A 72089-nucleotide genomic window follows, 5' to 3' on the forward strand; every position below is an offset into this window, starting at 1 on the left:
ACAGTGCCTACCCTCTGAGGCAACAATGGTGAGAAAGAAAGAACCAAGAAAAAAAGAGTCATGTAAAAATTGCATTTAGCCCAGGTCACAATTGACACTGGAAAATTCCCTGATCAGAGTTGGCAATCTCTTCCAGTGTTTACCAACCTGAAGTCAAAGACATTTGTGCAAAAGGACAGGACATCATAGTCCAGTTTGGACTGTTGGGGCAGTCCTGGTGGAGAGTCCTCCTGGCACAAGATCATGTACCTGCTTCCTTCCTCTTCCCTGCGGGTTCAGGCCTCAGGCTTAGCTGCCCTCTGCCCCTGCCTAGACCTTTGCCAGCGTGAGAACTCCATTTCTCACTTGCAGCCTGGAGGACAGGAGGAGGCCAAAAGGTCCTTCTATTCCTGCATGAAGCCAGAAAAGATTAATCTGTGGACAGAGAGATGATGTCCTGCAGTGGAGGAGATTTATGAGGGAGAGAAATTAGGCCAAGGTCCCTGGTTTTTGTTTCCCTCTATCAGTTTTATGATTACCACAGAGCCCTATGGTTGGAAAAAACTTCCAGAGGTCATCTGATCCAGCTCCCTACCTCCTAAAGACCTTTGGGCAAAAAAGAATGACCATCTTGGGTTCTGTACAACTCTTCTCCACATAGCACACCCCAGATCAAGTCTAAGCATTGCAATTTGATTCCCCCACAATCTGGTGTCATGTGCCTAATCTCCTCTGAATGCCAACAAAAACACCACTGCAGCCAAGCTGGTACTTCTCACCCTCCACCCATTGGCCCATGCTATAGCTTCCACTCAGGGCGACTCTCCTCACACCGCACATTGACATGAATTTTATCAGGTTCAGATAAACTCCTAGCCTCAATGGCCCTTCTCTGCCATCCCAGGTCTTTATCACATGAATTAACATTAATGAAAATATGTACTGTCTTTTGTTTATTGAACAGTTATAACCTCATCACTTCTTGGTGACTTTAAGGCACAGTTTTGACATATTTCTATTTGTTATGCACCAAATACAGAAGACCCTTAGAGTGTGGTGCCTACCTCCCCAAGCCGCATTCGGAAGCATGCACTGTTTTGCACAAGGATGCTCCCTCCGTTATGACAGTCCTTTCCCTTCTTCTCAGCCTCACAAACATCCTTATCTATCAGAGCAGAAGGGAACCACACTGTGGAGCTGTCATGTCCTAGACATGCCGGAAGGGCTCTGTTGTTCACTCTCTCTCTCTCTCTCTCTCTCTCTATATATATATATATATAGATAGATAGATAGATAGATATCTATATATATATATATATCATATATGTTTAATTTCAATTATTTTTTTATCCAAACCCTAGAATATAGCCAGTGTTATGCCCAGTCTGTAGATGACAAGACTGAGGCACAAAGATTTAAATTCATTTATCTACAGGATCAACAGTTATTTATTTTATATCCATGGTGTTCCAGGCACCATAGATAGGGCTGAATTCAACAAATTCAGTCCCTGCTTCCTTGAAGCACCTGATGATATGACACTAATGTGACAGACTCTTCCATTAGAACAAGGTATCACAAATGCAGTGGACATAAACAAGAAGTACAGAACTTTTGTAGAGTTTGCCCAGCCTGAGAGACAAAAAAGGACTCTCAGAGAGTGATTCTTCCAGAGACCAGAAAAACTAGCCTTAATTTAGGCAAAGAATAGGGGATAGTTATGACCCTGAAATTATAAAACTCATGGCTGGAGGCACTAGACTTCTATCTCAAGCCCCTGTGACTCCAGTACTTGCATTTTCAACCACATCACCTCCTCCTCTGAGAAGACTTCCAAAACTCCACTCCAGACCAAACCAGTGAAGCCTGCACTTGTGTTCCCACAGAATCCGGAGTCTAAGCCAGACCTACAGGTTGCCATGTGAAGCAAAAAGAGAGATGATCTCTGCTCAGAAAGGAACACAACACTCTAGCGTGTGAGTCAAGGTGTGCTGATAGCAGTGACAACCCCAAAACACAACAGCTTGATCTGGGTGATGGAGAGGATCTTGGCAGGATCAACGCTGCTCACAAAGTCATTTGGAGACATGGGCTCCTTTATTCTAGTGGCTTGTCCATCCCCTGGGGCCAGGGGAACTTCAGTGTATCCAACCAGTTGGGTTGGTTAAAGAGCATGAAGGAAGGGCAAGGGACAGATGGAAGCAAGGGGAAAGGAGAGGACTAGAGAGAAGAGGGAAGAGAAAAGAAGAGGCCTGAATTGGCCACAAATCAATCTCAAGAACAACCTTGGATCCTAATTGTGTACAAGGATCAGGACCCACATCTCTGAGCTGGTCCAGGTGCTGATCACACACTACATGGAGCCCGACCACCTCCCCACCCTCCCTGCCAAACACTCGCTCTACCGTATATACCATGCAGGTGAACTGGCCACAGTCCAGACCCTGTCATCCCTGCAAGGATGCCTTGATTCTGCCAGATGCCCAAGGTGTGGCACAGGGAATCCAACATCCAAATGTGAGCTCCAGCTATGTCTGCTCTCTGTCACAGAGTCAGAGAACGTCATTTCTCTACACCAACCGTTTCTTTTATCAGTGAGGAAACTGAGTCCCTAGCAGAATGGGGAACTAGCCTAAAGACAAGCACCTGCAAAATGGCCATGCTGGGTGGTAGATTGTGTTCCTCCAGTTCACCACTGGGACACACCTGTCGGGATGCTCAGTACCCACCATAAATTTCTGAAAGCAAAACAGCTCAATGAGGAGGCCTTTGGGTCTCTAGGAGGGAATTATCTGAGAGAAAGAGAGCTTCAAAAATCCATTAAAAATTCTACATGGTTTGTTCTGTAGTGACTCTCAATCCTTCTGTCTTTTTACCTGTAGCATATTCTAAGTGGAGCACAGTTGTAGACACAGTTAAAAATCTAAGTTCACTCCCATTCAAGGAAGCAAGTGGAAGGTAATAGTAGAGCAGTAACCTTGACAGTAATCTACTTCTGAACTTTTCCTCTTTCACTTTCTTTTTCCTATAACAAATTAGTTCTCTCTTTAACACCGATCTGGCCCCAAAGTGCAGTGGGGGCTTGACCCTGGCAAACTCAGGTGGAGCCTTTCCTAGGAAGTCAAGCCCCTGCAGGGAAACAAGACAGAGGATCATACCCCATGCTCGGGCTCTGGTTCCATTTCGCAGGGGCTCCCAGGCCAGAGGCGAACCTGAAATCTTACGAAGATAATGGAGAAAGCAGCATAATGCTGACAGCCTGTCCTGTGTCTCCGGTCCATCCTGGTAATGCTCCCTAACGTTCTCATAAACAAACAGCAAGTCCAGACTTGGCGGCTCCAGCACTCTGGCAGGGACCCAGCAGGGCTGCTGCAGGAAACCTGCTGCCCACACCTGAATACCTTGTCCAGCTACAGGAAGCTCCTTAGGAAAGAGGTCTATGGAGCCACAAGGTGCCGCCCCATGGGCCTCCCTGTTCTACACATAGGCAGCAGACACGTAATCGGCAGGAAGAGATCACATGCTTTGGCTACACTGAATATAAGACATCTGGGGCCCCAGTCCTCATGGAGCATCCAGCCCATCCAGTGTGGAAGGTAGGCATTGCCACACAGGGTGTTAGAAGGATGGGGAGCTAGGACACCAGGGGGGCCCAAACTGGGGACGCCTTCCTCAGTCCTGGAAAGGAAGGTACTTTTCTATATGCTCCTGCTATGAACTCAGCATGGAACTAAGCATTGCGAACACCCTGATGAATAAGATGTAGGTCACCTAATATCACCTTCTGGGTTTTTCCCACTGACAATGTCCCTTTCTGTATTAGCCAGCAAAAGCTACCCACAAACAGAATGCTAGAGACTGGGTGACTTAAACAATAGACACTTATTTTCTCACAGTTCTGGAAGTGTGAGAAGTCCAAGATTAAGGTGTCCATAGGACTGGGGTCTCTCCCCTTGTGTTCCTGTGTGGGTTTTTTTACTGTATCTCTTCCTCTTCTTTTTTAAAAAGATTTATTTATTTATGAATACAAGAGCTGGGGTGCAGGCCAGAGATGTGGGGGGTTGAGGGGTGAGAGGATTCACCAGAGACAGAGTGGGGAACAGAACAGGCAGATCCACTGAAATACACTGCTGAGGGGAGCAGCAGGTGAGACAGGAGAGTACTGTACCATGTGGGTAGCTCCCTGGCCGGGGATCAAACTCGTGCTGCAGTGGCTGGTGGATAGCTTCATAGCACTGTGCTTTAACCCCTTGTGCCAGCAGGGAGTCCCCCTCTTCCTCTTCTTACAAGATATCAGTCAGATTGGAGTAGGGCCCACCTTAAAGGCCTCATGTTAACTTAATCACTGCCCACGAAAGGCCCTCTTCCCTAATACAGTCACACAGGGAGCTGAGGTTCCCACCTCAGTTGTGGGATCCCTATACCTTCCAGGGAAGGATCCCTATACCTTTCAGGAACTTGAGCTTTGGGGACAAGCAAACTGAAGAGTGCTTTCTAGATCAGCCACTTGCCTGCTGTTTGACCTTGAATAATGATCTTGGAGATCTTCATCTCTTTTATTCCTCCACAAACCTTTTATTCCTCCACAAACTGGGATAATATTATGTGCATTACAAGTGTCTTGGTAGGATAGAGGTTGAGCACAGATAGCACATCATGAATGGTGCTGATGCCACCACTATGTTATCCATTGATGGCCATGGTTGTTTGGGAGAGGACTGGTCTAGGTGTAGACCCAGAAAGTAAGAGCCAACAATTATGGGGCACAAACATGATTCCATGTGGACAATCTCATTTAATTCTTATAACAACTCTAATAAGTAAGAACTATTGTTATCCCCATTTCACAAATGGGAAAGTAAAGCACAGCTAAAGTAAACGTCTTCAAGGTCCTACAAAGGTAATAAATGGAAGATGTGGAATTTGGTCATCCTTGGCTCTGGAGTCAACACAGCCTAACCACACTGAGTTTGTGTAGACCTCGCTAAACAAAAGCAGTGCCATCGTGGTCTATAGCTGGCACAAAAACGTTAACTCCTGGATGAGGAGATGCTCATGAAAGGTCACTTCCCTATTTGCTTCAGAAGATGTTATGGTTTTTATTGGGAAAACAATAGTGACAACATTTTTCAGACAGGGCAGCCAATATAAAAAAAAGGTGACTTCTCTCCAAATGAGTTGATGAAATCCCCCCATTTAAGTAGAGAACATTGCTTGCGTCCATCCTTTAAAGCCAAGAATGTTGATTAAAATACTTTTATACAGTAGAAAAAAAATAAAGCTAATATTAAAAAATCCTGTTTTATTAATCCCCAAAGGGAGGATTTTATTAATTCCTTTAGAATCCAATAAAAGTATGTTTTTTAATCAACTTTGTTTTCCAACTCCTGCCCAAGTGTCAAGTCATAGTAAAGTAACTTACACTTCTTGAGACACTTCCAGATACAGGGGTTGGGTCAGGAGCATGGGGGACAGACAGAGACCCAGGCCTCTTAGACAATCCAGTTGGACAAGACAAGCACATGAAATACTAAGTACCACCACATTATATAAGAAAGTGGAGCTCATGAGGGCAATCTTAGTCTATTTTATTTCCATACAAGCAGAAACTATTCCAAAACAGTACCTGGCATATAGTAAACCTTCAATAAATGTCCAAAGAATGAGTAGGTAAGGTAATAATCATCAAGTGTCTCATGGACATAGTAGGATGTTTGCCTTTAATTCAAAAACAGTCTGAGTTTTAAGCAGGAGAATAGAATGGTCTGGTTTGTTTTATTTAAATCACCTTGACTTGTTGGGAGAAGGGATAGAGTGGGGAAGGGAACAAGAAAGGACAATTAGGAGGCTGATGGGATAATGGTGGCCTGAACTGCAGGGGGTGGTGGTGGCAGTGAAGATGGGAAGAAGATGGATCCAGGTATATCAGGGGCTTGGAGTTTATAGGACATGCTAGTGGATTGCATGCGTCAGCTGAAGGAACGAATGAAATCCATATGATCTCTTGGTATTTCAACAGAGCCTTTGGGTGGATGATTATAACATTTACTGAGATGGGAATAACATAAGGAGGATTAGGTTCAGGTTTCAGGGAGGATAGAAATCAAGAATTCTGTGTTGGACAGGTAAGAATCAGATGTCTACCAGAATACCTCCCTGGTGGCCTAGGGGTTAAGTCTCAGCACTACCACTGCCATGGCCCACTTTGATGGCCTGAGTTCGATCCCTGGCCAGGAGCTAACCCACACAGAGCAGCAGACTTCTGTCTCAGCAGTGTATTTCAGTAGATCTGCCTGTTCTGCTCCTCATTCTGTCTCTGGTGACTCCTCCCCCATTCTCTCGCTCTCTCTCTTTCTCTCTCTCTCTCTCTCTCACACACACACACACACACCTCTGGCCTACACCCCAGTTCTTCCATGCAAAAATAAATAAAATCCTTTTAAAAACTGTCTACTAGACATCTGAATACAGTCCCCAAGCTGTGGCTGGACAGACAAATCAGGAGCTCAGAAAGATGCTAGATTGTCAGTATATTGAAGGATGGAGGTGGACACACAAGATACCTATCAGTAGCCTTGGGTAAGATTTGCTTTCCTACCACAATATTAAATCCATGCCTCAAGAAAATTAAAATCATAGGGTGCTCAAAAATAGACAAACTGTTTATGAAATCCATAAACACCCAGGACACCATGGCTCAGCGCTTACGTTTCCTAAAGAAGATCCAAGACCTTAAAATGGATGCCCACCTCCTTTGAGGGGCTGCTCCAAGTTTTCCATACTGAGCAGGTTCTAGGTGAGAGTTGATGGTACCCACATATAGTTAAAGTCCACCCCGGAAACTGTGGGTTTAATGAGATGCATGGCTTCGTCGCTGGGCTTAATGAGGTAAACCAGACCTCCGGTAATATTGCCTGTATAATTGACATGGTTCTCTGGGAAACATTACGTTTTATAATGAAAATACTGTATATAATTAGAATCTAATAGGAAGAAAATAGTAATTAGCTAGAATTAACTGAACAGACGCAATCAGGCAAATAAAGGTTATCCTCAGGAGAGGACCCTTCAGAGTTCAAATGCACATCCTATAATTGTAGAGAAGCCCCAGTAATTAAGGGTAATTTTTTCCCGCATCGTGGTGGAAGAGTTTTTTGTTGTTTTTTTTTTTTTTCTATTTTTGCTGAGTGGCAGAGTGAATTTGGCCAAGATGTAAAAGGGACCTGGAAGGTAGCATATGCAGACCCACTGAGGAGAGGGGAGGCAAGAGAGAGGACCCACTGCTTAAAACTCCAGGTGAGAATTCCAGGTCCAGCTCTGTCATTAACCAGCTGTGTACCCTTAAGTGCGTCACTCCAATCTCGGATAATAGCAGTAATACTGGCTACCATTTATTGTCTACTTACTATGAGCTGAGCTCAGCATTTTCTATATTATCATCTAATGCAATCTTTGTGTTCTTAACCACTGAATACGTAGCCTCCCTTTATTTGTTTTAAAGCAAAGAGGTTTTTTTTTTTTTCCCTCCTACATCAGATTAAACCAGACACTGAAAAAAATGAATACTAATAATGTCAATAACGACTCTCTCCAGGGTTGCTGTGAGGGTCAGTTGAGGTTATGCTCCTTTTCAAGCTTAAGAGTGAAGGAAACCAGCCTTTATGGACCACTTGTTGCACCAAGAACTTTACAAGATCTGAACTCTGATCCTGAGCTACCCCTGCTATGTAACTTCCTCCCCACAAATGGCCCTTGCTTGTGCTCACAGCTGATGCTCCCGGGAGGATATGGAATCACTCAGGACCTGCTCAGTCAGTGAAGACAGGGCAGCAGCGGGCAGGCTGCTGGTAACAGGTCTTCATGTGCTGGTCCACAGCAATAGTTTCCCCAACATCGCACAGTGCAGGGTCTCCATGAGGGAGTCGGAACACCAATCAAAGGCCTTGTTCTCATCAGCAAAAGCCTGCACTGGACACTGGAGCGATGGAGAGAATGAAGTTCAGGGAGCAGGAATGGAGAGGGGGAAGAGCGACATGATGTGTCTCCAGAACACAAGGGGGACATGGCATGTGGTGTGATAGAGGAAGCCCCAGAGAATGCCATTCAGTCCCACCTGGGAAGAATAATGACAGATCTGGGAAGATCCCCAGAGACTTAGGACTTGTCAAGTAGAGAAAGGAGAGGGATGCTCTGGGGAACCAGACCCCCAGAGCAAAGGTATTGTGACAGATGTCAGGGGGAAGCCAACTGATGCTCTGCTGGGGCAGATCTTCAGAGAAGCAGAGCTTGCCTGTCCTCTCCTGGAAGGAGAGGAGGGGCACCTCAAGTTCCTCTCTCCACCCGCACCCTCCTCTCTCTCCAAGAGGGGAGCAACAAATTTAATTGCTGAGGCTGAAGGGCAGTTTAGACTGCCGTCCAAAGGGCTTTCAGAGAGACCAGCGAGAAAGAACAGTGCCTTACAGGCTTGAGCAAAGCTGTCCCTCTGGGTGACCTTCACCTACCTCTGCCCAGGAGCAGTGGGTGCTGGGCATATGGATTTGTCCCTGCAGATTCAGGCTCTGTTTCCTTTGCACCAACTAGTCTGTCTAAGGCAGATTCCACCTACCAGATTCAGGCTAAAATGTCCGCGTGCAGCTTGACCAGTAGTGAGGCTGATATTGGTCTCATTTCCTACTTTAATTTTTGTATTATCTTTTTGAGACCCAACCTGGAGTGTGCCAGGGAGCACCAGCCATGGACCTCCCACTGTGCTGCAGCACCAGGACAGGGCCAGGGGGCCTTGGGCACAGAGCAGGTGTAAATGGTGGGAGATGACACTGGAAGGTGGTATCTCAGGAAATGGAGGAAGTAAGACCCAAGTCATTGTATAATTTCTAAATATCTAAATTGCTAAATATTTAAATTGCAAAATATTTTAATTGCTAAATTTCTAAATTGCTAAATATCAAGCCCGTCTAAAGCTTGATATGCACCTTCTTTTTAGGGAACTGAGGATCCAGTGTTAAGTTGCCTGCAATCATTCTGTGTCTTAAGACTATGCTGAGAGCATATCCATGTCCTGGTTTCTAATGTTCCATACCCTGCTCCCCGGCTGCATCAGTGCCATGCAGAGATGAGTACCATCATGCATGCAAGTGGAGGAAGGATGGAGGGTGTTGTAAGTGCTTCAGGGAGAAGGCTTGGAGGAACAGATGGCCACAGGACATCTGTCTCTAACTGTGTTAGCTATCAGTGCAGTGACAGATAAGTGTAGCATGTATTTATTAAACACCCATTACCAGCAAGGCTTTGTAAGAGGAGTCAGGGAAACTAGACAGAAGTAAAGAAGTTAACATATAGCAAGTGTTGCAATTTGTATAAGGTTATCATAATAAAAGGTGAGAGGAAAGATGATTAGATCATGAGCTGTAACATTTTGTGAGTATGCAAAGGAAAGAGAGAGAATTCTTTAGCAAGAAAATTTAAGAAAAGTTTCCTGCAAGAGATGGTCTACCTGTGTCATAACCTCTAGGATGTGAAAATACAGAGATATCACGGGGGGCTTCCTGTTGGAAGAAGCATTAAAGGCAAGTCCAAACTAAGAGGCAAGGTGGACAGATTATGAAACAAACATGAGGAGGAGCAGGAAATCATGAAAGCCATACTTCCATTAAGAAGTACTCTGAAAACTATGTGGAAGCCTGATCTTCCAGGATTTTGAATATTAACCAAGGTGGACTTGGCCTGGTGTCTGGGGAAGGCGTTTGACCAGGAGCATGACTGAAGAGGGCAGTATCCCTACTCAACTGCTTGCAGCAGGACCCCCTAGAAGAATGGAATGGAATGAAATGGAATGGAGAGGAGGCGGCTGCTTGGCTGTATATCAGCCAGCATAGGACCCCACCTGTGCCAAATGAAGGCGGGGTGATGGGAAGTGAAGTCATGGGATGTTTTTGCAGATCATCAAATACCTCTGCCTCCTTCCTTTACTCTGCCAGAAGCTGAGCCCAAAGTAGCTCTGATGATCACAGGTGGAACCCTCTTGTCTGGGCCTCCTATTTCTATTATTAAAGCCACTTAATGCCTAATTACTCCACCAGCCACAAAGTCTTCAGAGGACTCCTTGCCGGAGAGCAATCGGATCCGTCAGACATTTCCAAAAAGCACACACTCTCTTGGAGGTCTCGGAATAGTCTTGTCAGTAGCTCTAATGGAACATAATTTCCTGTAAAGGAAAACTAATGTAATATTTTCAGGTATTATGTAACCAAGTGCCCTCCCGAGTGAGGGAAGACAACTGCTAACGAGAAACAATCAGAGCGCAGTACCCCTGTGGAATCCGAAAGCCTGCAGGTCTATTTAATGCTGCAAAGGGGGCCCAAGGGAGCTGCTGACTGCAGAGAAGGGGTGAGGTGCTGTAATGGTGGAGTGGGGGCTGTAAGCCTGGCTGGACGGGGGTTCTAGTCCCAGGTCTGCTGCTTTCCAGCGGGGAGGCTTTAGACAAGCTGCCTATGGTCTCTGAGCTGTGCTCAAGTTTCAGCAGTAGCAAAATGAGAATGAAAATAATCCTAACTCACTTGATTATTGTGAGGATTAAATAGGGACATTTATGGGACGTGCATAGCATAGTGTCAGTGTCTGGCACTTAAAAAACACTCAATAAATGGTGGCTATTTGATGATAGCTGCTATTGTTGTTGATCATAGTTGAGTAAAATTTCCCTCTCACTCCCCTTTCAGGAAAGTTTAGGTCAGGATACCAATCACCAAACCTTCTGCGGCAAACAACATACAGTCACAGGATGTGATGAAATGGGTCGACTTGATTTTGGGCTACAGAAAGCCAAGATAGCTGGTCAAACACAACTCTGGGCGTGCCTGTGCAGGTGCCTTCTGCAAAGATAAGCACTGAACTGGTAGGCTGGTGAAGGCTGAATTGGTGGGCATCATTCAGCATGTTCAGACTAGAATGGAACAAAAAGTGCAGGAAAGGTGCATCCGATGAGCTGGGATGCCCATCTCCCCTGAACTCTGAGATCTGGGCTCCTGGTTCTCAGGCCTTGGGTCTCAGAGTGGAGTTTACACTCTTGGTGCACTGGTTCTCAGGCCTTCAGGTTTGGAGTGGAACCATATCATTGTCTTTCCTTAGATAGCTGATCATGGGACTTCGTAGCCTCCACATTCATGTGAGCCAAATCCTCATAAAAAAAGGTTTCTATATGTCAACATAATCCTATTGCTTCTGTTTCTGTGGGAGCACTAATCCACAGAACCCTGCTACAGTTGCCCACCCCACTACCTCAGCCTTCATCGCTAGAACCACGTCTCCCCAAAAGAAGAAGCCACACAAGCTGTGCTAAGTATAAGAGTCCCTAGGGCTAGGCCCAATATCTGGCACATAGAAGACACTGAAATATTGTTAGAAGAACAAGCAAACCTCGTATCTCTTGCCTGGACCTTGGATTGTAATGGTTTTCTTATTTCCCACACAGTGGCATGACCACTTCCTCTAGGCTGCCCTCCTTACTGCAGTCAAAGTTATTTATAAACTTTGATCTAATTACATTAGCTCTCAGTTTAGAAGGTGTAACAGAATTTCTCAAAATAAAGAAAAATCTAATTCTAATTTTCCATCCTGGCATACTCTGTTTCATACAGCTTCACCAACCTGCAGTAGAGATTTTGTTGTATCCATTTATAAAAGATAAAGAAGTCAAAAGAAAGGAAGTAGTTGGCTTAGAATTGCCCAGCTCTTAGAGAGTTAAGCTAAGCAATCTGAGTTCTCACCCCACATCTGTCTTTATCTATTCCAGTATATCAAGTCACTCATACATTTAACCATTGATTGAACAGAACACCACTAGTGTTGAGTCCTGGTGTTGCCGGTACCAAAAGAATGGATTCTCAGAATGAGCCTTTGAAACAGTTGTGACTTTCATCATCATGGAGCATCTTCAAACTTTTGTAAAGAGTCATCATGCAGGGCTTTTGTCACAATAGCCTTACCATGGTAACAATGACAAAAAATATTGACAATGCATGTTCAATGAATTTGTTGATCTCTTTTTTAGAAAAAAGGAGACTAGGGTTAAGGGAGGAAAGGGGAGTTGCCCAAGGTCATCTAGTTGCTAAGAGGTAACCCAGACTTTAACTCACATCTGTAGAACTCCCCCTCTACACGCTCTTCAGCACACTGCCTCCCCAAGAAACCCCAGGGGCCCATTCCTCCAACACTTAATCTCCCTCAATCCTCTAAACCCTATCTGTCCCGATTAAGGCAAGTTTATTGTGTTCAAGATAGGTTATTGCTTTTCACAATTCTCTCTCAAGAACAGAAGAATAAATCAATCTTCCTGTCTTAATAAGTTGATAATCACTGTGAAATATTTAAGGTGCTCAGTACCGTCTTTGATCCTCAGGCTTCAATCAGAAATTCATTCCCTCATTCAAATGCCACACCTGCATTTATTTTTCTTTCTATTTACTGCTTTTTTCCCCCTGTTTAATAGCACATCCATTTCTCTCTTTTTGCATCTCTCTCTCTCTCTCTCTCTCTCTCTCTCTCCTCTTTCCTTTCTCCTCTCTCTTTCTCTCTCTGTACATGACCCAAAACCCTGAATTTGTCTTGATAATAGCTGGGTCCCTTTTGCTCATCTGGCTTTTTGGTTAATATTTGCATTTGCTCATTGGTTTGCATCCATATTTACTTTGCAGCAGATCTTGATTTTATTTTCTTTTAAAAATTTATTTATGCATACAAGAACTGGAGTAGAGGCCAGAGTGTGGGGGGTGAGAGGATTCACTAGAGACAGAGCGGGGAACAGAACAGGCACATTGACTGAAATACACTGCTGAGGGGAGCAGCGGGTGAGACAGGAGAGGTCTGCTGTGCCATGTGGGTTGCTCCCTGGCTGGCTGGGGATCTAACTCATGCTGCAGAGGCTGTGGATAGCTTCACAGTGCTGTGCTTAACCCCTTGCACTACCAGGGAGGCCCAGATCTTGGTTTTCTGACATCTCAGAAGGCAGCTATCTAATCCACCCCCACTTCCTCCTCCCAGGCAAGACTTTATTCATTTATTTATTTGCTCACCCAGTAAATACTGATTGAGCAGATATCACCAGGTGTGGGTAAACATTAATCAAATAGTTACAAAATGCTTAGTCTCAATGTGTGATGCTGAACAGTGTAATAGCAGAGAGGGACCACCGGATCCCGTTGACGGCAGTCAGCAAACAGGGGTCAAGGAAAGGTATCACTAAAGTGAATAGAAATCGAAGGTTGGGAGGGGATGCTCAGTAGAAGGAACAGAGAGGGAGACTAAACCCCAAACTATCTTGTACCCACTGTTTAAAGCTCTTTAGAGGGAAACATGTACACTCTCCACTTGAGCTGATCAGTTAACAACCTCTAGGGTTAGAGATGCTTCTTCTTGCTTTACATCGGATAAGAATCACCTGTACTGGAACTGGGATGGCCCATGGCAATCATCTGGGATAACCTCCTCACTTTACAAATGGAGACAGAGAGACTTAACCTATGACCAGAGGAGACCCCAACTGAGCCCCTGGCTCCCATTCCCCAGCTTCACAGTTAAAGTCCATTACCTTGGAGTGTCTTAAAGATAGGTGGTGTGTCTTCCATTATGAACTAACAGCTATAATAATAGCAACAATAACTACCTTTTGCTAAGATTTGTGCATATTGGGTACCATTAAACATGTTACACTTGTTCACTTTTTTACAGTCATCACAGTGACCCAGCAGTCCAGAGCTTGATACTGGCCCTTGTTTCTCTGTCTCTCATCTCAGCTGGCTGAGCCCTCTATTCAGCTAGGGACCTTGGGCCAGAAGCATAAGGGGCCCAGCCTGACTTCCTCTCTGCGGCACAGCAGGCAGAATATGATTGGCCCTTTAGACAGCCTCGGTCTGTGGGCCCCAGTGCATACTAATCAGTCACTAGAAATAGATGCATTAGGGACGAAAACATTTACTGGCAACACTATCTGGCTTCAATCTTTCACCTTCACTGGGTAATGAGATGAGCTAGAACATTAAAACCAACAAACAGCCTTTGGTGTTTACAGCAAATGTTTGCAAGGGAGCGGGAGCCAGAGGTGCTCTGGGGAACATCTGGATTTCTGGAAATTGTGTGATTACACAGATGTGTTAGATTCATCAAGCTATAAAAATATCCTGTGATGTATGTCGGGGAAGAATAACAACCTCCCAAAATGGATTTGGTACAAATTATCAATCATCGCAAAGACACCAAAGAAAGGCTGATGTGATTCTGGGCTCTGGGAAGACCTACAAAGCCAGGATGAAATGTGTCAGAGGGCAGGCTGGCTCACAAAGGGGTGGTGGGAGTGAGGGCTGCGGATGTCCCGGGTCCTATCGAGCTGCCACTCCCTCTTCCATGACTCTCTCTCACTGAGCAACCGCTGTACTAGTTGGGTCTCTACCATGCTCAGAAATATCTTCTACTGACTTATAAAATTTTATGCATTATGCACTGCGGCATTTTTTCAGAGTCACCTTCAGCCACCACTTGCTACAGAAATAAAACATCCTATTTCCTCAAATATGGTATTTGTCTTCATGAGAACCCACAGCATCGGACCTAATCCAGTTGGTCTCCTCAAACATTGATTGGCCTTTTTTAATGGTTGAGCCAATCAATAAGTGAATGAGTTGTCTCTGGGACTTTGCAAGCACTCGTGCCCATGACTGGACTCTGCTGAGCCCCAAAACTCAGGCAGGAGCACCTCTGCCCCCAACACTGACTCCAGAGGGAACCAACCTTGCCATCAATCAGTCCCCCAGCCCACATCCCACCCATTGATTACCATACCCCCAACTATTTTGCACAAATCTGTAGTTCACCCCATAGAATTTCTTTTACTTTCTAGATGTGTCTGTCTTTATTGGTGATCATTAAACTTGCAAAGCTGGAGATGCTGCCCTGTGACTTTCCTAGCCCTGCAGCGAGTAATGTGGTGGTGACAGACCAAGCCTCCTTCAAGAACAAAGTCCTCAACACAAATTTCCTAAGGCTTGTGATTCTGAAAAGAACACTGCTGCAGCCCTGTATGCACCCTGAAGAAATTACAGATCCAGGGGGAGGTATCTGTCTCCAGCTGGGAGCCAAGATTGTGTGAGGTGGTCATCGCAACTATGAAGGGTGAGAGCAGTGTGAAAGGCACAACAAGGGGCCCAAGGAGACAATTAAAGCCAGCTCTAATTATTTTCTTTTAGGAATATAATTTGTAACACTAAATAGTGTGAATAGAAAATACTATCAAGAGGAGAGAAAAGGCAAAAGTTACGTAGGTCTGCAAGTTGACAGAAATGAATTGCAATAGCAGAGGTCACGTCTTTGCAGACCCAGGCGTCCTGACTCCAGCACAGTTTCTTACTATTCTGCCTCTTGCATTGTAAAGTGACTGATGAAACTGCAAGTGTTTCACTGTGGGTGGCCCCATAACCCCTACCTTAGCTGAGTATGGTAGCATCACCTGGGGAAGCACCTTCCCACCGCAGGCCACAGGGCCTAGGACAGAGCCCATGTAAATGATCTCATATTTGTAGATGTATGGACAGGAAGCAAAGGAATTAAGCAATAGTAATTCAGTTGATTACTTGAGAATTCCTAACTTTTGCCATAACAACAGACTTTCAGTTAAGTATTTGTCTTTCTGGGCTAGGGAGGGAGATCTAGAAGTTCCAAGAAGTCAATCATGGATCCATTATAAATCAGCACAGGGTATAAATGCAAACCATGCAAACCACTTGAGTCAGAGTCACAAAGAAGACATGTAGCAATAACGAGCAGGATGACAAGACCCAACCTGTTAACTACATCAGTGGCCATTTATTATGCCAGACACTTAGGCTATCTCGCACAAGCTTTAAAAAATAGCCAGAGAATGTTAAGGGTTGTTCTGGGACCACCAGCATCAGAATAATCCAAGGATTTCATTAAAAATACAGATTCCCACTCTCAAACTCAGATCTGCTAACCCACAATCTGCGGGGGCTGGTGGAGGCGGCAGAGAAGCAGTCTGCATTTTAAAAGGATGATGCTTGAAGACATTAAAGTACAAGCACTACTAAGTTCATCACATCCTCCTGGAAAGAAGGGATTGGCCATTAAAACTAGGCGTTTACTCATATTATGCCTGTATATCAGGTGGGGCTGCAGAAGTAGCTATTTAGGTTTAAATCCACTGAGCTCAGTGTCCAGTTTACTCCACAGTGGGAGACAGTTATCCTACAGCCCTTGCACAAACCAGACTTAACAGAAACCCCTCTGACCAGCAGCCATGGGTGTCTTCCCCTGAGTGAAAAATATTTTGCCACAGGAAGCACAACAGAGAGGACTGGATCTCTTCTAGCCCTTGCCATTTTCCACCCTAGTCAGTCCCCCTCATTCTACAAATGAGACCCTGTAGGGCCTGCGGAGATAGAAAATTGCTTCACCAAAAGCGACTGGGGGAAATTAGGGCCTCCCTACCTTGGAGGCATCGAGAGACAGTGGAGGAAAGCAGAGAGAAAGAGACAAAATGCCCATTCCAATAAAGAAACAGCTTTAATCTATCAAAGTAATTCTCCTTCTTTCAGGGAGAGAGAACATGAAATTGCACAAAATGACTTACAGGATGGCGCCCAGGCTGATTAGCACGGGGCCCAGAGCTCTCTGTACTTAGTATGTAAGGTAGGAAGTCCATTTGAATATTCTTCAAAAAAAAAAAAAGAAAATTCTCAACATGAAAAGGGAAAAGAAAGCATTTGTCTCTTCAAAGGACAGAAGTTTGGCGGAAGGAAGCACATATTTGGAGAACATCATAGAAGAGATGGGAGCTTAATGGGAATAGAAAGTCCAGGATAATCACAAGGGTGGTGTTTCATCCCCAGCGTTCTGCAGGCTCTGGGTCTCCCAGCCACCTACGGGCTACAGCCCAACATCTCAATAGGGCATTCAAGTTGCTTTAGGGTCTAGATTGGGGAGCAGTGAACTTCTTTGAAAGAAAAAATGGTAAATATTTTAAGCTTTGCATGCTCTGTAACCTTGTCTCAATGCTGCCTTTGTAGCAGGAAAGCGGTAACAAATAATAAATGAATGAAAGGGAATGACTATGTTCCAATAAAACTTTATTTGTGGACACTGAAAATTGTATTTCTTCTCATTTTCATGCATCACAAAAGATTATTCTTCTTTTGATTTTTTTCATCACCTAAAAATGAAATGAGCTCGCCAGCCGCATTAATACACCGTTCAGAGATGCATGCTCCGAGGGCTGAACCTCCTGGGCTGGACTCTCCCGCATGCCTTGCCCCAGCCTGTACTCTCCTTGGGCACTCCCAGCATGCAGGGCTGTCTCTTCCCTATCAGCATTTTCATTTCCATATTCTGTGCCAGCAGCCTGCTCTTTCTGCCTGGGTTTTCTTTCTTTCCTTCCCAAATGCCTTCCTGGTTTTTCAAGCCTCCAACCCATCACCTCTTCCCTTTGCCCTCCCACACATACTTTATGGATGAGTCTCCTCTCCTCCTCTGGACTCTAAGCTGCTTACACACAAAACAATAACCAACAGTTCCATTCACCATTCAAGTAATCCCCCACAACAGGCCTGAGTTAGGTTATTAGCCTCAATTTAGGAACATGGGGATTTTATTGGAAAGGGGGTTGTTGATTTGCCAGAGGTCACCTTGGCCCTAAAAGACAGGATTGTGCCCCACGCATCGGGTACAATCTACACTCCTGACCCCGTGTTCAGCTGCCTGAGAGGAGACTTCAGAGCTTCCAAATTGCATATAACAGTGTCTGAAAAATAGGGGTGCTCACTGTATGTTTGTTTGCAAATGAATATTCAGGTATGCATATCTTGTTTAAGAAGCCCCAGATTACTAGTAAGGAACCCCAACATCACTGAGAAATGACAAATAACAGCTGACTTCTAGAAAGGACATTAAAAACAAAGCAAAAAGTGATGAACAGTAGCCAGCGAAGCCATGGAGCACAGTGCTGGGCTCCTGCACTCACAGAGGACCAGGGTGAGGCTGTAAGGACCTCACGTGGGGGAGCAGGACCAGGTGATGGCAGCCAGAATCCTCCGCAAATGGTACAATCCCCGGGCAGCTGAGGGAGCCAGGGCCTCTGTGATCTGTCTATTTGGATACCACCACCCAGTGGTTATTTCTTTTCTTTTTGTTTTTATCCCCTTTTACTATTTATATTTCACTATTACTATCTTTTCAAAAAAAATATTTTTTTATTACTGGGATAACATTGGTTTACAATACTTTATATGACAGGGGATGAACGTCACCACGCCACACCCACCACCAAAGCACCCACAGTCCTTTCCCAGAGTCCACTGGCTCCCCTCCCGCTTTGCTCCCACCCTCATCCTCCCCCTCCAGCAGCCTCAATTCTACTTTGGGTTACAAGGAACAACAACAGCCACAGAATCTTAAAATACCTTTCACTAAAAGAGAGGGGAACAGTTAGCTTATATAACTGGAAAATCCAGGCACAGAGTTGACTTCCGGGAAGGCTGGATCCAAGAAAATCATGTCCTTAGGTCCCTCCCTTCCTCTCAACCCAGCTGGACTCTGCTGAACTCATGCTCCAGCAGGTGTCTCCACAAGGTGGGTGAGAGCCAGGGCAGTGCTAGGATAACAGGGATAGAGCTCAGAGAGGAAGCTGCCCTCGACAGCTACGTCAGGACTGAGAAAGGAAAACAAAGAGTCCTCACCTCCAAACAAATCACAGGCACACCTGGGAGAGGGAAGCGAGGTACTCTCTATGTATCCCAAGTCTCCCGGCCAGGGACATGTGTTGGAGAGCTTCCGCAGATGCACACAGGGTTGAGGAGGGTCTGTTCCCCAAAGGAAGCAGGACTCTGCAGGAAACATTGCGAGACGCCCACTCTGCTGATGGCTCTGGGAAGCAGCAATAACATATGCACTGGGCTGCTGGATGAAGCGTGGATGCAAAAAGTAGAAAAAGAAATCTATTCTTTCTAGAGCAGAAAGTGATATGTATGTGTGTATGGCTGTGTGTTTTGTGTATCTATGCATTTGTATGTGTGTTGGTTTTTGTGTATATATGAGGAGTGTGTTTGCATGTGTGTATGGATGTGTATGTGAAGTGGTGCATATGTGTTTCATGGGCACATGTATATAGATGCCTGCTTGTGTGTTTATGTGTGTGCATGTGCATATAGGTATATATCTGTTTGTGTATGTGTGTGTGCATGGATGTGTCTGTGTCTGTGTGTGTGTGTGTGTGTGTGTGTAGTAGATAGCAGGTGATGAGGCCAGGCAAGCAAGCTGAGGTCAGAGGCCTCAGTGAAACACCCTGCAGGGTTAGGTTTTAAGCCATGACACTGGTGATAGAAAAATCTTTCTGGAAATTCAAAAATGTGCTAACACAACCAGCAGATAGCTCTGCAGGCATCATGATATCTCGGAGTTTGTAATCCAGAGAAGTGAAAACGACCAAGGAACATAGAGGCTGTGGACGGAACTGAATGGCTGACTGTCCAAATGCCACTGGGGCTGCTCCCGTTTCCCAAGAGCCATACCCTGGGGCCATTTCTAGATGCTGACACCAGCCCCCAATAGCACCTGACTTGCTGGTCTTAGTTCTTACCCCTTTTCATTAAAAGTGTCAGTGGGTGGCCCCGTTCCAGGCCTGCAGGCACAAGGCAGGAGCCCTAGGGAACAGACACAAGCGAACACTCTCGACTCTACTCTTTTTACAGCACTGAGCAAATGATGGCCAAGGACCATGAGGGCCCATAGCATAGGAAGGAAAATGGTGATGGTGGAAGATGGAAACTATTTGGTCAAAAATGGGATAGAAGAAATAACTGAATGTGAGAGCCAAGCAGACTGGGACCACAGTGTAACTCCTGTGTCAATCGGGCTATGTGACCACGAGGAAGTTACTATACCTCCCTGAGCTTCAGTTTCCTCACCTGCAGAATGGGGATAGCACTATCTTCTCCTCACAGTTTACTATAAAGATGAAATGAGAATGACATAGCTGAAGCGTATATTAGAGTCCCTGGGGACAAAAGAGAGTCTTTGCCATCGTGCATGTTAACCCTCATTCCACAAATTAAGCTTTATTTAAATGGAAGTTGGTAAAAGTTCCTTCCCCTCTTCAAATTGAAATTTAATAATAAATTAGAATGATGCTTGCAAAAAAAATTAAGCTTTACTCCCAGATCCCTGCAAAAAGTGTCTCCTTCCACTAAATCTCTCCACAACTGTGGGCAAGGAGAAGTCCTTATTCTATAATAGCTCATCTTTTCTCAGCTGCCTTTCAAGCCTGCACTAAGCCACTTACCAAAAGTCACTTTTTCTTGGAGTGTCACTTATTTTTCTGTAAGATCAAATGGTTGGACTGAGTCAAACTTGTGATGTAAAAGCCCATGTGTTTTGTTTGTCTGCAGGTTGTGTGACATTTGAGTATGGATGTTTTTGGGTATAACTCTACCAGTGACCACAGTCCCCACCATTCCTTTATGTCTCCCCAGACATCTTAGCTCATGAATATCACCCAATGGCCCCTATGTGTTTTTGACCATCTGACTTCTGGACTAAATCATCTCAATGACTGTTTCAGCCCAGAAGCTCTAGATTCAGTGGTCATCCTGTCTCCCAAATGAGTTTTATTCATTTCACAGGCATGCCTGCTCTCATTTGTGTCCTCTCATCCTGTAATGTCCAATTTCCTCATCTTACACTCCTACTCAGATTCTACTCCTCTTTGACAATGTCTATTTTCCCCAAACTAATTCATTTTGTTTCTGGGAAACCACTCTGAAGCCAACAATGTTCAGAGACTGCAAACAGCAAGTATTGTGGGAAGCTTTCTTTAATGACCCCTACCCTGGTTTTATCAATTAATAGCTTCATCCCCCATGTCCACACTTTCTACCATTTGTGCCAGATACCATCTTAGCCTGTGGACAGGCATGTTCTCATGTGATACAACAGCCTGCAAGGAAGGTACTGAGACTCCCACTTTGAAGATGAGGCAACAGAGTTTCAGAGAAGAGAAAAAACTTGCCCAAAGACACAGAGGCAGCATGCGGAAAAGCGAAGATTTGAAATCAGGTTCATTTGAAACCAAATCATTGATTTTTCTGTGACAGCATGTGATATGTGACCATATAAAATCAAATAATGTATTCATAAGATGAACATGTCACACCTCGTGCAAAAAGGGTTTCGTCAACCATTTCATCTCCACAACAGCCCTGGCACTGAGAAGACACAGTTAATTCTCCCCATTCTGCAGAAGAAGAAAGAACACTGGCAAACTGAATTTTCTCTCCTTCCAGAGCAGCACAAGCCATGCCCTGAGATTTAAAAAAGAAAGAAACAAAGACAATTCCTCCTCCTCCTTGGCTTGGAGATGGCATTAGGGCCAAGATTGAATTTATACCGATCTGCAAATATTTTCCGCTTAAGTGTCCATTTTCACCAGACATAAATTGGACTGAATTGCCTCTACCTGCCGGAGCTGGAAAACGCATCTCTATAAATTGATCCCTTAACTCTGCCCTCCTCCTGAAACAATTAGCCGCTCACTGACAGCTTCCACCTCTCCGGGCATCAGCCACTGACTGGGTCACACTCACCATGGTTTTTCCTGACATGGTCCACTTTTATCTCTGTTCCCTCTTTTCTACTCCGGAAGGGGACACAATTCCACTTCCATATATTCAGTCACTCCTGATTCCTTCTCTCCCTGCAGTCACTCCATCATGCCCTGAAACAGTTCTCAGTCAGCTGCTTCCTCAGCACCCTCACCACTTCGGCTCTGGTCGGGTCCTCAGCATTCCAGGCACGGCCCTTCCTTCCCAGCCGCTCTCCTTACTTCCTCTCTAACACATTCCCTCCAACCTTCACACTGCACCAGAGCAGCCTTCAGGGACAGGATGACAATGACCCACCCTCTTCTTGGATGGGGACATGCTTGTCTATTCCCCATGAGATGGGGAAAAAGCTCCAACCTCCACTTGAGATGAGACAATCTTGTATTTCCCTTTCCTCTCAGGGTGAGGAAAGATGCAGGCAAACTCTAATAGGTACCACTTATTCAACACTTACCATGTGCCCTCTGGTAGAGGCAGGAGACTCTGGAGAACCTGGAGACTGCCCCAGTCATCTCCTGGCTCTATTGCCTAATAGTCAGAGGACTGAAAATTCTTTTTTCAATCCTTCAGATCCTTTTCACCTTTCTCCAGCCAGGTCTGCAACTTAGGAGTTGACCTTTGTGGTCCCACTGGGGCTGGGTTCAGTACACTGGCAGAGAGGGGAACTGTAATCACTGCCCACAACCCCCTCCCTAGCTGGTTACCTCCGCCACCTGCACAGTTCCGCAGCACCTTTGGGGTAGCCCTCTCCGAGGTGCCAGCTACTACCTGCAGGTTCTGGTGTTTGGTCCCCTCCACTCCCCCCACCCCCGCCTCAGACTACAGCGATTCATTGTCCACTGCCTGGATCCACCCTGCCTAAACCCTCCTTAGTCACTTCCATTTGAGCGTGTCATCCGTTTTTTGCTACCTCTGACTTCTAGGATGGGAAGACCAGGGAGATGTTGGTCATAGGGAAGAGAAGTGCATTTAGCAGATGAGTAAGTCCTAGGGATCTATTACACAGCTTAGGGAATGTAGTTGACAACACTATATTATCTACTTCAAAGTTGCAAAGAGACTAGATCTTAAATGTTCTTACCACAAAAAGGAAAGGATAATTATACGAGGTGATAGAGGTGTTAAAAACACTACAGTGTTAATCATATTGCAAATATGTAAACGAATCTAATCAACAGGTTGTACACCATAACTGACACAATGGTATATGTCTATTACATCCCAATTATGAATGAATGAATGAGATATTACCCCAAAATAGAAGGGGAACCTGGGTGAGTCAGACCCCTCCTGAGTCTGTGTCTCCTCATCTGCCTAAGGAGGATGCTAACAGCAGGAGGATGAAACTCAGGGGAATGACCTGCAAGACTATTGTGAGAATTAAGTGAGAAGAATCACTTAAACAGTGTCTGGCTTCTAGAGAGCGTCCAATAAATGCTAGTTGTGCTTCATATTATTAAACAACCAACCATGTAGTATCACCTCCACTGTACAAACAAAGAAACTATTCTAACAGAGGTCAAGTGACTTGCAAGGTCACCCTGTACTTAGCAGGGCCAGGATTCAAATCGGTTGCTGGCAGACTCCAGAGGCTGACTTTTATCCAGTGAAGAAAAGGAATGAATGGGAGGCTTGAGACCCTCCCCTGAGGGACTGAAGTAGAAGCTGGCTTTTCCATGCCTCAGCCTTACAGGGAACAGTGCTCCCTGTGTGGACCCACAATGCCCCCAGATAATCACTCTGTGCATGCTGAGCTGGGAGGGGGGAGCTTCCTTGACCCCTGCAGGCAATCAGCTTAGCCCGTGAAGCGTGAGATTTAATTACCCTTATCTAAGCTTAAATAACTGTAAATGTTATTGTTGGTCACAGGAATTATCTCACCCTCTGAAAACCCCCAGTCATTTCTCTGACTGTGCTTTCCACAGGCAGGGAAATACACTGTTCATGTCACAGGACCCCGCCACTATCTGCAGCCCAGTGTCGTGCAGATGGTGCAACATTTTAGAAGACCCAATATGTGTCTTCCTGTTTATCAGCTAATGGTCAAGATAGTTGGCTTGGTGGTTACCAAGGATAGACAGAGAGTAACCTGATAATTCATGACCTGTTGGCTGAGAGATTTGGAGAAAGTTGCTTAACCTCTCTGGTCTTCTATCCTGCTGCATGTCCTCATTCTCTGTATCAGAAGATTTTGGTGGAGAGCAGAATATTTGGAGACAAATACACGGCAAAATGGGTCAAGGGTTTGGACTTTTCCAGGAGAAAGTCCAGACCATTGGATATAACATTAGGAGGCGGGCCCAGGAGCTAATCCACAGGGGTGAGAATTAGACCTGGGGTGAGCCCAGGATGGCCAGTTGCTAGCTAGAAGCACTGAATGAGTTACTTTTCTTCTCTAAGCCAATTTCCTTTCTTTCTTTCTTTTTTGCTAAAAAAAATAAGAAGAATGACACTTCCCTCACAGGAGTATTGAGAATATGGAAGATAGAGAGTAGGAATATGATATAAATAGAAGAAAATACAGAGACAGATAATTTCATATAAAATTCTAGCAAGTAGTAAATAGCCAGTAAATGGGAATAATTACCATGAATTACTATTTTGTTATTATTATATATAACGATCTCAAGAAGATATGAGCAGACAAGCAGTTTGGTGTCCAAGATAATGCTGAAGACACAAGAAAGAAGTTTTTCATCAGCTATCATTACAGTAACTAGTATGTTTTAATCAACTATGTGAACTATACATGAACCCTGTGCTAAGCACAATAAGTACATTATCTCAAAAAACTCTTTATAACCATTCTTGGAACCATTCTATTACAACCATTCTATTACTATCCTCATTTTGCAGGTGAGGAAACTGAGACCAGAGAAGTTAAGTGATTGACCCAAGTTTGTTCAGCTACTGTGTGGGTGCTGGACCTGGTTCCATTTGACCTGAAGGCCCATATTCTTCATAAAGGGGAAATGGAGAATGTATGGTCAAGGCCAAGTGGAGGAACTACCTGGATAGGCAGTAACAGAGAGGTGAGGCACTAGGGAGCAATCTCCAATAGTCCAGCCAAGAAGCTCCTAGTGGCTTCTAGCAAAAGGACAGGGAAAGAGAAGTTCCTGGAGATCCAGGCTACAAGCCAGAACTCAAGTCGCCGTGGGCATAGTTCCAAACTGCAGGGTCTTAGGAGATTTCTGAGTTAGGAGTTGGAAAATCAGAGCCGGACAGACTTGGGTTGAATGCTAGCTCTTCATCCTCTAAGTGCCTTAGTTTCTCACTATGGAGTATTGAGTAGTAATGGACATGTGGGTGGCAGACAGATGGTTTAAGTGTCACCACTGCCCACTTGCACGCTCACCATAGACACCAATAGTGGCATCTCTCCCACGTCACCACTACTGCACAAAAGCTGGAGTGCTCCAAGACAGCCACTCCATCAGAGAGGGGACCAGTCTGAATTGGATGACACTTAAGGATGCATCTAGGTCTGATGCTCTTTGATTCTGAAAATGTGTTGATAGCTTTGTCTTATTCCTGTCTTTCCTTGCGGAACTTAGAAGTGCTCAGAGATGGTCAAGTTATTTCCAAATGAAACACAAGGATGAGTAATCCAATATGCCTTAGAATTTGTCCCATCCAGATGTTTTCATATTGCAACCCCCAGAGTTCTAGGGTTCTTTGCAAGGAGTTCAGGAGCTATTTAGAAGACAGAACCCCAAGACCCCTATCCCTTCCTATAGAAAAGAATCTCCTTTTTTGTTCTATTTTACACATTGGGTTTCCAAATAAAACTTCATTTTATTCTTTCACTCTTCTAGCAAATATTTACTTAGAAAAAATGTTTCATATTCCACATAGAGAGAGAGAGAGAAAGAGGGAGCCTGAAAGAGAGGGAGGGAGAAAGAGAAGGGAGGAAAGCTTGAAGCCAGTTTACACATAGAAAACCTGAGACCCAAGCATGGAGCAAGATCAGGCCAAGGTCTCAAAGAAAACTAGCAAAGCTGAGACAGCTCCCCTAACTCCCAGGACTACCTAATGTTATTTTTATAGTGCTCAATTCCTTCTGTCCACAGACAGGTGTTTCAAGAGTAAGTGGAGCAGGAATTCAGCCTCATCTGGCAAGGAGAAGTGACCAAGGGGCTAAAGCAGAAATAGCGTGCTGCAGTTGAGAGCACCAGATGTTGCTTTCCAGGGAAACCCAAGCATCCCATCCATTTGAGGGTCCAACCAAAATAAAAGATAGGAAGTCGGGACAAGTATGATGATCACAGGTTGCAAGTGCATCAACTCCCTGCTCTATGCCAGGAACCCATCCTTGGCTGGTCTTCCCCTGGGCCATTTTATGGTTGTTGCAAGTTGACCTGGAGCCATCTGCTTCTAGACACTCCCAGTTCCTCACAAGTCTTTTCCACTGGTTTGGGTGTCAGCTTCTACTTAGACCAGAGAGACTCCCAGAGATTGATGGCACATATGGTATCGACTTGAAGATCAGTTCTATTACCTATGGGCAGATTATTCTTCTTCTCAAGAGTTCAGACACTCCTTTTCCACTCATAGAATAATTCATCCTCTCCCTTCATCCACAAATGGTTTTGTATGTACATCAAACACCAGGATGAGTTCTGGAGTGACAGCTACCGGTAACAACTATCAACCAGAGGAGCTACTATCTCACTCTGCAGCCAAGATCTGGGCAGGGGAAGTGGCTCTCTCCCTCCCAAGATGTCCTGAGAGCAACCTGCTGAGGAACACAAGGCCCATCACTATGAAGAAAGATTCTCCATCACACATCACTAAGAAGAGAAGACTTGTCAATGCTCACAGTCTTGTAACAGGGGGATGCTTGGGAGGGAAGGGCCCTCCAAAGCTTCAGGGTATCAGAACCCAAACCTCCAGCAGGTGAGTGTGGGGCTGCTTACCTGGGACTTAGGGAAAGCAATTCTCTTTTGAATGCTATGCACAACAAGCTCCTTGTCACCTCAATCCTGCAACACTCAACTCACCCAGCAAACACATAGCTCCTGTTCTTTCCTTGGCTAGTTCTCAGGTCTTTGTTGAAATGGTACTTTCTCAAAGAGGCTCTCCTAGAGACCCCTATCTAAATTTTCTCCACAGCAATTTTCTTCCATAGGTCTCTGCTCTTTTACTTCATGACATTGAACAAAATTAGAAATTTTTATGTAGTTACAGCAGTATTTGTTGGATGCATGACTCTTACACAGATGAGAAAATCATGTGTTATCTGAGGGGTGGATGAGCTGGTGTTCACCAATGGTGAACCGTCATAAGATGTCTTGGGTCCTAAGGGACAGACAGAGGTAGTGAAGTAGAGAAGGTGGAAGTTAATCTAGATAGCTGAATCTTAGGCCATTTTATTGATGTCAGAATGAATGTCACGGAGCCTCCCTGGTGGTGCAAAGGTTAAGATGCAGCACTATGAAGCTATTCGCAGTCACTGCAGCATGAGTTCAATCCCCGGCTCGGGAGGTGACCCACATGGCACAGCAGACCTCTCCTGTCCCGCCTGCTGCTCCCCTCAGCAATGTATTTCAGTAGATTCTCCTGTTCTGTTCCCTACTCTGTCTCTGGTGAATCTTCTCATCCCCCCACACCTCTGGCCTATACTGTAGTTCTTCTATGTGTAAATAAATCTTTTTTTAAAAAAGAATGAATGTCACATGTTAATCTCAATTTATAAAGTTCATTAATCTCAATGTATTTTTGTCAATTCATGGACAAATCAGAACTAAAATAACATCAACTACAAAAACCTTTTTCTCCTTTCAATACACAATGCTTTCTTGACCAGCAAGCCACGTCCATCTCCTGGACCATCCACACCATCACTGGAGTGGGCTTGTTATGGACCGTCCCACTAAGTCCTTCCCACTGAATATTCCCAGCACCCCTAGAATCTAGACACCATGGCCCCACTGCCTGAGGAAAGAATAAGGAGAGAGGAAGTGTCCCTCCGAGCCACACAGCTGGTGAGATCTGGAACTGAGGTGAGGATTCAGCTTTCTCTTAACTCCAAGATACAGTCATTCATGTATATGACAAAAATGGGCACCCACTCTATGACTAGAATTCTAGTCTAAACCTTGGGGTTACACCATATGAAAGGGAAAGACAGGAGCTAGAAAGTGCTATCTTCACACAGCTGGAGTCTCATAACGAGTGATAGAATCCATTAACCAACACGGACACCCATGTTATTCAACAGTGAGTCAGAGAAAAAAAAAACAGAGGGACTTGGATTCCTGGGTCCAATTTTAAATTTCCAGGCTCCCCTCCCACACCATCACCCTGTCACTCCTTTCTCTAAAGTGGGGCTGCACTCCAGCAGCAGGAGGATTCAGCCACGGGTTTCGGGAACAGGACCTCCTGCAGGGTCTCCTTAGCCTACTCCCTTGGGAAGTTTGCAATCACATTCAGCTGGGCCCCAGCTTTTTAATTTTTCACATTTCTTCCCCCAGCATGGTAAGTCGTGAGGTATTCCAGGGGAGAGGTGTTGAGACTGGGAAGCATCCAGGGATCTGTCACGGCCTGTGCATCTCCAGCGTGTCTTTTCACAAACAACCCATTCTGAGTTTGCTTTCTCAGACTAGAAAGAACTTATACCTGATACTTAGGTCAGTGCTGGCTACATGCTTTTCTAGTTTGCTGCCTCCAGGATCCTGCAGGGGCCTTCAGACACAGATGACCCACAGCAACTTGACCTCACTCTGTGACATCTAGTCAAACCTCCTGCTGAGTGTCCACATCTGCACCTATACAATGGGCAAGTCAGGCTTGAATCATGCAAAGGAACGTGGATTAGCAGCCTGGACCAAAAGTCGGTTGAGTTTACTGCCTTGCCTCCCTCCTCCTGCTCCCTGACGCCCTCTGCACACCTCCCTCCCTCCCTGCCCATCACCATATGCTGCTTTGTTTATGCCGAGAACCCATCCTGAGGTGGCAGTTCTAGCGCTCTCCACTCCTGCAGCCTATTTTTACCCCAGCGCAGCTCTCTGCCTGGGTGGCAGGCACCCAGCAGCCCCAGCTGTGAGGAGCACAGCCCAGTCTCTGCAGCTCTTTCTCCAAAGTACCCAGCAACACTCCCTCTCCCACTAAATCAGGTTGCTGGAATGTATCCCTGGGGTCTATAGCCAGAGGTCCACCCCCCTTAGGGCTTCCTGAAGTACAGGGAGAATTTTATGCCTAGAGGAAGCAAGGAGTAAGAAGGAAGAAAGAGAAAGAAAAAGAGGGATCTTAAAAAGAAGGAGGGATGAAGGGAGGCACAGAGGGCGAGAAGGAAGGAAAGAAGGAAGGATTGATTCAAGGTCACACACAAGTCCAAGCTCTAGGCTAGGTATTTTAAATACAATACCCATTCATTCTTGCATTCAGTGAACAAGCATCTAGGAGAACATTTACAGCAGACCCTGGGATAGGCACCAGAGATCCAATGGCAGATAAAATTATATACACCCCTGCCCTCATAATGAGGGAGACCAATAATAGCCTTTAATCCTCACAAGTTTAGGAAGTTTTAACATTCCCATTTTACAGCAAGAAAACTTTATCTCAAAGAGATGACCCTACTTGCGAGGACCCGGTGAGGAAGCTTGCAGAGCTGAGTTTCTCCCCAGTACTTCTGGCTCCCAGGCCTGCATTCTAGAGCACCCTCAGCAACAGGATCTGCTGAACCAGGAGAGGCCGGCAACTACCTACAGGCTCTGCTAGGACACAAAAGAACTTTCTGATCACCTCATCCAGCTAGTTCATTGAACAAGAGGAAAAATTGAGGGCCAGGAAGGTTATATAACTTGCTGGAAGCTACAAAGTCCAGGTAAGCTGGGGGTCAGTATCAAACTGGAGTTCCCTGAGTCCCACATACTTGCTCTTTGTACCACACTACACCACATTCCCCTTCTTCCTCTTTATTCTTTTGTTAAATATGAACTTTTGGGTTTGTTTTTTCTTTGAGAACACAAAATAACATGCTTTCCATTCTTCTCAATTCATGATGCGCTGTGGTTTCCTAGTGGTTGAATCAGCACGTTGCAGGGATTCAGGGGAAGGAAGGCCACTGAAATAATAAAGTCACCCCTCAATTTAGACTGTCAATTTAAACCCTTTGTTTTCTTCAAATTTGTTTAGAGAGAAGAAGGACTCCCACATTCCTAAAGCTCCTGTAGACATTGAGGGCTTAACCAGGCATCCTTGGCATCAAACTGCTTCTTTCTACACCCTACGTAAAACAAACTTCAAATACAACATAATTCAAATTTCCACCAGACAGGAGGAGGAAGGGAAAGAGTTTTACCAAAACACAGAGATTTGGAAAGAAAAAGACAAAGATGGAGATGATGCTTAGGTCCCAGAAAATAAAGTCCCACCTGGGGCCTCCCTGGTGGCACAGGCAGTTGAGCGCAGTGCTATGAAGCTTTCCGCAGCCTCTGCAGTGCCCATTCGATCCCCGCTGGCCTCGGAGCAACACACATGGCGAGCAGACCTCTCCTGTCTTGCCCACTGCTCCCCTCAGCACTGCATTTCGTCAGTCTGCCTGTTCTGTTCCCCGCTCTGTCTCTGGTGAATCCTCTCACCCTCCCGCGCATCTGGCCTGTACCCAGCTCTTGTATAAATAAAAAAAAATCTTAAAAAAAAGAGTCCCACCTGCCCAAGGGCCCCAACCCAAACACAGTAGACTCCCATTGAAACCCCCAGATATGGTGGCAGAGAATCTGAGGCCATTTGACAGCTGCTTGACTTCCTCCCTGAATACAGCAAGGCCCAAGGAGGCAGGAGCCCAGTCCCGGCAGAGGGGGCACAACTGACTCCCCAGGGCCCAAATGTGAGGACCTCACCCATGGCGATGCCGAGGACACCAGGCAGCGCCAGCTCAGTCGTGGGTGAGGAAGGACAGAGACCACATGCCCAGAAACAAGTGGAACAAGACTCCTGCCTGATCCAGGCAAACCAGAGGCCACTGGTGGGCCCAGGATGCCCCTTTGTCACTGCTTGCTTAAAGCAGCTCCTCCCCGCATCCTCCACTGTCTTGGGAAGGAGCAAGAGGAGGAGGGAGAAGCACTGAAAGACAGCACGTCCTGAAAGTGGCTGTTACTCCCACAGAACTGCTTAAAGCTGCAGAAGACTGAGCATCCTTGCTCTCTCTTTTATTTGGGGAGGGAGGGGGCAGATTTTACCATCTCCTTCCCCATTCCTTGTTCCCAATTAGGCTGAAGGTTAGCATGATATGAGAGTTGGGGAGTTTATGAGTTTATGAAAGAATGAATGAGCCACTTTGGGGATTTTTTTTAAATGTTTGAGCCTTGGTCTTAAATTTTGCACCCCAAGATATTTGTTTAGATTCTCTGAAGACCTCTGCGTGGAAAGAGGTGAAGTCAGAGATTAAAATCCAGATTTGGGTACACACTGCCTTTTAGCATAGAGATTCTCTTAGCCTCTCACTCACTACCATGCTTTGTATTATCTGCCTTTACTCCAAGAAAGCCAGAGCTGGCAGAGACCTGAGAGGCTTAATCAACCCTTCACAGACACACTCCCATTTATAAATGCAGAATCTGAGGTCCACACTGGGGCATGCCCTGCCCACTAGCCAAGGCCAGAAGTGGCCATGCTGGAGTCACTCCCAGTGCCTGGCTCCAAGTCCAGCGTTGCACCCTCGAACAGAGAGCACTATCTGTGCCTCTCTCTGGTTTTCTCACATTAACAAGACTGTGTTTTGTTTTTTTTATTTATCTGTGTTATTTTGGTCCAGACTTGTTTTCTAGGTGACTGCGAAGGACCCCTCCAACCAGAGCAATCTGTGACTCATTCTCCGTCTTCTTGCCTGTCCTTGAATCACCCCATTTAAAGTGAGCAAACACTTTGCTTGGTTTGCTTAAACATCTGACTTCCAGGGACAAAATTAAACCTGAAGGATGGGGTAAGTGTCAATTTAATTAAATTGTTGTCAAAGCCCTGCCCGATGCCCCTTCTGACAGCCTGTGAGTGATGTCCTGTCCAATGAACTGCTACGCCAGCCCCACCGGCTGCCTTGGTTACCGTGTTATTAAAACTGGGGACCTCCTTTCTCAGCCAACCCCAACATTCCAAGAATAATCAAACTGCATGACTTCAGATCTATTAATATAGACCTTATGATAGGCTTTAAATGTTTGGGTAAGTAGGACAGGGAGGAAGATCAGTTAATACCTTAAGTTAGCCACATTTTCTGGACCCCTACAGCCATAGCTGTGATGTGGCAGGAAAGTCAAGGTTTAAGGTTGTATTCAGATACCTATTCCCATAAAGATCACTCAGCTTATTACAAAATCATTCTCATCTATTCACTTTTAAAGGCTCTCCGAGGAGCTTTACTATATACAATTGAGTTAGCCTAGTTGGATAGTGGTGTTTACTTGAGAATTAAGAACTCTCTTTTTCATTAAATTATAATTGAGACTTTAGTAATTCACAACAGCTTCTTTGTTTTTCAAAATGAACACACCTTCCACTGAGTTTGCTGTGCAAAAGCATTGTGGAGGGGTGGCGACAGTCCCAGGCTGATAAAAATCCAGTCCTCATCATGCACTTCTTACCTTAGTGACTCAGGGTAAGTCATTAACCTCACCAGACCTCACTTGAACAGAGAACAAATACACTGCTATAGGTTCGATTGACCTTACAAGGCTTTGAGAGAGAGAATGAAATCATTCAATCAAGTGGTCAATGAGCACATCCCCTGAATATCTACAACGTGCAAGGCCCTTTGGGGGATACAGATCAGGAATTCACCCCTTCGGTGAATGCTCAGAGGCTATCTCCTTTATCCCAAGCACCAAGCCAAGCGCATAGGATATGGTGGAGAAGTAAGTCAGACATGATCCCCATGCTGAATTTATATTCTAGTGAAGACCTGGATCGTTAACAAGAAAACTAATAAAGAAAGCAAATAACTGTTCATGGGAGGAAAATACATCACCATTATGATAAAGAACACCAAGGCTGAGGAAGACCACAGGATTCAGGGTAAATCCTCTGGGGAGGACACTATAAGGAAGTGGTGTTTAAACTGAAACTTGATAGATGTAAAGGAGTCAGCCATGAGGATAGGAGAAGCGTGGGGGAGTTTCCATCAATTTAGAGTCCATGCCAAAAATCTGAGACAAAACCTAACAGGATAAACTGGAAGGACTGTCAGAAGACAGTGTGCTAGGGGGCTACAGAGCAAGTCAGAGCGTGATTTCAGCACACATCTGTTCTTCAAGATGTTCACCATCTAGTGGACAAGATAAGATACATATAAGCAAAGATAATTTAAAGTAAAATGTTCACAAAAGGCTAAATTCTATGAAAGAAGAACAGATGGAGAATTGTATGACCACACATGTGACAGGAGTCAGTTGAGGTGACCAAAATGGAGCTGAATAAGAGGATTGCGCTACTGGTTAACTCTTGCTCAAAATAAACTCCCCCATAATTGAATGAATTAAAGCTACATCTAGTAACTCAGCCACCACACTGAGGGCAGTCAGGCAGTGCTGGACGCAGCTGAGTGGTTCCTTTGGTCTTGGCTGGGTAGCCAGGTAGCATGTTCTCAAGTTCAGGCCAGGGCATAAGCACACAAACCCCTTATGCCACAGACGAAGTGGACACAGACAAGACTTCCAGAGGCAGGAGCTCAGAGTCAGCATACTGGCTCTTCGGCCACATTCTGCTGGCTCAAACAAGTCACAAAACCAGCACAGAATCCAGGAGAGAGGAAAAGACAGTTACAGAGTGAAAGGCAGCGGTTTCCAAGAGGCCACCTATATTATCAGTACAGTCCAGGCACCACAGTTACTGAGGTGGAAAAGCCCAAGCATGGTGACTAGAAGGAGAACTCCAATGGGGCTGATAGGGAGCAAGATTGCAGTCTTGCAGGAAGATAAAAATGTGTCAAATTTGAAGCCTGCAATGAAGAGAAATGGCAGCAATGGAAGCAGAAACCAGGAGGAAGTAGTGGATGAGATTTGAGTGGGTTGGGAAGGGGTGTAGACCTAACCCCATGTGTCCACGGTGAGGGCTGCTGATGTGGGTATGTAACAGGGTGGTCCCCAGGAAAGGGGGAGGTTCCAGCTTCCCTGCCCCACCCAAGGAAGGGTGGAGCTGAGCAGGGAAAGAAGAAGCTGCAGAAGAGACTGAGGAAGGAAGCAGGATGGAGCCAGGAGACCTGGAGGAGGCACATGGAGCCTAGAGACACGTAAAGAAACTGCGCTTGTCTTTTGGTCGTGGACTGGGTGACACAGATGTGGGTGAGACCTGTGGGGAGGTGACAATGGCAGCTTTTATCTTGATGTTGATTTTGCTCTTTTCCTTCCGGGCTTGTCCGGTTGTTTGTGACCCTTTTCTGTGGGTCCCCACTGGAAGATGCTTTAGACTTGTAGCAGGCTTTGGGGCCTTGCTCTGGGCCGATCCCATATGGATGGACTTTTACCCACGAGGGGATGGGTAACTTTGGGTGCTTCATTTAGAAACTAGACTCTTTGCCTTACCTGTATTGTTTCCTAGTTTTATTAAAGTTCCTTCCCCTTAAAGTCTCCTATGTTTTGTGTTGATGCGGCGGATGGCAGAACCCATGTAGAATAGGCAGGTTTGTGGGGTTTGGGCTGCCCCTCTCCCTGTCCTATAACAGGTACAGCAGGGCCTCCCTGGTACCGCACTTGAGCTCTGATAGCCAGTTGCAACCCCCATTTCCAGCACCACTTCCACATTGTAGAAAACCTGTGGTCTGGGAAAAAATTCAACATGAGGTTGTCTTTTTTAATTAGGCTTTGAAAGAGGACAAAATTTTATGTACAAAATCCACCTTAGCACTGATGGTATTATGGCTAGTATTATCCTTACTTTTAAGTCACAGAATTAAATGGAATCTTTGAGACCAAAGGAAATAGAGCATGTAGATGTCCCAATTCCTTTATCTCCATGATTTTTTAGCTTTCTTAAATAATAGAACCCTTGCTTAAGAATGAAATTTTACATAGGAGAAAACTAATATGGAACACTTATGAAAGTATATCTGAAAAAAATGCATTTACTTCCTAAAATTTCACCTTTAAAAATAATAAGACTGACTGATAAGCCAATAACTCAGGAATTTTGGATAAAAGTTAATTTGACCATTGCATATATTTTGGTATTTTGCTTCAGTTGCATAGTATTGAGAAAAATCTTTTTTCACAATTAAGTAGTATTTATCACTTGTAGAGTTCACAAAAGTGAGTTAAAACAAAACCTCACTAAAGAGCTACAGGTTTCTATTTCATGCTGCATTCCAATTTCAAAGGTGTATACATCTGTATCTCTGGCTGGATATATCTATATTTATGCCTACATATATTTATATCTCTATCCAGATATATATCTGTAGCTACATCAAGAGAAACTATGGGAGGAGTTTTATTTCCTTTATTTCAAAGTGTGTGTATGCCCACACACACATAAAATAAGTTACTTCTTTAGTAGCCACAATTGCACATGTTGGTTACATGGTGTAATGAAGTATGATCATTATTTGTAATTACAGTGTTTAAGTAGGGTTTTAAGTAAACCTATAGACAGCTAAGGTCACCATGCTTTTCTGCAGATGCACCTGCCATTTCTAGATGACGTTTTTGCAAGCTAAAAGGATGGAGAAGAAAGGAATATAGATATGCTATGGTCTCAGGGAAGAAGGTAGAGAAAGAACACTGATTTAGGGGTTGTATTTGCATTCAAATTCCCCCTGTGTCACTTACTAGCAGTGTAATGTTGGTCACGTCCTAGTTTCTCACCCCCTTGAATTTTAGTATCACAACCCTCATTTCATCCAATTGTCATGGATCATTAATAAATGTTACTTCTTTTTTTCTGAAGTCTGTGCAATCTCTTCTGCTATCAGGAGTGAAGGAGAGATCAAATCTTTGATTTGCTCAGATGTTTCTCTAAATGCCCCCTTGTTCTAATAGCATCAGTCTGTCAGGTTCTATCTATGATGTTTGTAATTCAGGTAGCAAATTGATTTTTGAAAGCACTCTGGGCCTGCTCTGTCCATGTCGGATAAGCTCCAAGCATTAATTATGCACCAATATTGATGTTTTTGTCTGACAAGGTCTAATGTCACCATATTCAAATCTAGCTGCTTCCTTGTTAGAAAACCCTTCGAAATGTGGCCTTGGAAGAGACAGCAGGTGTCACCTGCAATATGTGAGATGTCCCAGCATTGAAGCCCTCAATTAGAATTAAAGACAATCTCTGTCCTTGCTCTGGGCCCTGAAGAGAACAAGCCTGTGTGATCAGAAAGCAGCTTGAGGAGTTGCTATATCAAGCAAGGGCCCAAAAGAAGGCCCTCAACCTTTCTTCTGGTAGACCATTCCTGGTGGTGATGTACATCCTTTTTGGGTATATTTTGGGTAACAAAGTAGTGGGAATTCATACACACGCTCATCCATTCATGCAACTTAGATATAGAAACTTCAATATACACAGCACAAGTGTCATGGTTTGTATCTGAAATTCTATCCATTTATTAACTAGTATGATCAACCACAAGTAGCCAGTCAGATCTCTCTGATCTCACAGAATCATAAGCAAAATCGAGATCAACTTTTTCCTTTTTAACAACAAAGTGTGAACACATTTACTTGGCCATAAACAGAAAACTCTGCAGCTGCAAATGGATATTAACTTAAGTGTATACTAAACAGTTACAAAAACAGCTACCTAATCCATAAATAGAATCTCAAAAAAAATTCAAAGAATTGGTTACCATTCAGACTACCTTTAAATAACCTGTTGATCAAAAATTAATTAATATTTTTAAATATTTAGAACGAACCAATGATAAAATGCTATATATATCAAAAGATGACATATAATGCAGACCATGAGAATTTTTAAATGGCAGATATCAAAATGCTACAATAAAATTGTACTAAAATTAAAACAAAATGTGATGAATTCCTTTAATATCTAGAAAAGGGTAAAACATGCCTCACTGTGATTCACAATCTAGAAGTGATAAAGAAAATTCTGGATACACTTAATTATGTTCAAATGTATGGTACAAATAAAGAAGAGAAAGGGAGTGATGAAGGAAGGAAAAAAGACAAATGTATCTTACACCACAAAAAAGGGCAAACTGCTATTTTTAAAGAACTTCAAAAAATAAGACGATTAAGTCCAAAAGCTTTAGAGAAAAAGACAAATGATATGAGAACCATTTCACAGAAGAAGTGCCACCAATAGTCCTTAATCACAGGAAATAATTATATGTAAAATAGGAAAAACACCTTTTGAAACTACACAAATGTAAAATTTCCAACCATAGCAAAATGAGAATACTTTGACAACATACTCTGTTGTTTAGGCTGTGAGAAAACAATCACTATCATATATAGCTAATGGAAATTCGAAACCATACCACCTCAAGGAATTTGATATTAGCAAATCATTAATTAGCGAATTAGACATGCACTTACCCTTTGATCCAGAAATCCATCTTAGAGAAATATATTCCTAAGATGCACTCACAGAAATATAAAATGACTTCTGCACAAGGCTATTTATTTCCCACTGTTTGCAAAAGGAAAACCATCATGAACAAGAAAAAGGACAAAATAAATATGTTCCGTCTTTTGGGTACCTTTTGGGTAACACTCATACACACACACACACACACATAGTTATGTGTATTTATATATGCATGTTTGTTAATATTTTCAAAAAGAAACAGTGGAAGGATACACCAAAATATTAATTAAAAGAAATAGTAATGTTTACCAGGAAAAAGACAAGAGAGGCGGTAGAAAGAATAAGAATAAAAGCTAGGGCCTCCCCAGTGGCTCAGTGATTGAGTGCTGGGTTGTTAAGCTGCCCGCAGCCTCTGCAGCACCAGTTCGATCCCCGGCTATAGGCGAGGGTCCCACATGGCGCGCAGACCTCTCCTGCCGCCCGCTGCTCCCCTCAGCAGTGTACTTCGGTCCTTCTGCCTGCTCTGCTCCCTGCTCTGGCTCTGTTGAATTCTCTCACCCTCCGGCACTTCTGACTGTACCCAGTGCTTGTATAAATAAATAAATAAATCTTAAAAAAAGAATAAAAGCTAAATGTTTCTGATGTGTTTTGTTTTGCAGTTTGAACCTCAGAATCTTGTTCATGTTTTATATATTTGAAAGATAAGGTTAAATAAAAAAGAAAAAGTGATGCAATGCCTGAAATATGAAAAACGTATTGAAACTCACTAATATAAGTTTATATCAAATGGTTGGCATAATGGTAAAGATATTTATTTCAATGAAATTAAAAACAGAATTTTGACTGCATATACCTAACTAGAAGCAGAATACAGATCACTAAATCTTTAGTTGCATCTAGTGGTCTTGTTACTACTCAGTAATTAAAAAAATAAATAAAACCTGGGCCTCCCTGATGGTCAAGGGGTTAAGTTTCAGCACTATGAAGTTATCAGCCGCCAGTGTGACATGAGTTCAATGCCTGGCCAAGGAGCTGACCCACATGGCACAGCAGACCTCTCCTGTCTAGCCATTGTCCCCACTTAGCTGTGTATTTCAGTAAATCTGCCTATTCTGCTCCCCACTCTGTCTCTGGTGAATCCTCTTTCTCTCTCTCTCTCTCTCTCTCTCTCTCTTTCTCTCTCTCTCTCACACACACACACCCACACACACACACAGAGAGAGAGAGACAGACACACAGACACACACACACACACACACCCCAGTTCTTCCATGCAAAACAAATATGTAAATAATAAATAAATAAAATCTTGCCATTTGCCACAACATGGTGGGGCTAGAGGGGATGATTACGCCAAGGAAATAAGTCAGAAGGATAAAGACAAATACCAGATGATTTTACTCATGCATGGAATACAAAGAAATAAAGCAACAGAACATACGGAATCAAACCAAAACAAACCTTAGGAATCTGAATGTAAAACTGACTCTGGGGGTGGGAGTGAGTGAGTGGAGGAAGCTGGGGAGCAAAGGGGAGAGGGAGGGGCCCAATGGACTGCCGCAGAGGATTGTGGGTGCCTTGGTGGTAGGTGTGGGGTCAATACATTCACCTGAGGAGGTGTGAACCTATTCCCCTAAGTCACACACAGCATTAGAGACCCGCATTACTGTGGTAAGAAATCATGCAGTTGTTTAAAACTTGAATAAATTTAAAGTTGAAATTATTTTTAAAACTTTATAAACATGCACATATACTCCACTACCCAAAGTAGATGAAAGCATATAAGCCATTACGCTCCAATCATTACCAACCAAGATGTTCACATAAAGGATAAGAGATAAATAAGTTCCATAAAATCCTGTAATCCCATTTAAATTTGGAAAATCGGTGTTAGAAACTTAGAATTTATGTATCTCTTTCCCTGTCTAGAAATTCTTTTTCATCAATTTTGTAGTTCCCTTTTCTGTTCACAAGCTAGTAGGAGAACTTAGAAGGCATCAGTGGTTTCCCTACCTGTTCCCAGGTGAGCAGGAGAGCTGCAGCTTGGATATCAGGGGTAGGCTGGGCCCTGGGTGTTCTCCAGGGACCCCAGACCAGGCACACAAGGGACCTGCAGTCTTCACACCAGTCTGTGACTTTGCATTCTGCAGCAGGGAACTCAGAGCCGTGGCCCGTGCACCCTGACATTTCTCCCTGGTCACAGGCTCCCCAAGGCAGCCTGCTTGGCTCTCACATCCCTTCCAGGTCTCCACGCAGCATCAAGAAGGGCCTCCTCCCAGCAGTCCTGGAGGGGGAAGGCCCTTCCAGGCCAGCAGCCCTCCCCTCCCCCTTGTTGCCTGGGTGATTACACACGCCTGGCACAGGGGAGAATCTGCTCCTTGCAGGTTTGGTAGGGATGGTGGGAGATTAACTTAAGTCACCTCTGTGGTGGTCAGTCCCGGGGTCACTAGTAGCAAAAGCCATGCTGGTGGGAAGCTACCTGGATCTGGCTAGTAAAGTCTCCAGGAATGGAGTGACCAGCAAGCACAGGGGTCCCCTAGGGTAGCTTCAGCAGGTTGACTGGCTCTTTCTGAAGGACCTCACACTGATCCAGCCAGTTTTTCAGTGGCAACAGGGTGCAGCAGCAGCTTTGCCCAGGTTTTTCTCAGATGTGTGAAGGTTAGGCCAACACCTAACCTTCTGGAGATGGGCGTCATGTTTGGAAGTCAAGACTGGTGCCACCTGACTGGATCCCTGCTGCCAGGAGTTTGAGGGCAGCCTCCTCCTTTCTTTGGGCACCAAGAGCTCTGGACAATGTGTGAGTCTCCTTTCTGACTGGAGCCCAAGGCAATGCTGGAGTAGCACCAAAGACGCAACTAATCTTTGTGTTTGGTTCTGGAAGTTGGAAATTGCCAGATCAGAGGCCCAGCAAGGCTGGGTTCTGGAAGGGTCAGCAGATGGCCATCCCCTGCAGGTCCTCAGGGGGCAGTGAGGGGAGTAGCATATTTCTAACTGAACTTGAATAAACCAGAAACAGTTTCATTCAGAAGTTCCTGTGGACCCACTGAGTTCCTCCAGCATGTAAGTGTGCTCTGTCTACAGGCCAGAACCTCTCCAGGCACTGGAGCACAGATGGGCAGGATCTGCTCCTGGGGTGCACTGGTTCTTCTGGAGCATCTTTTACATGTTCTCATTCCCAAGACCTCAGCTATGATGACTTTGCAAGACAGAGCAAAGAGGCTGAGTGAATCTCTTCTCTGAATTTAGAATTTTTATTGAAATAAAGGAGTTTGCTAATTCCATCTCAAGCAACTCCTAAGAAACATACTTAAGAGTTCTGAAACTAATGAGTGCTTCTCTCATACTGAACTGAACAATGGGTGTTTTTACAATGTCAGGGAAGTAATAGGCATCTTCTCACAGGAAGAAGTATTCTACTTGCTCTGGTTTTCTGAAGGGGAATTGAGTAAGAGATGATTGCTGGTGACTCTTTTTCCAAAAAAGTAAAAGGAGGGCCTCCCGGTTGGCGCAGCGGTTGAGCACTGGGTTGCGAAGCTGCCCGCAGCCTCTGCAGCACTGGTTCGATCCCCGGCTGCTCCCCAGCCACTGGAGGAGGGTCCCACATGGCGCGCAGACCTCTCCTGCCGCCCGCTGCTCCCCTCAGCAGTGTACTTCGGTCCTTCTGCCTGCTCTGCTCCCCGCTCTGGCTCTGGTGAATTCTCTCACCCTCCTGCGCTTCTGACTGTACCCAGTAATTGTATAAATAAATGAATACAAATAAATAAATAAATAAATCTTTTTAAAAAAAAAGGAAAAGGAAAAAGACATTTAATTCTGGTAATGACAGTTAATGTAAGTGATGTTATAAGTATCTGAAAAATGTGGGTTGTTTTGCAGTTGAGTTTTGTTGTTTTGTTTTGCTTTTTTGCCCACCCTAAATATTTCCTCCTTCCTTTCAACTGTTCTCTGACAGTTCCACCTTCTACACCATCCAGGGAACTCTAGAAACTCGGGCAGGGTGGTTCTCAAGTCCTGCCATCTTTCTCTCTCTTCTCAGTCTGCTGATGCAGGTCAGTAGAGGGATATGGAGACCTGTGTGGATGTTCAACCTAGGTCATGTGCTTAAAGCTAACTTTTATCCAAAATCATTTGCTTGGAAGAGCAGGTTTTTGCAGAGTTATTAAAAATGTGATACCATAAGCTCTAGTCTCTTATTATTCCATGCGTGTAATTCCCTTAGTTAGGAATCTTGGTGGAGGCAGGGATAAGTACCATAATAGTTTTAGGCATTTATAGGCCTCTTGCTGAAATTTCATCCTTAGTGCACCAATACCTTGACCTGAGCACCTACTATATACCAGGCATTTCACTCATATTATTGCTGTCAAACCTAACAATTGTCATAGCAGACCCCTAAGTTTTACTCCTGTTTTCCCATCCCAGGTCAATCTCTTTCTATGCCAGGAGTGAAAGAGGGATAAGAACTTTAATTTGCTCAAATTCTAAGAGAGGGTGTTAACATTACCTTTTTATTTGTGAAAAGAAGTGGTATCTGAGAGGTTAAATGACTTGCTTCATGGTTCCAACACAGGCTTGTTTGATTCCAAACCTTTTGAACTTTTCAATATACCCAAAGACAGGACCATCCACCCTACACATTCCCATTTCTTTTACTATCCTTCCACATCCTGTTTGGAAAAGTACTCAAGGCTACTGACAATACTACTTTGCTTGCTTTCATAGTGGTAGAACCCATCTGGCTGACCACATGACTTTATGGTGGCTAACATTTACTGAGCATGTACTCAGTGCTAATAACTTTACATATATTTTGTCCTTATATCCTTTTGGCAACCTTACAAGGTAGGTTCTAATGTCATCTTTTTAAAAGTTGGAGATAGAGATGAAAGGAGGTAACTAACCTACCAAGTCAAAGTAGACAAAGTAGGATTTGAACTTAGAGCACCACCACTAGAAACTGTGTGTGAATTCCACAGCTCAGAAGCATTTATATCAGCCAGTAAAGCACCCTTCACCCCCATTCTCCAATTTCTTCCTATTGTTATCTCCGTGAGTTCCTGCTCAGCCCCAAAACATATAGTACCCATGCCTCCAAGCAGATACTGGTGTTTTCTATACTGAGGAGAATGTCCAAGGATATAAAGAAGAGAGAAGAGAGGGAGTCCCATGCACTGACAGAGCTGCAAGTCAGCCACCTGCAAATCTCATTCCCCCACCTGCTTTCAGTGGGAAGATCACTCTCCCTTGACACTATCCCTCTGTGACTTTAATGGAGCTGAAGTCAATATCACATCATTTTATCAGTATTTTCTTTTTATTTGTGCTGAATCAGAATTGTGATATCAGCAGGAAATGGATAAGGAAGAAAAAAATTTGTCTAGTAGGCACTCCAGAGACCCCACATGCTTTGGGTCAGTGAGCATCCTTCACAGATGAGCAGCTGTATTTTGTAACTGTAATAATAACCACAAAATTAATAACAGTAAATAATAGCATACTGACAACACTTTGCAGGTTATAAAACCTTTTCACATCTGTTTGTATGCAGTTTGGTGCTTCCAATTGCCCTCTTAGTTGGAGATAACTATGATAGATTATAGATAGGTAAATAGATACAGAGATACAAACAAGTACCTGGGAGCAAACTGTGAGTGATGCCAAAGAAGGTAGGAAGAAAACAGGACTCAAGAATATTGGACCATCCTAGTCCTGCTGTGAATCAGAGATGTTACTTCAAACAAGGGATTTCATGTCTAGATTCTCAGTTCCTCCTCTTACAATACACATCACAATTCTCACTTGCCAAGACTAGAAGAGAATAGTCAGTGAAATAGTGTGTCTAAAATGTTTGCAGGTGACATGATCCTATTCTTTGAAAACTCTAGATACAACAGCAACACTAAAACTTAAAACTAATAAATGAATTTAATAAAGTTTCAGGAAACAATACCAGCATACAAAAATCAGACACACAAAAAAGCTCTTTGAAAAGGTAATGAAGTAAACCCATTTACAGAGATAACAAAAAATAATAAAATTAACCAAATAGAATAAACTTAACCAAACAGATGAAAAACTTATACACTGAAAATTAAAGAAGACATCTTTGTTCATGGACTGGAAGAATGAACATTGTTAAAATGTCCATACTCCCCAAACTTACAGATTCAATGTTATCCCTATAAAAAAAACCCAATTAAATGTTTTACTAAAATAGAGTACAGTCTTAAAAGTCATATGCAACCATAAAATACTCCAAGAACCAAAGTAATGTTGAGAAACAAGAAAAAACTGGAGCCATCACACTTTCTGGTTTTAAAATACACTACAAAGCTACATTAATCAGAACAATGTGGTTCTAGCATTGAAACAGACACATATACCAAAGGGATAGAATGGTTATCCCATAAATAAATCCATATGTCTACAGCCAATCAATATTCAACGAGAGTACCAAGAACACATAATAGGGAAAAAATAATCTCTTCAATAAATGGTGTGGGGGAAATTGAATGAAAGGATGAAATTGGACTATTATTTTATACCATATACACAAATCAGCTTAAAATAGGTTAGACTTAAATGTTAGCTAGAAGCCATAAAACTACTAGAAAAAACATAAGGAAAAATATCCTTGGCATTGGCCTAGACAATGATTTATTTTATATATATGACACTTACAAGAACAGGCAAAAAAGCAAACATTTGAGACTATCTCAAACTGAAAAACTTCTGCATAGCAAAGGAAACATTGGCTAATAGAAATAGAAACCTATGGAATGGTAGAAAATATTTGCAAGCCATAATCTCAAAAGAAAAAAAAGACTTACAAATGGTCAACAGGTACACAGAAAGGTACTCTCTTGACATCACTTATCATTAGGAAGTTCAAAACAAAACCACAAAAATCACTCTGTAACTATTATCACAAAGACAAAAGGTAATAAATGTTAGCAAGGATATAGAGCAAAGATGAACTGTGGTAGGCATGTAAATTGATAAAGTCTTTATGATAAAGAGTATAAAACTTACTAAAAATAATTAAAATAGAACTATCATATCTAAAAATCTCAACTCTACCTATATACCCAAAGAAAATGAAATAAGTATGAAGAGATTTCTACACTCCTACATTCATTGCAGTATTATTCTTAATGGAAATAACCTAAATGGAATGAATGGATAAGAAAATGTAGGGGGGGTGTGTTTGTGTGTATGTGTGTGTATGTTTTCTGAGAGCAGATCCTAAGGGTTATCACCAAAAAATTAAATGACAGCTGTGCAAAGTGGTAGATATGTTGATTAGCTTAACTGCTGTATTTCACAATGTTTACATGTATTAAATTACCAAGTTATACACTTGAAATAGATACAATTTTCACTTTTCAATCATATCTCAATAAAGCAGAACATTTTAAAAGTTTTGTAAGGACAACAGAATCTACTGTGGGTTTCCTTCATCCATTTCTTTATCACAGTATGGACACAATAAAGTCTTGCCGAATTGAACTGAATTGGTGAGCCTACTTATGATAGGAGGTAAGTATTTTGTGGTGATTGAATACATGGACATTGGCATAAAATCACTTAAAATTCAAGTCTACCTCCTCCCTTACAAACAAGGGTAAAACAAGTGTTATAAAAACTCTGAAGATGCTGGCACATGTATGTAATGGATATACCAGTACCACCTCCTGGGTTTATTATAGAGAAAAAAAAAGACATGTAAAGTGCATAGTATTGCATGAGACACACACAACAGACATCTGAACATCTGGACTGTTTGGGTTGTTCTCTGTCTTCTTGTTCAGATGACTGCATTTGAGAGCTATGGAATCACCACATAATTTGATCTAATGGGCCCATCCCTCTTCTGACAATCCCAAAAGTAAGCTGTGGCATCAGATGATGTAAGAGTGTTTGGGCACTGTTTCTAGTTTCTGAATTGAAGCAATTGTCTTCTATCTCTGCTGTTTCCTTGGGCAACTGTAATTTACTTCACTAAGGCCTGCAACTGGCCTCTGCTTCTTCAGAAATCCCACCCAGGGGAATACAATGGATCCAAGGCTGGAAGGCTGAAGATGGCTGGTGGTGCAAGGTGTTAAGGCACAATCTATGACGCTGTCTGCAGCCACTGAGGTGTGAGTTCGATCCCCAGCCAGGGAGCTACCCACATGGAGCAGCAGACCTCTCCTGACTCTCCCGCTGCTCCCTTCAGCAGTGTATTTCAGTCATTCTGCCTGTTCTGTTCCCCACTCTGTCTCTGGTGAGTCCTCTCACACCCCACACATCTGCCCTGTGCCCCAGTTCTTGTATGCATAAATAAATAAATCTTAAAAAAAAAAAAAGAAGGGAGGCCAATATTGAATCAGACTCAAAGGAACCAAATGGCACTTATATTCTCCCTGGTATTTCCATCTTGCTGGTCTTAAGAAGTCAAGGCACCAACAGAGAACATCATATATTTTAAGCAACAGAGAAATATAAAGCAGAGCTATGCAAAGATAATTCCCATCTCTGGCTGTTTTACAGTAAATGACTTTCCCAAAGTTGCACAAATAGTGGAGTACAATCTTCTTCGGGGCCATTGTGATACCCAAGTCCCTGGGGCACCATTTACATCAACTACAGTGTTGATGGTGACCCTGAGAGTGTTGCATAAAATGTGTCCTATAACATCTCCCATGTTTTCCTTTTCTATCAAAACAGGCTGAATTTATAAATTGTAAATAACTTTATTTCCTGCTAAGACCACCCTTTCCTCTGTCCTGACACCATCATTAACAAGAGTGAAAAGGGAAAATGATTTCTTCCTGTCAATACTCAGACTCCTTGTAACAACAGTCTGCCTTGGGGACCTACAGGATGAGCCCTGTCACGCACAGCATCACTGTTCATATCAATCACCACAAAAACCAGGATGCCAAAGTCAATTTTTATAATCAGACGTGTTCCTATACTACTGTAGATATCCCCAAATACCTCTCCTCTTGTCCCCCACCCCCAAACCTTACACACTGCCCTCTGCAACTCAGGGTCTTCCATCTGCAATATCTACATCTTCAACCTCTCTGCTTGAGATTCCTTCCATGGGCTTTGTCTACCTGCTATCTAGCAGATCCTTGAGGAAATTTCTTCTCCAAGAGCTCTCTCTTCTGCTTTTCCTGAAGAAGCTAAGGTTAATGATCTCCTTTTTTCTTTTTTACCTTTCCTAAATCACCTCTCTTCCTACACACACACACACACACACACACACACACAGCCACACACAACCACACAGAACTGCAGCCAATGCCATCAGATTATGCTACCTCTACCACTCCTGTTTCCTGTCATTCATAAATGCTCAATTTACCAGCCCTCATTCCTAGAAGTTCTTAGTTTGTGGATCACTGTCACTCTCTCCATCATTTATAGTATTATTATCTTTTTAACATGTTTATTGAGATGGTATTCATATACCATAAATTCATTCACATAAAAAGTAAAACTTTATGGTTTTTATTATATTTAGAGTTGTGCAAACATCACCACAATATAATTTTAGAGCATTTTCATCTCTCCTAAAAGAAACCCAATATCCATCAGCAGTCACTATCTCCCAAAACTCTTCCCAGCCCTAGGCAATCACTAATCTACTTTCTATATCTACAGATTTGCCTATTCTAGACATTTCATATAAATAGTATTAAATAACCTGACTTCTGTAGGTGACATTTTTTTCACACAGCATGTTTACAAAGTTAATCTACAATGAAGCATGTACTAGTACTTTTTTTTGCTTAATAACATTCCATTGTATGGATATATTAAATCCTACATTTGCATTCATTCAGTTGATGAATATCTGGGTTGTTTCCACTTTTTGACTATTATGAATGAATGCTGTTATTCTCATTTGTGTACAGCATTTTTTGTATGCAGATGAGTTTTTTATTCTTGGATAGATCTATCCAGGATAGAATTGCTATGTCACATGGTAATTCTGTAATTCACAACATGAGAATCTGCCAAACTGTTTTCCCCAAGGTTGTACTATTTTATACTCCCATGAGCAGTGACTGAGGGTTCCATTTCTTCCCATCCTCTCCAAGACTTGTTACTGTCTTTTTTAATTACAGCAAATCTAGTAGTATATCATTGTTTTTATTTGATCTCATGGTTTGATTTGCATTTCTTTGATGGCTAATGTTGAACCTTTCTATGTGTGTCTGCTGGCTATGTTAGGATAGTTGTTCATAATGTCATGGCTTGACCTCTAAGTTCTTTGTCTCTTATCTCCTCAGTGTTCCATGTCCTCTGACTCAACTTAGTCATTCCCAATATTATACTTTGATTATACTATATCATCTTACTTCAATATCTCCATGATTTCAATTTCAGGAACCCCACCCTTCCATGCCTACCTTCTACCTTCCTTGTTCATGATACATGGTTCCCAAACTCCTAAAATCTTTTGGCCCCACCATCACCTACAGTTTATTGATTCTGCAGGTTTTCACTGTGCTGGCTCTTCTGTGCTCTCAATTTTGCCTCAGCCAGCTTCACGTCTATGCTCCACATTTAAAATTGTCACTTTACCTATATTTCGACTCCCTTGCTCTCCCTTCATCGCACTTGGAAAAATCACAACCCTAGTTAAATTTGACTTTCCCCCTCATTCTCACTTGCACCCACATAATTAAATATGGCAGGAAAAAACATAACCTCAATAGTTCATTCTCACTTTAAATTTGTGACACGACCACTAACCTTATGTGCCCTTTGGCCTACTGGCCATTCCCAGTACATTTCCCTAACACAATCTCTTTCCTATCATCCCAGATAACATTTTTCACAGGCTTATCCTCTCCTAAAATCTCTACACCTACTTCTCATTTCAGTCTCAAGTTATCTCCTATTTCAATGAGAAAATACCCCTAGAGAAGTTTCTACTTTCTTCATCACTGAATCTACAATGCTTTCTTTACCTGACTCTACCTCCCCTCTTGCAACCATGAATGAACTCATCCTTCTCCCACTTAAGGCATGCACTCTTATCTATTCTGATATTCTAAAGGTCATCACTTTAGCAATGACAACTCTAGTGTGTCTACTCTACTGGATCATTCCCATTGGGTTGTAGGAATACTCCAGTGCCTTCTCTCTTGAACCAGACTACAATCAGGCTCTTTATCACCCCCATTTCACCAAAGCTATTCTTATTAACATGAACCATGATCTCTATGTTGCTACATCTACTGACAATCCTCAGTACTTACCTTACTTAAAATCCCGTTCTCTTAGAATATTTCCTGTGATAAGTCAGTGAAGTATCCAGGTATTTGACCAAAATTCTGGGTGTGTCAGTCAGGATGTTTCTGACTGAGAACAGCATTCGAATCAGTAGACTGACTAAAGCAGATTGCCCTCTCAATATGGGTGGGCCTCATCCAATCAGTTGAAGACTTGGCTAGAACAAAATGGCTGAGTAAGGGAGAATTTCTTCTGCTTTTCAGCTGGAACATCAGGTTTTCTTTTTTCTGCTTTCAAACGCAAACATCAGCTCCTCCTGGGTCTCATGCCTGCTGGCCTTAGGACTAGAATTTACACAGTCAGCTCTTCTGGGTCTCCATCTTGCCAACTGCAGATCTTTGGACTTGTCAGCCTCTGTAATTACATGAGCTAATTCCTTATAATAAAATGTGTTTCTAAAGATATATCTATCCTGTTGGTTGTGTTTCTCTGAAGAACAATGACTAATACACTTTCTTTAGTTGGGTTCAGGTATATTACTCTCTGTTGTATTTCTTCCCACTATTAATTCCCTTAGTCAAGTTCTTTACTTTTTCTTACTTCTCAGTCAAGTATTCTAGTCTTCTCTAGACCCTTTATTTCTTCAGCTATACTCACGCTCCAGCTAATTCTCATCCAATATCATGGCTGTCAAGAATATCTCAAACTTACCATGTCCCAAACCAAATTCCTGAAGCCCTAATGCTGCCTCCCTAAGCCTATCCCTCTATTATCTTTGTCATCCTAATAAGCAGTAGTTACCATTCTTTCCAGTACATGGCTGAAAAGCTTAGAGTCAATTTCCATTTTTTTTCTTCCAAATGCCACCCTCTTTCAACAAATTTATTTTGCTTTGGGTACAAAATACATACAAAGTATGTACTTCCATGAATACAGTTATGTTCCAAACCACCAGCTTCTTCCTGTTCCTGAACTATTGCAATGACTCTCTAATTAATCCTCTGTGTCCACCTATGCCCCCAGTCCCTACACAGCAGTAAGAATGAGTTTTTAAAAAAATCTAATTTAAATACTTTCTCCTCTATCAATAAAACTTAGAAGTTCTTACAATTTCTCAACAGGTTCTTACAATTTCTCAATATGATCTGCCCTTTTGCCAGTCTTACCTCCAATCATTTGTTTTTCCCTCCATCTCTGTTGTAGACACATTGGCCCCAGCATTTCTCAAACATGCCAAGTATCATCTTGCCTTGGGGCCTTTGCACTTGCCTGAAATGTTCATTACCTGCACCTAGAATGTTTGCGTCTCAGATATGAGACTATATACATTATATATATATATATATATATATAAAAATACTATATTGCATGGTAGTCCCCTTACAACCTTCAGTTCTCAGCCCAAGAGGTGACATCAGAATGACCTTCCTCAAATATCACCTGTAAGTGGCACTATGTGCCTTTCTCTACTCATTAGAAATAGAATATACTTGTTTTTACTTATTTCCTGTATATTTCTACTAGAAAGCAAGCTATATGAGAAGAGAATTTCTGAAAGAGGTCCTGAGATATCTCTAGGAACTAGAATAATGTCTTACCCACAATAGGTTCAGTCAATAAATGGCTCTTACATAAATTAATGAATGCATGAATTAATTATGAATTTACTTTATGACTAAGATTTATAAATCATGTTATATCAGAAATATATATTTAAAGACACTTCTTGTTATATCATCCCAGCTCCTGAGACAGCAGGATGATGCACTAAGGAGAAATTCACAATGGGTTCTAGTTGCAGCTTTGCCCCTACGTAGCTGCTCTGTGACTTTAGGTCAGTGACTTACCCTCTTAGGCTCCCCATTTCCTTATCCATTTTATGACACTTTGGGATGAATTAATGTTTAAAGATTATGTCCCTGAGAATTTTAAATTCGACTCATGTTGAATCATAGGATGCCATACAATGGTATCCCATACACCTACCTTTACAATTCTATTTGATTGTTTTGTAAATTCATTTTGTAATTTGCCAATTAGTTCAGAACTTGGACAGGGAAAAGAACTTCTAGTTTTCAGTTCATCTCAAATTCCCCAACTGAGATTATTTCACTTGATCCTCACCACAGTGTTGCAAAGTAGCAGGCATTATCCCAATTTTATAGAGAAGCAAAAGGAAGGTGAAATAAGTTGTTCAGAGTCACTCCACTTGAAAAATGATGGATTTGAACCTATTTTTGCATTTCTTAGAAGTAATTTATTACCTATTCTTGAAACTACAGAGGACCAAAGATCTTGACAGAATCCCAGCCCTGATCCTCACCAGTTATACAACACTTAATGCCATGTACCACTATGCATCTCAGTTTTCTCCCCTGTAAAATGGGGCCAGTAGCTAGTAGCCTTTCCTATATTTAAAGGGATGTACAATCCTTCTGATGAGGATCATATAAGATGAAGCAAGTAAAAACACCTCAAAAAGCATAGACTACCATTCACCTAAATTTTTTATTTTTCAGACTATATAAAGGTGTCCCTCAATCCCTAACGTGGGGAAAGCAAATTAGGAAATAGTCATAAATTGAATAAATCTTTTGCAAATGCATCTGTCTCAAAGGAAAGACAAGATCTAGCTTCATTTCAGCTGACTTTCTAGTCTAATGACCTAGAATTCACTGCTATGCTTTCATTCCTATCCCTTGCATTGCAGCTCACATGAAAATGCCTGATAAACTAGGAGTTTCTTTTGATGCATGGGCAAAGAAGATGTTTTCTATTCCAAGCACCCATATCTTTTCTGAATATTTTTCTTCATATTCTTCTGGGGGTTTTGATCTCACATTATTTCTCTTTTGATTCAAAGGGGGAAAAACCTACAGGACTTTTCAATTATTTATTGCAAAAGGCATTTAAAGCCTGCTTTCAAAGTTGATTTCTGAATTTCTATATTCACTCATGCACATCTGGGAGCTGATCTGACCTCTTGGGAGGAGAGCTCAGTGAAGGTCAAAAGATGTGTCTGACTGACACATGGGACCTCAGATGTCTGACCCAGACCTCTGTCTTCAAGAGCATGGCAGCAGATTCAGTGTGATGGAAGGGGCTGCTGGTAAAGTCTTCCAGCCACCTCATGCTGCTTCAGTATGGTCTCTGACCTCTACTACTTTTCTTCTGTGAAAGAGGAAATTTTGCCTCTGTTTTAAAATATTAGAACTTGATTACATTTCAAATTCAGTAAATGCTTATTGAGTGCCTATGCCTAACACATTGTGCTAAGATATCCAAAAATGAAAATTACTCGTAATTCATGGGAAGGAAGTCAAGAATATCGAGGAATAGGGCTGCCTGCATTCAAATCCCAGCTTCACCACTTATTCCTTCACTTGTTTGAGCCTGAATTTCTTCATGTGTGAAAAAGGGATGACGAGATCGGGCGCATTCAGGGTGGTATGGCCGTAGACAAGGAACTCTTCTGCACTGTTGGTGGGAGTGCAAACTGGTCCAACCACTGTGGAGAGCTGTGTGGAGATTTCTGGACCTACTAAACATAGAGCTTCCATAAGATCCAGCAATTCCACTCCTAGGTATTTACCCAAAGGACACAGAAACATCAATTCCAAAGAACACCTGCACCCCTGTTTATAGCAGCACTGTTTACAATAGCTAAGCTTTGGAAACAACCCAAATGCCCTAAAATAGATGACTGGATCAAGAAGATGTGGTACATATATACCATGGAATATTACTCAGCATTCAAAAAAGATAAACACATGCAATTTGCAGCAACATGGATGGCACTGGAAGGGATCATGCTCAGTGAAATAAGCCAAAATGAAAAAGAAAAATACCAGATGGTCTCACTCATAGCAGGAATCTAGAAAACTTAAATAAGGGACCAGGAAAACGAATAACTATAAGAAAGTGAAAATCAAAATCAACAAAAAACTACGAACCAGAGACACTTTTAGGGGGGCGGGGGTGGGAGGGGAGGGATTGGGGTCAGAATGGGGGGGCTGCAATTGTATGGGGAATATAAAAATAAAATTTATTATTAAAAAAAAAAGGGATGACAACAAAAATGACAACAACCATTTAGTGCTTTAATCCATACAGAACACATGGTTGTCCATTAATATTAATATGATGAGGGTGATGTGTTCTAAATGAAAGTAAGCAAAAGAACTATGATCCCTATCTTCATATCCTACCTGGGAGCTAGACAATCATCAAATAGAAACATAAACTTATAAATGCAAAAGTGCTACTGTGGATTATACTGGTTGCTCTTTCAACATCTTTCCCACCCTCCCCTCCTGCTCGGTGGCCATGAGCAATGAGTTAGTAGTAGAACTGAGTCCAATCTCAGCTCTTCAAATGCAACCTAAATGACCCTCTCAGACCTGTCACTTTAATTCCATCACCCTTGTGAATGTTTCAGAAGTGGTCATGTGACCTAAATCAACCTAATCAAAGAAAAACTCAGGATTTTATAGTAGGGAAGAGAACCCCCTTTCTCTGCTACTAGATACGACAGAGAGAATATGATTCTGCAGCACTTAGCAGCCATTCTTCAATCACTGTTGGAACCAGACTCAGAAGGAGACTAATAGTGGGGAGAGCAGAAATGAGATATGTAAAGACAATGGATCTTTAGTAATATTGTTGAGCTACTGGATCTAATCTCCCTTTGAACCCAATGATATCTTGAGAATATTCAGACAATAACAGTTTTCAATGATAGAAAGAAAAATAACCAATTAAAAAAAATGGGAACAGGTTCCAAATAGACATTTATCTCAGGAAGATATACAAGGAAGTAATAAGCACATGAAATGATGTTCAATATCATTAGTCATCAGGAAAATGCAAATGAAAACCACGATGAGATACCACCTCACACCCACTAGGATGGCTAAATCAAAAAGTCCCATATGAACAAATGGTGAAGAAATTGGAACCCTCATACACTGCTGGTGGGAATGTAAAGTGATGTAGTCACTTTGGAAAAGAATCTGGCAGTTCCCAAGTTGACTAAATATAGAGTTACCATATGTCCTAGCAATTCTATTCTTCAGTATATACCCAATGGAAATGAAAATATCTATCTGCCTAAAGACTTGTATGTGTGTATACAGCAGCCTTATAATATCCACAAACTGGAATCAACTCAAATGTCCATCAACTGATAAATGGATAAACAGAATGTGGTATATCCATACAATAGAATATTATTCAGCCATAAAAGAAATAAAATAGTGATACATGCTACAATATGAATAAAGCTCAAAAAACATGCTAAGTGAAAAAAAGTTATCACAAAAAGCCATATGATTCCATTTATATGAAGTATCCAGAACAGGGAATCTCTAGGGACAAGCAGTAGATTAGAGGTTGCATACAATTGGGAGGGATGGGGGGATTAGGGGGAAGCTAAAAAAACATGAAATCTACTTTTGAGATGATGAAAATACTGATTATGGTGATGACTGCATATATTTGTAAATGTATGAAAAACCACCAAATTGTATGTTTACGTTTAAATGGGTGAATTGTGGTAGGGTAGGTGATTGCACTTCCATAAAGCCATTAAAATAAGTAAATAGGGCCTCCCCTGTGGCACAGCAGCTTGAGCATGGCACTATGAAGCTGTCCGCAAACTCTGCAGCACGGGCTCAATTCCTGGCTGGCCAGGGAGAGTCCCACATGGCGCAGTAGACCTCTCTTGTCATTCCCACTACTCCCCTCAGCAGTGTATTTCGTCAGTCTGCCTGTTCTGTTCCCTGCTCTGTCTCTGGTGAATCCTCTCACCTTCCCGCATCTCTGTCCTGTACCATAGCTATTGTATAAATAAAAAAAAATCTTTAAAAAAAAAAGTAAATATTCTCCAAGTCAGTTTTGAGGTGGGTTTTAGTTACTTGCAATTGAATACTTGAATATAATTACTACAAATAAACACACACAAAAACAGAAACACACACACACACAGTGGCTGTGAGAATATTTATCTCAGTTACCTGATATACTCTGGATATGGGGATATTCAGAGAAACCAGGTGCGGGGGTCCTAGTGGATGAGATGAATTAGAATCAGTCTGGCCCCATTTGTCTGTACCAGATCTCAGAGGCTCCCCATCTCCACTTCTCCCCTCTGCTTGCAGAGGCCACCACTGATCCTCTCCTGCAGATAACCCAGGGTCCCTTCCAACAGGAGGCAGGACAGCAAGACTCTCAGAATCAAGAGCTGGTCTTGCAGCATCTCACTCATTCTCAGCCTTGACACATTTCTCATCCCTCTACCACCTCTCTCTTCCTATAGTCCTTTGTGCCTGAGTGCCCAGAAATTTACATCCCAGAGATACATCAGTTCTTCTCTGATAAGATGTGCAGATCCCAGGTCCTCCTTAGATCTGGGCCTTGACTTTCACTTGTAATTGCCCACTGTAAATACTGAAGGATTTACACAGGAAAACAGCTAGCCCTGTCCCTACCCCAGGATGTCTCCTCAAGTTTGCTGTAGTTTTCTTCCCTTTCCCCCAACTAGGCCTTCCATTTGTTCACTGAATGTCTGACGTCCAAGTTTCTCCCATCTTCTAGCTTGGTTCCCACCTTTTCTTTTAAATTTCTTGGCGAAGCTGTTCATTGAATCACCCCAGCTATAACCTTGCTCACTGGATATTCAGGTCTTGACCCAGTTAGTTCCCCAGTGCTCATCTGGCAATACCTAAAACTAGTGACACCCAGTAAAATAGCAAAATATGCCTGCCAGCCTGCAAGCACAGAGGAAAGGAATGTTATACTGCCTTCCTTAATCCACATCCCATACCTCATAGGTCCTTGGGAGCTAATTGGCATGTAGATGAATGCCCCCCCATTGTATTGGAATTATCTAACTGTCCTTCCCTGATACCCTGGAATCTGCAACTGGGCAGCACCCTCACTGCTGCCTGATCACCTTTGTGACCCCAGAATACAGCACAGAACTTGTATTAGAGTGAACCGTTCAGTATAGAATAGCAAACCCCTGGCTTCTTCCATAAAGGGTGTTGCCCAGTTAAATAAGACGTTTGTTCCCTCTGAACACTCACCACTTTGATGAAACTCCTGACACATTTACCCGGTCCTGCCTTGTGCTGCTGGATGTGCAAAGCAGCTGTTTACTTCCATGAGATGATGACTCTCCTGAAGGTGGGGGGTCGCATCTCATTCATCTTCTGGGGCACCCACTGGTGACACCGGAAAAAAAAGATGAACAGAAGCTCAGTAAACACACTTGCTGAATAGCAGGTTGATGACTGAATAAATGAATGAATATAAGGAGAGTAGAACTGCTTGGAAGAGGGAGGGAAACTCTGGTGTCTGGAAGGCTGCGACTTTGACCTGTGCTGCATTTCCATGCTGTGATCAAGATAAATCAGGACTATTTTGTTTTATTTTCTCCTTCTCCTTCCAGACTGTAAGTCCCCCAAGAACAGTGTTCATATCCAACATTTCCAGCATGTTCACCACTACAGCTTCATATTTAGCACATAAGTGCCTCCTAAATGTGCTGGTGGCTGAACATTCACCCACCCAGTGGGTCCCTAAGACCCCAATTCTCCTATCCACCCTCTGGCTTTCGTCCTTCCCTGAGCCATGCAAGCTCTTTACCTTCCAAATTAGTAAGGAGACAGTCACAGCAGCCATCAGCCTGTTTCTGCATCCCCCTCTGCCTTTATACTTTTCCAACTGGCTTGACTCATGTCATCTTAGCTAATTCGGAGTCATCCAAGCCAGGCTCTGATACATCGGATGATCAAGATAAACGGCTGGAGTATTTTTATGAGTTAAAGTCTCTCTAAATTTCAGTACATAAATCATTTGTTGTGAAACTGCTCGTTGTCTTTAGGCAAGGCTATAACATGAGGGAAAATCCTATCTATTTATGAATCAAAAGTCAAGGGATTAGGAATAGTTCAAAGGAAAGAGACTACAATATAAAAATAAGATTTATCTCTTAATATTCTCCTTATATACATCCCTCTACCCCTTTCTCTTACTTACTCTTCAGCATAGAATAGGAATTCAATTATGTGTTTGTTCTACAAAATCACTGCAGGCAGCAGGTTGGGGGAAAAGAGAAGCAAATCTTAAGAGGCAAAATTTAGAGAATACTTAGCTCCATGCCAATTCAATCGATACCCCTTTGGATCTCAGATAGAAAGCCATTTCCTCCAGGAAGTCTTCTGTGATGACTTAGGCTAAATTAAATCCTTCCTATCCATCACTCTTTTTTTTTAATCACTATTTTTTAATTTAAATATTTTATTTTATATAATTCTTACATCTTTTTTCATCTTTGCACAATGTATGCATTTTCATTTTGGTTATATTCCCCACACAATTGCACCCCTAGACCTTCCTTTGACTCTAGACCTTCCTTTCCCCACCCCTCCCCCTCCCCCCCCCCCGCCTCCGTAGTGTGTCTCTCATTTATAGTTGCTTGTTGATTTTGATTTTTACTTTGTATTGATTAGTCTTTTTCCTGGTCTCTTATTTCCACCACTCTTATAGCACCCATTGTGATGACTTGTGTTGCTCAGCCACAGCTTTAATTATATATTTATTTGTTTGCTTACTTAATGCCTGTCTCCCCCAGTATTCTTTAAATTATTTTACATAGACTTACTCCTATATTTGTTCTCCACTGTATCTCTAACCCCTAATACAGTGCCTGGAATAAGGTAGGCACTGAGCAAAATTTTAAATAAATGCATGATGAGAATTTTCCCAGCTCTTTTTCAAAATTACTCTGTAAACGTCACTGCAGAAAATGAAGAGCTACTTAATTTTTTCAATTTTTTTCAATTTTTATTAGTCAAACATGAAATGTTACTTTTTAAATAAAATAAATATTTATTTTTTCAAGTCATTGCATATGTTATCTTAGGGAAGCTTCAATGTCTGGTCCAATGCATGTCAGCCAACAACAGGAGAGACAGGATTAGAACTCAAACAATGTAACCCCCAAGTTCACATTCTTACCTCTGTGCTCTGTACTCTTCTCTCCTGAAAATCACAAAGATGCAGAAGGAATTTTTTTTCCCTATGGAACCTTTTCCTTCCTGGCTCTCCATCACTAGAAGGAACAAAGGAAGGGAAAACAACTGAAGACCAAAGAGAGGATTATGTTTTCATTTTCTCTTCAAACCTTGCAGAAAATCAGCAGACATGACACTGGACATGGTCATGCTTTTTTAGACTGTGTTACCATCTACCCGCAAAAGGGTTTTTCAGACAGCCTTGAGGATGTCAGCCCCTAGAGCCACATCTTGCTCTGTACAAGATTCAACTTGTGTCGCACTGAGCCAAAGGCAAGTCCTCACTTCCAGCAAGCTCTTACACAGAAGCCCACCACACCTGCACACACATAATATATTCAAGGTAAACGATACACCTACAAGAGCTCACATATGTACTTACACATGTGTGTGCTTTCACCAAAAAGCAATATCTCATCCCCTTCACTACACAGCAAGCACAGAATCAGATGAATGCACGAATGTACACATCTACACAACTGTCCTCATCAAATTTAATAATAAACCATGTCAGTACACCATTTTACAATAAACCAAGTCCTTTTACATGAGTTTTCCACTTTAGTCCCATAATAATCCATGGGTTATTTATTTAAAAGATATAAAACCAATGGCTTAATAGGTGTCTTTAACTTGAGTCTCCTAAGATAGGTTTCAGAGAGTCTCTGACTTTTCCTGAAATTGAGGGAATGTGCATTTTTATATAGCAGTTAGGGTTCAAGGATTTCATGCTCTGTCCCTTCCTCTAAAAGAAGGTAATGAAAAAAAACCAAGCGGTGGGGATGATTTCATTAACCTGAAACTAAGATACTGATCAATATAAAGTTTATAAAGTGCCTTTTCTTCCATTCCCTCACTGATTCACACATCTGCAACCCTTTAGAGTTAACCTTGCAAAAATTACACCTTTTTGATAGATGAAGACTCTGAACACAGACCTCTTTAAGCTCATATCCCTAAAACCCATTCCTTTTCACCTTCCTGCCTCTCCCGAAGTAGAAAAGAAGAGAAACTGACATCTGAGTCACTGCCCTTGATAGGGAATTTAACATAGTTTTTCCACCTACCTGAGCCATGAACTCTATTCAGGTCTTTCCTTTTATTTTTTTTTTTAATTTTTAAATTTTTTTATTTATTTTTGCATGGAAGAACTTGAGTGTAGGCCAGAAGTGTGGGGGATGAGAGGATTCACAGAGACAGCAAGGGGAGAAGAACAGACAGATGTACTGAAATACACTGCTGAGGGGAGCAGCAGGAGAGACAGGAGAGGTCTGCTGCACCATGTGGGTTAGCTCCCTGGCTGGGATGGAACTCAGGCCTTAGTAGTGATAGCGCTGAGATTTAACCCTTAGGCCACCAGGGAGGTCCCGGTATAGGTTTTTCATATGAAACCAACTCACACAACTGAAAAGTAGCCATTTTAATCAAAATTTTGGTGTTTACTCTACTTCAAGTCACTGTAATATTTTCACAAGCAGAGGATAAAGAGTCCTTAGGAGATTATCTGGTATGTTCCATAAATAGAAGTCCAAAGTGGCAGGTCATTTCTCTTATCTTTGTATGGAATACTTTCTGTCCAGACATCCTCATTCTCTTTAAATCTCTGTTCAAATGATATGTTATAACTCATACCTTCCCCCCACCCACCATAATGCTCCAGCACCTGCTCTGCTTGTCTCTTTAGTACTTATCATCCTCTGATTGTCATATATTTATTCAGTTACGTGTCTAGCATTTGTCTCCTCTCCTAGAATATAACCTCCATGAAGCAAAGACTTTATCCATTTAAATTGCTGATCCAAAACCTAGAAAAGACAAAAAATATTTGTTTCATGAATGGAGACTTACCAGGAAAACTAGAAGTTTCCGTAATAACCTCTTCACAAAAGATAACTTGGCCAAGATCATCCCACTAAAGAGCTTCAAGCTCAAGTCATCTTCCAGGTACTGAGCTTCTGCTGTATCACTGCTACCTCCCAAATATGAATTTCATGACATTTCTCTTTGGTTCACTTCCCAGAGGCATGAGTGAGAACTTTCCCAGACCTAGGAAAGGATAGTCCCTGGATAGTCCGAGCTCCTTAAACAATAAGGAAGTTCACAAGCTTTTGACACTGGGAAGTACAGAGTTAGGGTGGACATCAGAGTTGGTTTGACCTGAGCCTCAAAGTCCCAATGGAGCAGCCTCCACCCCATTCTCTCTGCCCCGCATTCTGTGATGTTGGCTTTATTGTAAGGTTGGGTCATAACTTCTCTAGAAGGTCAGGGAGACATCCCAACAAAGAGATCTTTGAATCCAGTTGCAGTTAGCTACATGAAGAGGTGGAGGGAGAAGAGATGGTTCTGACCTCAGGGATGACATAGATGGTCCAAATCACAAGGTGAGACTTGACCATCAAGGATTTGAAAAGTCTTTGAGGCTAATGGTCAAGAGCAAGGGTCAGAGAGGGCTAGGCAGAGGGGCAAAGTGAACCATTCACTGTTAATAATCCCTGGGCATAATTTCCTGTCTCCTTCCTATACTTTGCGCAGACACTGGTCCTTGATCGCCCACCACCTCATGCCCACTTTCAGTGTACACAACCCACTTCAAAGTCCAAGGGTAATGCCAAGACCTCCATGTCCTATTCTTAGAAGAACTTCCCACCTCCTCCCTCCTCCTGGGACCCTGCAGGGAGGGGTCCTCAGAACCCCTCCTCATTGTTTACACAGTTAGCTCACTGAGGAGAAGGGCTGTGATGTTTACCTTTATTTCCTTCCTACCCAGCTAGCTACCTGCATATCCTTAATATAAGCACACCTCTGGCCTCCACCTATGACTTCTTGGAGGCCTGCTAGGCCTCCACACCTAGCAGGAGTTAGTCTGTGGGATTAAATAATAGGGAAAAGAAACGCAGCCTCTGAAAGACAGAAGCTGCCTAAGATGAACATGGCTGATCCAGCAGCTGGTGTGTCACCAGAGTTCTTGGAGCTCGGCCACAAGTCCTTCCCCAAAGGACAATCTGTGCAGCAGCCGTGTATCAGCTGATGCTGGACACTCCTTAGCCAGTGCTCACTATGAACTTGTGGACATTGGACATTGGACATCCAGCAGGTCATCCAGCAGCCCCCCTATAGCAGCGTCCTAGGGGGTTCATTATCGTCACTAGCATTTTCCAGTCCAGGCCCCAAGTGAGAGCCACAACTGTCACACGGCCTCATCCCGTTACCAGTCGCCAGCCCAGCCCTTCCCCAGGGTGGCAGCTGTCGGCACCCTGTGGACAGCCAGCCCAGGGGGTGTCCGTCTTGTTCTGAATCTTGTCAGGGGACAGCCCCATCCCTCACCCATGGGTCCAGGGGTTCAGGCTGATGTCAGGGGTGCTCTGTGGTTTCTGTCACCACTAAAGATTCCAGCAAGTGCCATGAAAGAACTGAATGGACCTCCTCCCCCCTGTCAGACACAGCTGTGTGCAGAAAGGTGCTCACCCTCTTTGCTGCTGTAAGCATGTGATGTTTATGCAAAAGTTAAAGATAAAAATATAAATGCTTGGTGATGGTCATAGTTGAAAGGTATGTTAGGAGACCTGGAAGCCACTTTGCATGTGTGAGAAAAAGAGTAAGGAGAGGACATGAAGATCACCCAAATGAGAAGTTCAGGTACTCATGATGTTCGTTATCTTCTTAAAGATTTTCTCAATAAACTGGAAAAAAAAAAAAAAACCCTATCCCTTCATTTTAGAGAGGCTGCTTTATTTAACAAGTTATCTTGTTCCTATATCTCATATAATTCACACAAGAATTATTTCCGCTAGATTGAAATATTATTAACCACAATATATATGAGAACACTGAGCCCAAGCAAGGAAAGACAAAATTAGACCAATTCCCTCCTGATCCCAAGATTCTTAGAGTTCACATCTCACTGAGGTGGCAGAGACTGCTGGTTAGCCTACCTGAGAGCCACATTCCTTTTGTATCTTAGTAGCAGACTCTAATTTTAATTGGAGCAGGAAACCATCAAGCCAAAAGGTTATATTTCCAAGATTCTCTTTTGATGAGAATTAATCATGTGACCAAGCTCTGGACACAGTAAGAGACTTTTATGGGACAATTCCAAGAAGATCTTTTGAAGGAATTGAATCAATAAGGATGGAACCTTTGTGTCCCTCTCCCCTTCTTCCTGCTCTTGGCCTTGAAAACCAGGAGTTCATTGACCACTGATGACTATGAGGTGAGCTTGAGGACAAAAAACAAAGATTGGATGGAAAAGCTAAAATCGTGATGGAGGTTGGGTGCCAGAGCATCCTGAGGCAGCTATGCCAACCCTGGATTGCTCTTCCTTGTGAGACAGAGATAATTTCTATAAAATCACTATTACTTGGTGGCTTCTTTTATATGCTACTCACCCTAATCCTGCTACAAGCAGAGAACTTAATTTGAGAAGTGATAGAGAAAGAAGACAACTACCCACAGAGACTAGACTCCTTCCTATGGTTCAAGTGGTCACAAGAAGGAATAATGGGTGTCACATGATTCATCAGACTCTGAAAGCTATCAGTTACATGACACACTATCATTTTATGCATCACCAACAAAGTAAAAATGTTGCCAATTAAACTATGACATGCCATTGATTGTAAATGCAAATCAATTTCAGAAATGTTAAAATGTGAGAAAAACAACCTACAAAATATGGTGTATTGGGAATTTACTGAAGCACAGATTTTAGATTTGAAGTTCATCAAATCAGCCTATCCTCCCACCCTCATTTGCAGGAAAACTGGGGTCCAGCAAGAGACAATGACTTATCCAAATTCAACAACAGAACCAAGGTGAGAGGCTTGATTGTGAATCAAGAGCTCCTGACTAGGTCCCAATAGATACCAACGTTTTGCTTGTGTTACCTTGAATGCTCGTAACATGTTTATTTAATCAACCACCTGTTCCTGTTTTTCCCTCTAAAATACAAGGCACTGAATAGGCAGAGACAAAGGCCCTCCTCTTCCCACACACAAATGAACTCAGCAGTCATGGGTGATGACTGCTCCTTGGTCAGCAGCTCTAAAGGAGATGGAGATACCAAGTGGTCACCAAGAAGCGTGAGCAGGAGTTTTCTGGGAGAGGACATTGGGTGGCTCAGCAACAGCTGATGACAGACAACCCAAGGGGGCTTGGTGTAAAGCCCTGCTGCCTCCTACACAGCCAGGAGACCCCATGGTAAGTGGTGCCCATCCCAGAAGACACCAATAATCTCAACTCCCAGTTACCAGAAATGGGAGGGGCCTGCGAGATGGTGCATCATTCCAACCTACACAAAGACAGAGATGGCTCTCACCTCTCAATATCTGATTTGGACTGGAAAGACCACACTGGTGCCAGTGCAGCTGATCCTGAAGGCAAGACTGTAGTATGAAGGTCACTTCAACTGTGTAGATAAAGGATACCAGGGTCCTGGACTAAAGCAGAGAAGCTAGAAAGAATAAAAGGGGAGGATCCAAGCCAACATTAACGAAGCTTCTAAAATATCAAGCTTCTGAAGTCATATTCCTGTTCTTGGTAATGGAAACAACAGAACTTCTGCTCCCAAATAGTCCACGTCCTCATTCTCAACATCCCTCGGTGCAATCCATTCTTGTTTTAGACTATGCATAAATAAGGTATGAGTGACTGATAACAGTATGGATGGCTAGTGACAGTTGCATTCATATAGGGAATCCAAGGCCTAAGGTAAATGGTGCAGTTGTGATGGCAGAATTCCAATCATCAACCCCAAGGATGGCGAATCATCTGGGTCATTGGGGTGTCCCAAAGTGATTAACAACCTCAGCAGTCTTACCTGCACTGAGGATGCTCATGTAAAAAATAAGGATGGTTTTCCCTTTGACTTCCTAACAAAACTCTTAAAATCTCCATGCATATGTGTGCTTATATATAAAAAAGTCCAAATTTCTAAATTAGTGAAACTTTTCACAATAAAGCAATGCAGAGAAAGATGAAGAACTACCTTTCAAAATATATAATAGCATGGATTGGACTCATATAACATGGGAGAGCAGAAATGTCTAGGGGACCTGCTTTAATGAATATGTAAGAACGGTTTATAAGTAGCAGCAGCCTTGAGAATGGGTCTTTCTTTGCTGCTTAGATCAAATAAGATGGAGTTCATGAAATTGCTTTAAAAACTAGAAAGTACTATAGAAATGTTTTCTTTAACACTACATGATTGTTTGAAATGGATTCGATCATATAATGCACTGATTATAATGCAATTGAATCCTTCCCACAATCAGAGCTAGAATCATCCTTATTTTCAAAAGAGGAAACAAAGTCCCAGAAAATAACGAACCCAAGGCAGTATCTCCCCAAATTGTTTTTATCACTCAAGATGGGCCAGAGAGGAGGGCACTGGGTTTCAAAAAACAAAAATTCTTCTTTCCATTGATCCAAAAGAAAGACAGAAATGATACATATTGAGCATTTTTAGTTGTCAAGGAAACTTTTAAGTACATGTCATGTGAAGCCCACAAGTAGGAAGCAGGTACAAGTATTAGCCCTACTGTACTGAGGTTCAGAGAGGTTAGGAATCTGCCTAAGTCCACGCAGCAAGAAGGTGGCAGAACCAGTTCTGGCCGATGTCTGATAAACACAAAAAGGGCTAGCATCTCTCAGTCCAGAGCTTTTCCATCCCTCAGTCATGAATATGCATTTGGTTTGTTAAAAATAAGAACTCTTCCCAGCCCCTCTAGGGAGAGGACCTAGGGGTACCTGCAATCTGGATGGATATTGCCTCACCAGAAATCCATTTATGGAGTGAGCAAATGGTTCCATCTTTCTGTAAACCTGCATTTCACCAAATGAATATATAATGAGGCCTTCGGAACATTGAGACATTATTTTCCCTGCAAATCCTGGACCATTTTAAGGAGATCAGACCTTGCTTTGCTTGGCAGGGGAGCTGTGTTACTGATTCATTCCAAAGCACAAAAGGATATACAGAAACAGTCACTGGAAAAAGGGTGTAAGAGCAAAGAAAAACAAGGTCAGGGGTAAGAGGAAAGAGGGGGAGGGAGAAAGAAGTTGCAAGGGCGGATGCAGCTGTCTGTCCTGAGCACTTGGATGAAGATGCCTTTGAAATGCAGACACCAGGTCAGAACTCACAGAGCAGCTGATCCTGGGCTTCCAGAAAAGGAACTGGAGTTAGCAGTTCTGTCTGGCCAGAAAGGCAGCTGGAAGAGGGAGATAAAAGAACAGCCACTCATTTCCCCCCATCCCCATCACACACAACTCTGAACATCTCCCAATGTAGGGGAGAGAAAGGGTGCAGGCCCAGAGACGGGGTGGGCTGAAGGAGGGAGCCGCCTGAAAGCTGATCAAAAACACTTTCAAGTTAAGATTAAACTCTGTAGATTGCAGGAGGCCAATTTAATAGGAAATGTTCCCTGTCCTCCCTGTCCCCTCCTCTAGTTTCCCATGGGAAGGGGACTGGGCTGTGATGTTGCTCATCAGAGAAACCCCTGGGTACCAGATCTTATCCAAATGAGCAGCTGCGAAAGGCTAAAAGGATAGAACTGGGAAGAAAAAAACAGTTTACCAAGTGTTGAAAGGGAGAGATGGATGGGAAAGGGAGATTTTTAATTATCCTGTATCCTTCCTACGGAGGGGCAGGGCACCCAGGGACATTTAAAGTTTTGAAAGATGAATCTGGTGGAAGGAAGGCCCACTGGCCTGGGAACCAGGATATCTCAGCTCCAGCTCCAGCTCAGTCACTTCACTTTTCTGGGCCTCAGTGTGGGGCACTGTGGAGATCATGCATGTGTAGCCGGCATGCACAGGGGTTAAGCTGTGGAGTCTGCTCAGGTCCCTCCTCTCGCACAGATATGGTGTGTGACCCTAATCTGAGCCCTGACTTCTCTGAGCCTCAGTTTCCCTTCTGTGGAGTGGTAATGATGATCATTTCTCTCTGTGGGGAAGATTAAATAAGTCCATTCACATGAAGTGCATAAAATAGCATGTGGTCCATGGCATATATGAAATAGATAAGCTGCAACTCTTATTACTAGGTGGTTGAGAATTGCCCTGTAGAGCACACTGAGATGTGGTGGGGAGAGAGGGTTCCTGAAGGTAGAGATTTGAGATCTGGTCTGCAAGTCACTTAGCCTCTTCCTAAGTCTTTTCTTTTTCATCCCAAACAAGGGACTGTGGGTATTAAATGAAGTGTGTGGCAGCCAGATGTTCTGTACACAAGACATCAGCACCAGTTGTCACCCATCACTGACAGTAATGAGGGATTATTTTCAACAGGTATAAAGTTTCAGTTATGTAAGATGGATGAGTTCTAGAGATCGGCCTTACAATAGAGTGCCCATAAAATTTTGAAAAGATGATTCTTCTTGTGTTTAAGTGTTCTCACCACAAAACAGCAAAGAGGATGAGGACACTGCAGGTGACGGATATGCTTATTATCTTGACTACATTGCTGGCTACATACATGTGAAGCTGTACCCACAGCCATCTCACTGAGTACTTTAAATATGTGCACTTCATTGCATATAAATTATATACCTCAATAGAACTGTTAAAAAAGAATATGTTATTTAGAAAATTCTATATTAAGAATGAAGTGTAAGTTAGAAAAGGAGAATTAGGCATAAAATTGGTAGACGTCCATACCTTTTAAATAGGATAAATTGGATTTGTCTGGCACTCACTACTATATTACTAGGTTTAAATGAATGAATGAATGAATGAAAAAATGAATGAATGAATGAATGAATGAATGAATGAAATTGCTGTTAGCTCTAAGGCTTCCCCATGCTCTTTAATTCTAGTATGATATCCTCACCCTGTAGGACTGTGTGTCCACATCCTCCTAGCATTGCACAGTGCACCGGGAGCATGTTAACAGCTCCAGCTGCACAGTCATGAAATTAGAGGCAGAATCATGTATGACTAGTTGCCTGTCTATGTAGGCAGGGACTCCAACCTGCCTGAGAAGCCACACAGCCATCAGTGGTCACAATTAGCAGGGCATTCTCTACCTCCCTTCTTCTACATGCAATGACACCTGTGTGTCAGCTTGGAAAGATGTCCATTATAAACATTTCACTGCAGCCCCAAGGAGGGGTCAATCTGCCATCAACTTTTTCCCCTAAGCTACAAAATGTTATGGCCTTTTCTATGTTAAGAACAAAGCCCATTGCTTCCATTCAATTCTACTGCCAGTTGCAGAAGCTGGTGCATGATAGAAGAAGGACAAGGAGTGGGGTCACACTAACACTATACTATCTTATCAGCCTCTTTCCACTTCTGGGAGATTTCTCCATGAGGGAATTGGAATCAATGGGTCCTAAACTATTGGAACACACAGTGTTCTTTATCTAAATGTTCAGCCCTAAAATAAGCGTTGTGTAGCGGTGGTGGAGAGATATTAAGGAGACTCCCTTGACCCCTGCCTGCTAATGTTCACAACCCTGTGTAATCACTTTCCCTTGAATGTGGACAGGACCCACAACTTCCTTTGAATTAATATGGTAAAAATGATAGGGTGCTATTGTGTGATGTCACATGAGATTGTGATGCCAGTCTTGCTAGAAGACTCCTTTCCCGCCACCATAACTGTACCATTACCTTATGCTTGGGTTCCCTATGTGAATGGAGCTGTCATCAGCCATCCATATTATTATCAGTCACTCATAACTTATTTGTTCATAGCCTAAAAGGAGGATGCATTACAACAAGGGATGTCTTGGAGGGCATTATTGGGAGGGTCTATTATGTTCCAGGAGATTTCTCACAATTACCCTTTGAGTTAGGGATTATCCAATTATGTGATATAATAGGAACCTGAGATTCATATAGAGTTAGGAAAAATGGCCTTTAGACTCAAGTTTATCTGACTTCAAAAATACCACCTTCTTTGACTATGAACTGCTTTCTGAGATATAAAAACTATATGACCATCTCAGTCTTCCGAAACTCTGTGTTGTTACTGGCTATTGAAAACACCACCCACCCTCCCACCTATATACATACATTAGTCTGGAAGCTCCTAAAGACTACACGCCCAGCCGGGTAGCAGGGGCTTGGTATATAGTAGTTGCTCAATAAATATGTGCTGTTCGAATGAATGTAATCAAAGATGTCAGCACCCAACTTCTCTGGTCTCTGCCCTTTGGGCCTTGGGAATACTCAATTTGACTCAGGGAACTAATTAACACCAAGGAATACTAATGAGATATTCCCCCAAGGAATCCAGTATTGTCATGCCTCCTCCTAACACTCAGGAAGGGGATAAAAGTCACTAAGTCATGGAGAAAGGACTTCATTAAGGTTCTATTAACACATGAGAACAGAAAGTGAGAGTCCCAATCAACCTCCACCAACTCTCTTGATGCTCACATGAGACAGGGAGCTGGAAAGGGCTGGGAAGGAAAAAAGTATGTGATGGAACAAATTAAAATAAAATTAAATCAGTACCGAAACAGGTGAGTTATATTTGGCATTTGTGGGTCCTGACCCTGTTTTCCTCACACAGAGGACAAGATCTCAATGGAGGACCACTATGCATATGTGATTAAGTAAGTAAACAGGTAGATAGATGAATGAATAACTGAATGGTGGTGGCTGAGAAAATAATGGACAATGAACAAGGGTTCTGGAGATCTGGCTTCTAATTCCAGCTTTGCCAAACTGAAAATTTACCCCGTGACCATAGGAGAGCCCTCAAAATCTCACAACTCCACGTCTTCATGTCTGCACACAGACGTAGCCATAGAGCTGGAAAAGTCCTATTTCAGGGCCCTGGCTGCCTTGCTGTGTGGCTCTGGGGGAATCCCGAAGTCCTTCTCCATACGACACAGTGGGATTAAGATAACAACTTCAAGCATGCCAATAACCCCATGTAGGATTCAGACATAATTCAAAAAACCACACAAGTAAACTGGTACAGCAGTTACAGCAGGGCTGATAGGGTGAGCCACAATGCAAAGGGAAGAGCGGTGAGCATTGAGGGCACAGAGCAAGGTGTCTAGTCTAGTCTGGTCTGGGAGGAAACCTCCAGGAGGATGTATGTGAATGAGCAGGTAGGTGAATGGAGGACAGGCACCCCATGACCTTGGCTTACAAGAGCAGGGAAGCACAACACCATTTTCATGAAGCCCCAGCAATCCCGGGGTGCTTCTCCTCATGTACAGAATGCAAACTTCTGAGCTCTGACTCCAATTTAATCTGTCAATTTCTCCAAGTCTTTATCACACTTTATCAAAATGTGTATCGGTGTGAGAAAGTGAACGTCTGCCACCCCGCCCCTCCGGCAACTGCAAAATTGAAATCCTGCGAAGACACCAGCACATTTCCTATTTTAATTATTTTTGCATCTTCTCTGGCTGGCCTCAGTTTTTTGATGACTCTTTTCATTCCTTTCTAGAAGCAGCCCCAGTCCCTCCTTGGGTGGAAGATATGCTTGTCTCTACCAATGTAGGAAATGTTTCGAGTGTGGCAAGATGTGGATTGGAGAAATAGTGCGCGGGAGAGTCTGCTCTCTCAGAGGTGCTGGGAGAAAAGTAACTTCAGCAAACCACTGATCTCCACAACTTGGGGATATGACAAAGAGCAGTGAACTTAAGGTGAGCTCGGACTCTGATTCTGGCAGTTAGGTGTCCAGCAGGGTACCTTGGTGTGCCCTCACTGCCCTGTTCTAGGGCCTGTTCTGAGTGCTTTGTAAGGATTGTCTCGTTCAGCCCTATGATATCTGTGCAACAGGAACTGCTGTCACCCCCACTTATATTTCAGGGGAGAAACAGATGCTTACATGCTTTACCCCAGATGCCCTAGGAGTCAGACCAGGGTATGAACTTGGATAACTTGTCCCTGCTTTTACCACCACACTCAACTTCCTCAGTATAGTAAAAAATGTGTTTTTTTAAAATATGGAGAACCTTGCAGCACAGAGGAACTAAGCATGTGCTGAGTTCACACAGCTCGTGAGGGGTGGAGCTGGGACTTGAACCAAATAGTCTGACCCAGAGCCCTACTCTTATCCATGACATGGGCCTGCTTTGAAGGGGGTCGTGCCCCGTGAGCCCCATTCATTGGCCACTGGCTTAGTGAGTGATTTCTAGGTTCACTGTTGGTGAGACCAATAAAAGAAGTAGGGTTTTTTCCTCCCCCAAAGTGAGGAAGACAGTTGCCAAGCAAACAAATGGCGAGTGCTAGGAGGGACAAGAACAGGGAGCTCTGAGTGGTGGGTGAGACTTAGCTGATGATGGCGCAAGAGCTAGTCCAGCACGTGCCTCGGAGCAGATACCCGGGAAGTAGAGGGGCCCCTTTCTCCTTGGTCCAGGGATGTGGAAGGGATTGGGATGGATTGAGGGAAACACACAGGGATATTGGGGTGAAGACGCCACCATAGTAACCACTGGGTAGACTCCAGTTCCCAGAACACAAAATCCCTGGAAAGTATTCTTCTAGTCACTATCAAATGCCTTCAGTGACAGAGAACTCACTACTACAAATAAAGAATGAATACATCCTAAGTGACAAAAATTGATAACATTAGGAAGGGGAGGGCCTCCCCTGGTGGTGCAGTGGTTGAGCGCTGGACTGCGAAGCTGCCCGCAGCCTCTGCAGTGCCGGTTCAATCCCCGGCCACTAGCGAGTGTCCCACATGGCACTACAGACCTCTCCTGCCGCCCGCTGCTCCCCTCAGCGTGTATTTTGTTGGTCTGCCTGTTCTGTTCCCCGCTCTGGCTCTGGTGAATCCTCTCACCCTCCCGCGCTTCTGACTGTACCCAGTGCTTGTATAAAATAAATAAATAAATCTTTAAAAAAAAAAATTTAAAAAAAAAAGATTAGCAAAGGGTTCGCATTGTCAGCCTCAAAGAATGTGATAAGGTCACCTTTCCATTGAGTTTTTACAAGGGTTAATTGTTAGTACACAAAAGCTCTTACTACGGTGTTTAGCCCACCCTTGGAGGTTAGTTATTACTTCCATGGTGTTGTTATGTGGTGCCTAAGAGCACCGGCTTCAGAGCAAACCATCCTTGGCTCAGACCTCACCCATCCTGCACCACAGCTGGACCCAGGACAAGCCCTGTAACCTCTCCAGCATCATTTTCCCCATCAGCAAAATCCGGCTCACAGCAAGGTCTCTCTCAAAGCTTATAGATTTTGCATCTGATATGCTTTGCACAAACCTGACTCCTCTGCTGTGAGAAGCTATTATTATTAAGAAAAAGTGACAGTGGGCCCACTGATGAGGAGGTGCATGTGCCAAAGCCCCTTATTCCAGAGACAAGGATTCGAGGGCCCAGGGGGTGGCCAATTCTTCGGTGTGAGCTCACTAGAAACCACCTCCTTCCTACCATGCCCTGCCCCCATTTCTGCTAGTACAGCCCTGAGCTCCCTGGGACACCAGGGACCACAGCCTGAAGCCACAAGAAGAACTGGCTGTCTTGGAATGGAGGGAACTCCCTGTCTAGGTTTTCAAGCTGAAAAACTATGAGGGATGTTGTAGTGTGAACTCAAATGCTGCATCAGGGAAGAAAGGCAGGGAATGAAAGCAGATTAGTGCAGGTGGTGTGGAATAGAGCGAAGGTTGTTAAACTGTATTCTACGAACCCTAATCCTAGTCTGGGGGCTCAAGTTGAACCACAGAGGATAGGGGAGGTCAAATTGCTAGGGGTTCAGTCTCTCCCCCGCTGCTTCCACAAGAGAAGTTCAGGCTCTCCCCCACCTACTTCCATCTCTGTGGTTATTGCTTTGGGGATGGAGGTTATATCAGTTAGCTATTGCCACAAAATTGCTATGTTATAAAATGCCATAAAACTTCAGTGATTTCAGGAAGGAACATTTGTCTCTTGGTTGTCTGCATGTTCAGCTGACCTCAACTGGGCAATTTTGATCTTGGCCATGTACTCTCATGCTAGGGGAGGGGGTCGGGGCGGGGTAATGGAGCCCCTGGGTTTAGCTGGGACAGTTTACTTCTGTTCCACAGGTCCTTCATACCCCTGGACCAATGGGTTGATCTCAACATGCCCTTCAAATGCTCTTCCGTATTGTAGACTATTTGGGAGAGCAGCTATTTCTCCACATGCTATGACCTCAGCAGAAAAGCAAACACAGCAAGAACACTGAAGTCATTTACCTTTGTGAATGGATTTAGTTTTTACTACCTAACTGACACAGGAGGTAGGAAAGCTGAAGCTTACAGCAACAAATTTTGGGGGTTAAGAAGAAATGACTTTTTGCTGACCATAAACAGGAATTTGCTCAGCAACACCTAAAAACCAAGGGACCCAAAACAACAAGTAGAAGGATAAAAAACACAGAAAATGGATAGTGTGTGACGAGAAGGCATCAAACCCCCCAAAAAAGGAGATTACAGTGAAGGGATGACAAGAGGAGGACTATCAGGGTGGAAGTACTAGGTCTTTGGACCCTTGGTTCCCAGCCTCCGAAGCTAAGTTCTAGACATGCGAGTGTATCAGTTAGTCATTGCCATATAAATGCTGCATGACAAAGGCAGAATCTTAATGACACATAACAATCAACTTGTAGGCTTTAGACCTACAGGTCAGCTGGAGGTGACTTCTTTAGGCTTGGTGGGGTGGTTCCTCTCTGTGTGTCTCTCATCTTCCTTGGCCCAGAGGGAAAGCTGAGGAATGTTCTCTTGTAATGACTAAGCATAATA

The sequence above is a fragment of the Talpa occidentalis genome, unplaced genomic scaffold, assembly GCF_014898055.3.
Source record: "Talpa occidentalis isolate TD23 unplaced genomic scaffold, MPIMG_talOcc4v2.1 talOcc4.7, whole genome shotgun sequence".
Lineage (NCBI taxonomy): Eukaryota > Metazoa > Chordata > Mammalia > Eulipotyphla > Talpidae > Talpa > Talpa occidentalis.